The sequence below is a fragment of the Conger conger genome, chromosome 17 (assembly GCF_963514075.1).
Source record: "Conger conger chromosome 17, fConCon1.1, whole genome shotgun sequence".
NCBI classification, from domain to species: Eukaryota; Metazoa; Chordata; class Actinopteri; order Anguilliformes; family Congridae; genus Conger; species Conger conger.
Window position 1 is genome coordinate 8683437 of NC_083776.1, and position 72089 is coordinate 8755525.

At 44.0% G+C, this 72089-nt stretch overlaps 3 protein-coding genes across 4 annotated transcripts; 1 reads left to right on the forward strand and 2 right to left on the reverse strand.

The window, feature by feature from the left end:
* Positions 1 to 7303: 7303 nt before the first annotated feature.
* On the reverse strand, positions 7304 to 20286 carry nsun3 (NOP2/Sun RNA methyltransferase 3). The gene is made up of 6 exons (XM_061226481.1): positions 19982 to 20286; positions 19375 to 19472; positions 18615 to 18952; positions 16676 to 16830; positions 13841 to 13962; positions 7304 to 7917 (listed from the first exon to the last, which is right to left on the reverse strand). The coding sequence occupies exons 1-6, from the start codon at positions 20144 to 20146 to the stop codon at positions 7659 to 7661; spliced, it is 1137 nt and encodes a 378-aa protein (XP_061082465.1). The 5' UTR covers positions 20147 to 20286; the 3' UTR covers positions 7304 to 7658.
* A 443-nt stretch (positions 20287 to 20729) lies between these two features.
* Positions 20730 to 46785, reverse strand: arl13b (ADP-ribosylation factor-like 13b). Of its 2 annotated transcripts, XM_061227104.1 has the most exons (10): positions 46005 to 46785; positions 38751 to 38821; positions 37723 to 37972; positions 27186 to 27291; positions 26718 to 26920; positions 25693 to 25810; positions 24919 to 25081; positions 24709 to 24819; positions 24263 to 24331; positions 20730 to 23101 (listed from the first exon to the last, which is right to left on the reverse strand). In XM_061227104.1, exons 1-10 carry the CDS (start codon positions 46061 to 46063, stop codon positions 23025 to 23027), a joined length of 1227 nt encoding a protein of 408 aa, XP_061083088.1. In that variant the 5' UTR covers positions 46064 to 46785; the 3' UTR covers positions 20730 to 23024. The 2 variants fall into 2 exon arrangements, with proteins under 2 accessions (XP_061083088.1, XP_061083089.1); XM_061227105.1 differs by lacking the exon at positions 24263 to 24331.
* Positions 30680 to 36338, forward strand: stx19 (syntaxin 19). The gene is made up of 2 exons (XM_061227106.1): positions 30680 to 30947; positions 34989 to 36338. Exon 2 carries the CDS (start codon positions 35135 to 35137, stop codon positions 36038 to 36040), a length of 906 nt encoding a protein of 301 aa, XP_061083090.1. The 5' UTR covers positions 30680 to 30947; positions 34989 to 35134; the 3' UTR covers positions 36041 to 36338.
* Positions 46786 to 72089: the final 25304 nt, after the last annotated feature.

Below are 72089 nucleotides of genomic sequence, written 5' to 3' on the forward strand. Positions count from 1 at the left end.
ACACATGTGCACAGTGCGCACACACACACACACACACATACACGCACACACACACACACACGCACACACACACACACACACACACACACACACACAGCTACCGGCACTTAGGATTCCACTCCTGTGGCCCGGCTTGGCGCCGAGGCTGAATCGGAGATGAGTCCTGAGATGGAGCGCTTCCAGACCCTGGAGGGGAAGGAGATTATCTAAATACGAGCACACTTGGTGCCTACTTTTGAAATATAATCGTGGAATTATCATAATGGCGGCCTGCGTCGTATCGGTTGTCTGGAAACATGCCGATTACGGGAAAGGGTGAAATTATCAGAGGAGCCAGCTGCCCGCCTCTGCAGTTCTACCTGCGCACCAGCGCACCGGGAGGAGGAGAGAGGAGGCCTGCTCCAAACCCAGTACAGGAGGCCTGCTCCAAACCGAGTACAGGAGCCCAGCTCCAAACCGAGTACAGGAGCCCAGCTCCAAACCGAGTACAGGAGACCAGCTCCAAACCCAGTACAGGAGCGCAGCTCCAAACCCAGTACAGGAGCCCAGCTCCAAACCCAGTACAGGAGCCCAGCTCCAAACCCAGTACAGGAGCCCAGCCCCAAACCCAGTACAGGAGCCCAGCTCCAAACCGAGTACAGGAGCCCAGCTCCAAACCCAGTACAGGAGCCCAGCTCCAAACCCGGTACAGGAGCCCAGCTCCAAACCCAGTACAGGAGCCCAGCTCCAAACCCGGTACAGGAGCCCAGCTCCAAACCCGGTACAGGAGCCCAGCTCCAAACCCAGTACAGGAGCCCAGCTCCAAACCCAGTACAGGAGCCCAGCTCCAAACCCAGTACAGGAGCCCAGCTCCAAACCCAGTACAGGAGCCCAGTCAACCCAGGGTGCGGGGCATTACTGTAAACACACTGTGCGGCTGCTGGGTGGCTCATCCTGCTAGGGCACTAGTGCAAGGCTGGGCCCACGGGTGGATGGGCCCACGGGTGGATGGGCCCACGGGTGGATGGGCCCACGGCTGGTCTAGTATGGAATCTGGACTGTGCCGGTTCTGTGTGCGGCAAAGTATCGTCTGCACGTCAGTCTGTGTGTCCATACAGCTTTCCTGTCTGTACATCTGTCTGACTGTGTCTGCCCATCTCTAAAGGAACTGTGTATGCCTGTCTGAGTCGGCTGCACATCTGTCTGCATAGATTATTTCAATAGTCTGTCTGTAGGGCATGTGCATGTCCATCTGTCTACTGCGTGCAGTCTACTGTGTAGAGTACTCTGTGCACAAGAGACATTCCCCACTCTGCAGGTTGAAACCACAAAGCCAGTTCAGATATGCTTTCACATCAGAGACAGAAGCTCTGTGGCTACACTGCTGCTACAGTTGTTAAGTGTGTGTGTGTGTGTGCGTGTGTGTGTGTGCGTGTGTGTGTGTGTTTCATAGTTTTAATAGTGCTCTACATCAAGTTGAAGACCATGTCCACACCTTTCTTTAAAAATGACATATTAGGTTGATATATTAGTGTGGTGCCAATGCCATTTGGAGACCATTTATCTACACAGTATACACTCCACTTTATGCCTCTTCCTTACAGCTAAATACACTCTTTAAACACACACTGACACCACAGTTAGCAATGAAAGATGCTGCGGTCAAACAAAGGAGTTTTTTGTCGTTTTGTTTTAAACGGAGACCTGCATTCAATCAACATTTGTCTTAATCTCTAACTCAAAACTCAATCCACCTGTTCACTTTGCTGTTCACAAGCACATTTGAATTTGGTACAGTAACTGCAGAGCTCTCCAAACCATTTTAAAAAAATAAAACACTTCCACACGTTTGTAAGCCAAAGGTAAGGGAAATCGAGGTCTGTGCCATCGCTGATGTGGTGTCTCAAGCCCACTTCATTTCTGAATGACAGAATGGGAAGTTATTTTTACCTCTACAATCTCTGTTTTCATCTGTTGATGTTCCCTCTCTCGTTCTCTCCCTCTTGGGTTTGTCGTTTAACTGCGTGTCCTCCAGCAGGTCTGATAATGAGATTTTGGGACAGCACAAACAAAACCCTGCTCTTCCTGCAAAGGCATAGCGCACTCGATTATGCAAAACAGTCCCGCGCACTTCCTTTGAACTGCGGAAAAAGCGCTGAAAATCTGGAACCTCTGATGCTTTTATGAGGAATAATTAGGGTTCAAACGCAGGGTACAATGGAGAGTACTTTGTAAAATGATGTTAATACTAAATGTTCTTGTGTCAAAATGCAACAACGGTTTTATGCTAACTAAAAGTCTGATGCTTGATTATATTGCTTGCAAATGTCAACCACAATGCAAATTATATTTTCTTTCTTATAAATGGAGTTAAGAGCATGTAATTTGAAGCTTGCGGCAAAAACATTTGACAACACAGCTATGCACAGGGCCTTGCTAACACTGATTACGGCTTCTCGGACTCTTCTCCGAATAGCAATCGGCAGGTTAGCTTGCAATTGTAACAGTAACACATTGATCCTGAAGCACAATTTCTGGGAAGTGTTGAATATTGAAGTGTTGAAACCGCACACCAGTTCAATTGGGGTTTTGCTGGCTACTCCAAGCCACCTATCCCTGACCCCTTAGATGAGACTCACAGAGGTCATTAGTTTTCCCAAATCCCCCACACTCGTGCCAAAGATTCCCAGTGCCTGGGCCAAATTCACAACCTTTTGCCTTCAATATGGCCTCCGAGTCGTACCTGAGTTTGATTGGTTCAGCGATTCCCTCCCTCTCCACCTCAGCCAATGTGTGTGGTGAGCACTTTGGTGTGAAAACAGCTGCTGCACATCACACAGGGAGCAAGTATACATTGGTGTTGGCTGAGACAAGCTTCCCTCTTCACTGATGTGATCAAATCAATAAGGGCCAAACCAATTAATTACATACAATGTAAGATGCCTCAACAAGTTTAAGGCAATATAACCAAAAAAACCCAAAAACAATGTAAGATTATGTAGTTTTTTTTTCTTGTAAAAGCCAGGATGGTGTTTAAATGTACTGTATAAGATCAGTACTACACCTATGATTTGAACCTTTAATCACTTTTCACACAGATCACAATGAAAACAGACACTTCACAAAGACAACTCATGTATATTTACCCCATAAAGCCACGAAATGTTTCTGCACGGATTGCTTTATTTTTTCATAAGCATATTTTATTACCTTTCATACATCCTGCCAACATCTTTCAACTGGGTAAAAGTGAAGATAAGTTTGAATAATCCGATATATGATTAAAAAAAGCATCCGCCCTTCTGCGACAAATTGCACATTAAGCAGCAGCTGCGACTGCCTCAGCATCGCGGCAGTTACAGCGCCCTTATCCCCCTTCATTAGATATATTCTTTCTTCTCACTCTGCCAATGAATATTACGGCTTACACCCCAGCACCTTCGCGAGCCTCCTTTTTCACATCATTACCTCGCGATGTGGCGAGCCCGTTAAATAAAATCTTTTTAGAAGCGCCGCACATAGGCTTCTTTGGCTAAATGCTCTTTATCACAGTCGAGGAGGCAGAGATAATGCTGTGGGGGTCTGGTCTCCAGCGCTGAGCAATTACCTCGCACTGGAAAATTGCCATTGTTGAATCTCTCACAGAAATTACCAGTGGCGGCTCCTGCCTTGAACGCGGTGCCGCGTTCCGTCAGCGCGTTGTGACGGAGGAGGGGCCCTCACGCCGGAACGTTCCCGGGGACCGGCCCCCACGCCGATGGGCATTATGGAGACGCGCCGGGCTCAACAGTGGGGGGAAACGTTTGAAGCGGCCTTGATTGCGAGGTGTGTTATTCTCATTTGGAGGCATTCACAACAAAGGGAAAGCTTTTATCCGTAAAATGTAACGTTCGCATCCGTTAGCGCCGTGACCCAGCGCGAGTGGGGGGTTAATGGATTTAATTTAATGCCAGAGGTTAATTCGGAACGGGTTCTTCACCAAAAGAAACAACTTGCGTAATGTGGAACTTTGTGAAGACTTTCACTGTTGCTGTCATAGAGAGTAGAACTGAGATAGCTACTAAGAGTATCCCTCTGAAGATTTTTATCAGAATAATGATCAATATCATCTGCTCTGCCAAATTACAGTATATGGGACATCCAGGAAACTGGATAAATTTGCATGTCGGGAAGGCTCACTCTCTGGTTAAGTTCCAGAAACCACACATTGTTAGCTGGAGAGACCACAGAAGTCCACAGGCCAAATACACAACTACAGTATACTCAGTATACTGCAATACATTCACAATGCAACTAAAAGCCATTACCAAAACTGGCACAAAATGGACAGAACAAAACCAGCAGTGAACTGTGCCTGACTACCTGCCATCTTTTCAGAGGTGAGGTACTAAAAAAAAAAATTAAGCCAGGACAGATTTTAAATGTACTGTATAAGATTCGTACTACACTTAGGATTTTATCCTTTAATCCCTTTTCAAAAAGATTACAAAGAAAAAAGGAGGCAGAATAGAAGGTGGAAGGCACTTTTACCATGGCCAAAATTAGGACTGAAGTGGAGGGAGGATGTCTTGTGGACTGGCTCTGACCAGCAGAAGCACTATTTCCCCAGGGGGGTGTACATGAAGTTCCTGCCCTGGCTATAATTAGACTGTTCACAGTGAGGGGGATTTCAGAGAGTTTCCTAAAGCTTTTTACTAGTGCTTTTGGCAATGCTGTGCTCCCTTCTTAATGATGAATTCCTCCATTACTGTAACATTCATATTGACTCTGAAGATTTAGGATAATTATTCCTGAAGCCATCGGTGGGAAGAACGCCAATCCCCATCTCTCTGCTACTTGTCATAATCTTTTCATTTTGGAAATGACTCAATGCACGTGCGGGAGAGTCAAGGCCTTTTGCATGTCAATGTGAAACCCTGCTCACCCTGTTCTACCTTTTTTGAAGGGGAAGGGACTGTCCGATTTGTGTATCCTTTCACTTTATTCAGATGAAGAATGCAGAGAGGCAATGTAGACATGGGGTCGCAGAAAGTGCCTCAGTGGGGAGTTGGCTACACACAAGGCAGAGCCATGTAGTTTAATAAAGTTTCCTAGAATTTTCTATAATACCTGATGGGAAATGTATTATGATGACGTATTAGAAGACCAGTGCTGCCAGGCTATGGTTTGTTACATTATGACCAAAATAAAAGTAACAATATAAGAATTTAACAGGCAGTGAGTTTTTCCTTTTCAAATTTTCAAAATGTCAGCTTTGTAACAGTAGCCTTCAACCACAGAAGTACTGCTCAATGTTGAACACCAGAGTTTTTCCAATAATTTTTCAACTCTCTTCAGTTCAAAGCTATCACTGAATTCATTTTTCTTGCTTTCTGTAACAGAGTCCTCAGTTTGTGAAAATAATAAAACTGCACGAACTTGGAGACGAGGAGTTGAACGCTACACCATGCCTCAAGCATTTTATCGAAATGTTGAAAGCGGGGGAATGACTGCATGCCTTATCTTTTGCCAAACACATTTACATGTGCGGAGGCAAGATTCAATCAAAGACAATAGGCCTTAAAGCTTCTGCAATAGCCGTTTTCATTACTGTTTGGTGTTGAGGAAAACCGTGTGCATTCGTCAAAAAATTATATCAATACCAAGTCATATATTAGCCCACACAAGATATGCATGCACAGGCACACATACACACACAGAACATGTGCATGCAGTCTGAAGCCATACTGTAACATGATGTTCATCTAAAAAAAATAATAATATAAAAGATGTAATGAGAAGCATCTGCATCATCGAGCAGGAAGAATGGAGGTCATAGGAAAGTGGCATTCTATTCTAATGAGTGTGAAATGACCCGTATCAAAACAATGGTGCTTTGTGGCCACGCATGGATCCCGGCTAATTCTTAGCAAAAGGAGGAGGTAAAAAAAGTTCAGATTGTAATTATTATTCATACGTTTGACAAATAAGTGCGGAGCAATCTGCTGAAACCACTCCGAGGGAACGGAGACGTGGCACGGGAAGGGGGAGGGGGGGGGGGGGGTTATTAATCACTGTGTTGGTGCCCCTCTCTGCCTCCTCCTACCCAGGGTTATCAAAGCTTGTTTTCACAGATTAACAGCACACCCATCTGCAGAGATCGATGTTAGTCGTTTCGTTTTTTTTCTTTTTCTTCCAGGATAGCTAACCGTGTGTTTTGAGATTCAAATCAAAAAAATTGGACTTACTATATGTGAGAATCTCATACAAGGAACCAATGCCCTTCCATCAACCCACCCCCCCCCCCCCCCCCCCCCCCCCCCCCCCCTTCTCCTCCTTGACTTTGGTAATTTCAACCAAACTTCTTCCACGATGTGCCTCTGGAGTTGGAACAAGGTGACTGAAGATTGACACATTTCAATTGTACAGAACAGGATTGCATGCGGATGCCAATTTACTAGCTTTGACATTTGACCTTGGCAAAAGGCGCTATTAGGCCTCCCTATACGAAATGTGTTTTTCTCATAGTGCAGTGCCGCTGGAAAGCTGAAGGTCGACAACCCACTCTTAACTTGTCTTAGCTAAAACTCCAGGAAGCATGGGATGTCCTTGTCAGCCTTTGTTATTGTAAAATACTGAGGTGGTGGGAAGAGTCAAAATGTCAGCAGCTATTTTAGTTTCACCAGCCAAAACCATTTGTCAGTCCCGAAACTATTTGCGATCTCTAAAACTGGTATTCACATTTGATCACATTACAGGGGTACTACACTGCTGAAGGATGACAATTCATTTCCTGCTCGAATGAATTGAACTATGATTTAAAGGGCAACCGCAGCCCAACGTGGCAACCTGAAGGGCAAGGTGCCGCATCTGCTATTCTTTCCAAACAGAGAGCAGCAGACTACCTGACAAGAATCTTTTATTGGGCGCCTTTCCCCTCCTCGGGAGCAGACAGAGGGGAAGAATTACAGCCACCTCGAGCCAGAGCCTGGACACATCCTCCGTTTCACTGATTCTATTACACCGCTGAACTAGACTCAGTTTTATTCTAACTATGAGAAATTTAGAAGGGAAATAGAGAGAGGTGACATAGCTCATTCAGTGTGATAGCTCAACGGCTTATAAGGTTCACAGAGTGCAGATAACGTTTATCGGAGATTGTTCCAGAAAACAGTCTTGGGATTTTACTTATAGTACTGGTTTTAATCATATTAATTAAGAGTGACCACCATGTTTAAGAATGTGAACCACATTTGGTCTTAAGAGAACGGCACAAACAAATCTGGTCAAGTTTACAAAATTAGTTCAAACAACATTCAAATCAAATTGATCACACATACACAGATTAATTGATTTTTTTATTTGGCGCGACATTGGCTTAGACGGTAAGAGCCGTCGTCCCGCCCTGGGTGTGTCGAAGTGTCTCTGCGCAGGAAAGCTAACCCCCGTTGGTGCCAAGCCAATCGCTGTTGGTGTGTGACTGTGAATGGGTGAATGAGAAGCATCAATTGTACAGCACTTTGGAAAAAGGCGCTATATAAATGCCAACCATTTATTAACAAACTTACATATACATGACCATACTGTATTAGCCTGGATAGTTCTGAAGGTACCGTATCCAGTGTTGGGAGTGGTAACACCTGCCTTTTATAAGACATCACCCATCGCACATCATAGTCCTCAGAGAAGGCGCAGAGCGGTCACAGTTTCTTCAGTTTGGCCAGGAACATGGGCCCCCAGGTCCGGCCCTGCGTGGGGACCACCAGCAGCCCGTGGGGGGAGTGGGGGGCGAAGGTGAAGCAGTGGGAGAGGGCGTGGGCCAGCCCGCCCAGGTCCTGCAGCTCCGCCTGGGGGCAGGACTCCAGGACGGCCTCCACCACCTCGCTGTTCTCCGCACGGGACAGAGTGCAGGTGCAGTACACCACCGTGCCACCAGGGCGCGCTGCCGCCAGGGCCGAGCTGAAGAGGGCCGGGCCGGGGTCAGAACAGGGCAGGGGCCCACAGTTACAATCCACACAACGCTACTTTTTCACTCTGAAGCCAAGAGCAGCCAGCTGTATGAATGACTGCGACATGACCTGTTTATATCATCAAATGTCTTGCCAGCAAAGGTTAAAGACAGCTCTCGTGTTTAGGTTTGAAAAAACATCGCTTGCATTTGCGTCGAACAAGCAAAATCAGCATAGCTTTTTGCTCTCTCCCCTCCTCGCCAGTCTCTACAGTAAACAGTGTTCCCTGTACTGTCCACTGCAACATACTAATGTGCAACGGAATATGTCCATAAAGGCACGGTTACGTTCATAAAACCAACCATAACACTATTCAGACATTACATTGTACGGTAACTGTTTTCAGTTTTTTTGAGGCTAGAATGCCCTGCACCTAGCACAATAAGGACATGGCCATACAGAATATCAAAGTTAGAATTTACAGCAGACACGCCATTCAGCTATAAGAGAATATATTTATAGAAAGGCAATTAGTTCCTTCAACCTCCCGTAATCTCATGAGCTTTGATCCAAGTCTAATGGAAGCTCTTACTGCATCACACACACACACACACACCATATACAGTCACGTGGAAGGGGGGTTGGGTCATGATCCCGTGTCTGCAGTATGATAAGCGGTTAAGGTGAAAATGAAACATTTACAATTTAATATCATTATATCTCATTTGAGGTTCCTGTCCCTCAGTGCCCGTGTAAAGAATAAGATTACCTGTGTGCTATACGACTCCTAATCAAATCAGACCAGGAGGTCACCTTTAAGTCCCCCAACAGCAAGATAGTCATGTACCTAGTCATTCTGCAGGCTGACAGGGAAAAAAACAATTACCGTACCATATATTATCTTTATCCTGCAATATAGATTTTTGCCATTTTATCATCGCGGAACAGAGCACACTGATTATGTGGACGTAAAAGGGGAGTATTCAAATGAAGCTCTGATTGGTTATTGAATGCCTGTCAGTCACCAGTAGTTTTTAAAAGCTATGGAGATTCCCCCACCCGATTAGCATGATGGTATGCAACTGCAAAAGATTACTCTCAGCAGGGTCTGAGTACTGTACATTAATATTATACCTTTATACAGAATGTGGATTCTAATATTCTGCGATAAAATATCACTTTGCCTTGTTTCTATTCACAGGAATGCTGTGGAGAATAATAAAAAAGTTACAGGTACTTCAGTACCTTTTCTACTTGGAATTACTCCATTAAAACACAGGCCACATTAAACCAATTTATTTTCTCCCATAAACTATCTATGAAGGTTCAAAATTGTCAGTTTTAACTGATTACCCCCAGAAAATTCCAGGATTCCGAATTAAATCGATTTCCACCCAGATTTTTCGTTTTTCTTATTGATTTTCTTCTCCGCATTTGGAATGTTTTTGGGATTAAAACGCATGATGGATTTTTAGCCTGATTCGCATCGTCTGTGAAGTTCTAACATACAGAGACTCACCGTGTCCCGAACACCAAGTTAGCTCACGACAGTTAGTTCCATACAGTGCAACTTTCATGACGAATAACGAAATAAGAAATTCCAGATTGGTATATATATGTGTGTGTAGCAGGCACAACATATCTAATCTCATCTCCTGGCATGCACACTATCATTGTTCCATTAACAAAGCCTATGGTTAAAAAAAAAAAAGGATAATATTAAAAATAAAAGATTTATCCTGCATTGTTATTATTTATATATTTTAAGGTTCTTACTTTTCATCTGTTTTTTTAAATGAAAAATGAAACTAAACAAATTCCCAGATTTTTCCATAAAAAAATAACCCCCAGCCTAAACTATCAATATAACTATACAGCATAACAAGTACATCTACACAATCATAATGGGTGACTTTTGTCAGAATCACCCTAGTCCTCAGTGAACTGGCTGCACTGTAAATGGCAAACCTCGTCTAAGAATGGCCTGGCGTTGGCCTTGTCCCTCAGGGACCCTGAAGAAGCGATACGGATGTCTCGGGGACCACTGCTCTCCAATGTCCCTACTTCATATAGCACTGAAACAGCAGGACGTCAGACAAATGCAAATGGATGGTAGAGAATATGCCTTCGAGCAGCTCAGTGAGGTGGGAGCCATTTCATACATTATACAGAACCGAGCGCACCGCTCGAGCCCTCGCACAAAGAGTGCGTTCACCAGCCCAGAGGGTCAAGCCATTACCTCCATTCTCTAAGAAGGACCGTTAATTAGTTCGAGACGGAGAAAGTTTATAATTAGGAAAAAGGAGATAAATAATGTTTTGATAAACAGCAGCAGCAGCAGCAGTTGGTGTGTCTGTAGGGCCCAAGCGCAGCAGCGGTAGCTCTCCTGTGGGAGGGGGGGGAGGAGGCCCGCTGCAGGGCCGTTTCCACACAGATGCCTGCTCCTGAGCAGCCACCGTCGCCAAGACGTCCCGGCGCGGCTCCACAGAGCCCGAATGGCGGGCCCACACCACCGGCTGCTATTATTTTTAGATCCGAGGGAAAAATATACCTCACTTCCCGCTTTAAGAAGGAATCGAGTTTCCCCCCCCACTGAGGGGAACAAGCAGTTCAGTATGTTCAAGATTATGCGGCTCTACATGCTAATATTATTTGGCTAATTGTGCTGCAGGGGCAGTGGGGGAGCTGTTTACGGCCAAGGCCTGATAATCTCTATGGCGCGCGCCCCGACCGGCCTCTTAATGGATTCCCTCTAAGCCGCACACTTCCAGCAGTCCAGATTAAAGCAGGGCAAACAGCCGTGATTAGCATCGTCGGGCTAACCGCGGGGGGAAAACGAGCAAGATGCGAGTAGGCAAACGATGTGGGTCAAACGCATCTCTACACGGGGCTGAGAAAGAGGGCGAAGAAAGCCCACCGCGCATCGGAAACGTCTCCGGAGCCAAGCGCAGCGGCCACGATGGTGTTACACGGGCGGTGCTACTGCAGCGGACAGGGCGAGCGTGCAGCCTTCAGGCGGGCGTCCGTCAGGTGGTGGGTGCAGGAGAGAATGACGGGGGCGAGCTTGGCGTGTCTTCGGGGGAAGAAAGACGCTCCACCGAACTCCAAGCACTCCTCATACCTCGTGAGGGAAGACGGCTAAATTGACTTTGGGCGGGTTCAAGGAGGCAGATCCATTTAGTGCTGCTCACGCTTTAAATTGTTTTGACAACGACAATGGAATGGAAATGGTGTTTTCTCACTGGCCACGTGGACGCGCTGAAGCGCTAACCTTTCATCAAACGCCTATATGATTGCCACGCCACAGAGTGCCTAAAGATAACAACGCTATTCTGCCCATCTAGACAAGGTCATGCAGGCACTGGAGAAGGTGTTAAATTAAGTTTGCACACAAATTGTTTGAAAAGATTCTCTAGTTATAGTACAATCACTTGCTAAGACCGTCTGTGGACATACTGTGGATTTTCCAGATGACCCCTTTAATACGGTTTATGCAAACTGAAATCGATCCAACAACATTTTTGAAAAAGCAGAGGACCGTGTTTTTTTTCCCCCCGCTCGCAACCTGCGCCGATCTTGGGCCATCGGAGGTCAGACTGTCAGGAAAGATATACGCTGTCCTTAACGGGGGCCATTTTTAATGCGTGGTCTCCTAGCCGAGCATCAGCTGTGCAGGATGGAGATGCGACTGTGCGACCTTGCGCGGGCCTTTTCGCGTGATGTATGTACGGGGTCCGGCCTGGGACGCGGAGAGCGATGGCGGGGCGGGGGAACCCACCGGAAACCAGCGTCTGAGCTCAGCAATTTATGTGCCAGGCGCAACACCCCGACCTTGACACGGAAGACAAAGGACATCATCGTAGGGAGAAAACGTCTACAGACGTCATGAGAGGGGATGACACCAGGCTGGAAATATTCTCCCAAGAAGGAAATTAAATACTTCTAAATGTTATGCAAAATATGCATTTTTACGTTTTTGACGGTGGCGTTTTGGGAACGTTCACTGGTAAAATTGATCTCTGGTTTCATCGGTGTTTGCATACCAAAGGGCCAGAACAAAGGCGCGCGCACACGCACGCACACACACACACATACACACATACAGGTATGAAATCCTACAGTACAGTGTGACACACTGTCCTGTGTGTGTTACGGGATGAAAATCCCGCTGTCCCAGGCCGTATGAGCACTTAGTTTATACACGGCCACGTTCACGAGAGCATTCAGAGCCACAATGGCGGCTCTGCTGGTGCCTCTTCATCCCCACTGAGAGTCTCGCCCTCTTCCTCACCGTATACCGACTTCGTACTCGAGTCCATAGATTCCCTGGAAGCGCAGGACATGTCGGGAAAGCAGCACTCTGGGTCCTGAGTGGAGTTTTAGATCCGATTCATTTTCATTTATTTATTTATTTCCTAAGCCTGGTGGTCCTCAGAGGAAGCCCGGAGCAGACTGTCGGGCTGTGCGTCTGAACGGGAGCCGTGCGATCGGTCAGGAGAGGCTGAGCGGCAAGGCCCCCGCCTGCCAGTCTTACGCTGCGCTTTGGGGCAGCTGTACAGACGTACCATTCGCACAGCTCCCCCCTCCTCCCGTCTATCCGCTCACGAGACACTCCCATACAGGGCTTTCTATTTTACCGCAACCCACCCAGCCAGCACGCCATTCACTGAAGTAACTGGGGTCAAGCGTCTCCCTCTAGGGGGAGCACCTGAGCCACGATAACCACATCCTCGCCTTTATTAAAATGTCACATTTCAGCTTGAAAAATACTTCAGAAGTTTGCAAGGGAAAAAAAAAAAGTTTTATAAAATGAAAGAAATTGGAAAATGAACCCAAGGGAAATAATTCACTTTGGTGTTGGGCTGGCACATTAAAATGCATCAACCAACACTTCCACCAATTTAGATTTCAAACAAAACATAGATGCTCAAGTAATGTTTTGTTTCTAGATCAGCAGAGAGAGTAGAACCCATATCCTGCTCATCCTAATGAAAGCAGCGTAGATTATGCGTGCATGTGTGATGAGTGTGTGTATGCGTGTGTGTGTGTGTGTGTGTGTGATGAGAGTGTGTCTGCGTGCGTGTGTGTGTGTGTGTGTGATGAGTGAGTGTATGCGTGTGTGTGTGATGAGAGCGTGTATGTGTGCGTGTGTGTGTGAAGAGAGTGTGTGTGTGTGCGTGTGTGATGAGAGCGTGTATGGGTGCGTGTGTGATGAGTGTGTGTGTGTGCGTGCATGTGTGATGAGTGTGTGTATGCGTGCGTGTGTGATGAGTGTGTGTGTGTGTGTGATGAGAGCGTGTATGCGTGTGTGTGTGTGATGAGTGTGTATGCATGCGTGTGTGTGTGTGTGATGAGAGCGTGTATGCATGCGTGTGTGATGAGTGAGTGTATGGGTGCGTGTGTGATGAGTGTGTATGCATGCGTGTGTGATGAGAGCGTGTATACATGCGTGAGTGATGTGTGTGCATGCTTGTGTGTGTGATGAGTGTGTGTATGCGTGTGTGTGTGATGAGCTTGTATGCGTGCGTGTGTGATGAGTGTGTGTATGCGTGCGTGTGTGTGATGAGAGCATGTATGCGTGTGTGTGATGAGTGTGTGTATGCATGCGTGTGTGATGAGTGTGTGTACGCATGCGCGTGTGATGAGTGTGTGTACGTGTGTGTGTGTGATGTGAGTGTGTATGCATGCGTGTGTGATGAGTGTGTGTATGCGTGTGTGTGTGTATGCGTGTGTGTGTGTGTGATGAGTGTGTGTATGCGTGCGTGCGTGTGTGATGAGTGTGTGTATGCGTGCGTGTGATGAGTGTGTGTATGCGTGCGTGTGATGAGTGTGTGTATGCGTGCGTGTGATGAGTGTGTGTATGCGTGCGTGTGATGAGTGTGTGTACGGTCCGTGAATAGAACACGTGAGCGGTTGGTGGGCGTGTGACTCACCTCAGCAGCTCTTTCTGCAGCTCTGGGAGTCTGCCTCTCTCCTGCAGCCACAGGGCGCCCTGCGCAGGCTGGGAGGAGTACAGCCAACTGCGGTCGTTTGAACACGGGGCGTCAACCAGCACCTGAGACACACGATACCACACACCCGGGATTCAGCCGCCGGTTCTACAGACATATCTCAGCAGAAATTAAGCCACAGAGAATAACACACACCCGGCCTTAACCCAAGAGAAGCGGGTAGCACCCCTCACAAGTTATATACGAGACAAACACAATACCAAACTCTTGAGTTAAAACTGAGAGCGAGACACAGATCCCTTAAAGAACTCAAACTGGATATTTCATAACAAAATATTGTACTTTTAGTTCAAAAACTGAAGAAAAAGAACATTGTTTTTTAACCCAACAGTATAAGAATAACGAGAAGTAATTCTGACATGGTACCCATTGTCTTGAAAACAATTAAAAATGCAATCACAACAGTGATGAAGCTCCCATTTAAATTAGCTAAATGTCTATTGGTTGAATGTACGCACTATTGCTCTTGTAAATTATCCCGAGAAATTTCTAAAATACAACAGTTCAGTTACCTCTGGTATACTAAAAATGCTAATGGTGCTTAACTAGCACAGGGATGCACATTGAAATGGGTGGATAGAGTCTGCCCGTGCTTTGAGTTTTCTCCCCTCTCTCCAGATGAGGATATCCCCCTCTAACTCATTGCTTTATTGACATGAAATACACACTTCACACAAAGCCAAAGCACTACACAAAGCACATAAACGCATTTACTCTCCCCCTGCCTCCCTTCCCCTCTCTGTCCATCTCTCTTCTGTTGTTCTCTCTCTCTCTCTCGCCCTCCCTCTCTCCTCCTTCAGAGCACTGAGCGGTTCTCCCAGGGCTGACTCCGGGATAACTGCAGGGCCCCACAGAGAGGCTCATTAGACCGTGCGCACCGCACTTAATTGGGAGGCGCTCCTTTGAACAGGCACTCGTCTACTGCTCCTTTCTGCGTCTTAATTGTGTTTGTTCTCTCCCTATTACCGGGCAGATTGGTTCGGCGGCGTTGTGCGTAACGGGGGCCGGGCGCTTGTTTTCCGATAACGCAGCCCGGAGAGCGCAGGAGGGAGAGAGAGGCCGGCTACGCGCAGAGGCGCAGGGCTGGAGCCAGGGAACCGGCGGAGATAACCGCTCCGTCAGGATGGGGCGGCAGGGCTTCCCCCCCCCTCGGTGGATTAAATCTAATTCGGCGCCGGGCGAGCCCCACTCGGGCCTCTCAGTGCGAGGATTACGGCCCGGAGGTCCGGGGCCCGGAGACACACCTCGGCCGGAGGAGCGTCCGCTTGGCAGCCGGTCCGCTGCGCGGCCAAATTGAAACGCTGCGGCTTTCTTATTTTTGTTTTTCGGCTGCCGAGGGAAAACTTTCGGGAGAACTTTATTCCGGAGCAAGAACGACACAGACACATGCTGGTACCCTCACAGCTGTCAGCTGGCAAAAACAATTAGGCCTACAGTAAAGAAACAAAAACAACAAATAATCGCAAAGCAAATAGTAGCAACACGCCTCAGCGGTGGAATCCGTCAACAGACTTGAATACGATTAAAACGTTGAAACAATGTGCTTGCTTAGCAGGAACCACTGTCCAGGTCACAGACAGCATAAGTGTTTATTTTTTACTTCACATCCCTTTAAACTGCTGCCTTTTTACTGGGAGAGCTAAGGTACGCGTACCTGGATTTCTCTTGTAAAAAGACTACCTTATCAAAAGCAGCGTCTCATCAGGGATTAGACCCCAAGTCTAGCCCTTCAATCACTGCAGCCAAACAAATCCTTTCAAGAGCACGGAATAAAATGGAACTGTCACACACAAGGACTGAAAAACTTCAGGGAGGGAAAAAAATAAATTGAAAAATCAGTAAAATCATAAAACTTCAGCTCCACCTGCTGGACAAAATGAAAAAATACGAGACGAGTGATGAAAATTGATGACCTTCAAACGCCTCCAGTGTGGAAACCAAAATTGGAAACAACATTACAAATAAATGTGTGGTCCGGCTGTCTCTGCGGGTTTACCTGATAGCATAATGCTAAAATGAGATTATTAATCTGCTGACACCATCAGCACTCTGAGGGCAGGCGTGACCTGCTCGAACCCGACACTTTCCTGATAAGGAAACACCCTAAAAATACACTCTAACCTAGAATAGAAACTCCGATTAAAATCTGTATTCTGCCATTCATTTTAATTGAAACTCAGCGCGGCACCGCGCCCGTTAGGTGAGCCTGCTGCCGGGGGGGCCAGGGACGGCCTCAATCCCGCTGCACTCCAGCCGATTCAGAAAATGAATCCAAACATAATTCATGAATAGAAAATCCTGGTGGAATGTTAATGCTCTTTTTTCAATTCATGAACTTGAGTTTGATTCATTTCCTGGGCTCACGCAGACAGAACAGACCCCATTACACCCTCGGTGGCCTGCAGCGGTTAGCCAACGCGAGTGCTGCAGGTGTACGGAGCGATGCCTGGGGACTAGGGCTACGTCTCCGCCAGCGCAGCCTCGTCGTGCGCCGGTCCCACGGAACCTCAGGCGGCCTGATGCGGCGAGCACTAAGGACGAACCACGGAACCGTAACGGCAAACGCACAAATGACACCTTGTACCCCCCCACCCCCTGAAAAACAATAGAGTCAGGTCATTATCAGGCGGTTATTTACTGCGCGCGACGGGGTGGGCTGAGGTGGGGGGGGTTAAAGGGCGCTGACACGCGTGAGGGAGCCTGTCCCAGTGGTTTACGAGGCCCGCAGGAAGGGCGCGGGAGGCAGTCCGTCCCCACCTTGTCATACGCGGCCGTCTCGCCGAGCCCCAGCGCCCTCCCGTCCAGATTAAACACCCGCACGGCCTCCATCGGGGCGGGCGGGACGAAGGACTGCAGAGTCTCCCTCAGCCACCTCCACCTGCCGCCGTCCCATTCGTTGCAGTGCAGCAGTCCTGGAACGAGAGGCGCGCCGCGGTTGGCTGTGCCCGGCACTATTCATCACAACACGCCGCGCAACTCTAATTACCGCTAATGGCCGCTTGTGAAGAGATAATACGCTTTTATAAGCAGGACTGCCTTCATGGCAATTATAACTTTATCATGGACATTTAACAGTCAACCATGGGTGGATACAGTTAAATGGTGTTCACTGTCAGCACAGTATCTATAGAAAAAATAAGTGAGTATATCTATTAAAATTTGGAGAAACTGTCTCTGCTTCGTATTTCACCAAAATGTAATGAGCCATTTTTCCTAAATCATAACGAAAGTAATTAATATTTACAAATTGATAACAATTCATAAACATTAGTGGATGCTTAAGTAAATTATAATTTGGATAATGTACATTTGTCTGGTTCAACAGTGATGCATTATAGCAGTGTCGAAGGCAGGAGGTACTGCACTGGATAGTATGGCAGATGTCGACAGAATATAGTAGTATCCTTCAGATTGGACATGGCATTTGATTGTAAATAGAAGGGTCTCTGTTACCAGGCTGCAGACACCTGATACCTGAAACCTGTCCGTAGTGCTGAGAGTGCAACCTTCTGTTTAATAGCAAAAACGCACACTGCATTGCACCTGCGGTTTGCCTTTTGCGCACGCACGCACACACACACACACGGTGTGCCACAACACATGCCGTTTGTGTGCGGACACATACTTGCGCTTTCAGAAGGTCTCAAGCCAAGGGCAAACTGCACTCTCATACAGAGTCCAGGGGAAGTGTGTAGTGTAATCGTGTGTGTATGTGTATAGTCCAGTAGTGTAGCATTCATATGCCCACTCATCTCTACACAGCTTCACACACTCACACACAGCACAATGCTGCCCCCTATCCCTCTAACACAGGCACAGACATGCAGACACAGACACAGACACACACACACACACACACACACACACACACAGACACAGAGACAGACACAGACAGACATAGACATACACACACACACACACACACACACACACACACACACACACACCCGCAGACAGACATACACACGCATGCAGACATACACACGCAGACACAGACAGACAGACAGACACAGCCACAGGCAGACACACACACAGATACACACAGCAGTTCTTCCTCAGATCGTACACACACTGTCCAATGGAGGCTTTAGCTAAGTGACCTGACTCAGCTCCAGCCTGGCTGCTGAGGGGCACAGAGAGGCAGGGCTCCCTGCACTCTCAAACACTTGCTGTTTTCACAGGTGTTAGGAACTCATTCAGTTCAATCCTAACACACAGGAGGCCGAATAAAAAAAGCAAACCTCATGTGCGTTACCACCTGCTCCCAGGCGGAACACTGTGTGCATCCTGTCGCCTCCTGTATGTGTGTTTACCTCCAGCTGAAGGGAACAGGGGCTTTGGGCCTGGGATCACTCTGGCTTTACACACAGGCGTCTGTGTGTGCTTTCACATCTGATCCTTTCACACAACGGAAAAATAAACCTCAAGGGGAAACATAATTTATTTCCCATGAGTAAGAAAAGACTTGGGGCCAATGAGTCTAATTTGAAGCCAGCAAGGACTTATAACAGCGAAGAACAAGGGAAAACACTGGCTATGAAAGCATTACAACAGTTTCCTTCCACAACATGTAGGCTCACTTGCAAAAGAGATCTGAATGGGATTATCCTGGTTAAAACAATTAATAAAGGTTAAAATAATAATAATAATAATAATAATAATAATAATAATAATAATAATAATAAAATACAATTACCTGGAGTAGCACACTGCAGGATGGCCACTGCTTTGCCCCCAGGAGCCGAGCACAAGTCCAGCACCCTGTCCCCATCCTGCACCTCAAGGGCCAGCACAGGCAGCAGGGAGGCTGCGTTCAGCAGGTACAGCTGTTTGAGGTGGCCTGGCCGGTGCTTTTGGGAGGGAAAGCGATTCTGGGCAGGGTGCACCAGACACCGCAGGGAACTGGGTCCACAGTCCCGCGGCAGCAGGCTGCTGAACCCCTGGGCTCGGAGGGCCAGGCTGAGCTCTTCGAGCCCAGAGAAACGGTTCAGCATTAATCCATACTGCCAGCTCTGAGGATCCAGGAGCACAGCCCTGAGACAGCAACACGAGATGGAGAACGTTAGGGTCGCTGCATGAAAAATCTACCAGAGGTGTGACCACTCCAACCATTCAAATAGATCAATTATTCAAACATTTCGCAATGCTAAGGTTGGGTCCGGCCGGAAAAAGTGTACTACAAACGGTATCATTGGCCTAGTTATGTACAAAATAATTTAGATGTTACTGCTATGTTTGCATGTTTTGATGGTCTCAGAATAATTTCCAAATAGCGACAGCAGGGGGAGAGCTACTATTGCCTCACATGCTGAACCGAGATAAAATAAAATAATTGTATTAATATCTACTTTGAAACCACCAAATAGCCAGAAGAAATAAAAAAGTATAAAATAAGTTTCATCAAGCTACTTATTTTGAATAGGTTTGGATTAAAATTTGCAATTAACTTTGGCAACCTTGCTTTGCTCCATAGTTCACCGAGCTCTTCATTGTACTGCGTGTCGAAGTGGTCCAGCACGAGTTGGCATACTTGCTTCCGGGGTCCTGACTTTACCTGAAGTGAGGAGAGGCGATTAAAACCAGATGGTGACCACTATTATCTTACAGACAAGTGGTCATCAAATGGTCGATGACCAGTCTGTGTTGGTGGTTTTTCCCTCCCTGTCGTGTATTAAAACTTCATTATGACAACGTTATGATCACATCTATATAACATCATTATTTTGCCTTCTCAGACCAGTAAAATAATTTATATGTATTACTTTGCCATTGGGAGTTTTAATAGCACCACTAACCCGTTTGCATAAGCATTTAATAAACTGCAGCACAACTTGGATAACATTAACGTTAGCAAACGAGCAAGAATTTAAAATACTTCAATCAAGTTTAAATTTCATTGCAACGTTAACTAGCTCATATTTTTTACATTTTGCACATGAAGCACACGCATGTAATGTAACGTTTGCGACTGTAAATGTTGCTAGTCAGCTAACGTTAGCATCGCGGCTATAACGAGATTGAGGGAAGTTTATTTTAATCTATATTCGTCACAGGACTTCTCACCTGGTTGTTTTGACCAACACGCAAAGCCCTCGAATATTCAACTTTCAAGTCTGGATCAGCTGTGCTGTACCAGAGACATCCCAGCCCTAGCTTATTCAGATAGTATGCGCTAGAGAACGTATCCTTTAAACTACTTGTGTTTCTCAAGTACAAAACTCTAAGCATGTCATGCAAAACTATTTCAAAACTATCTCAACTTTGTATTAAAATCAGCATTCCTTAGCTAGCTAAACAACATTAAATTAACGCTTGCTCAAATTTCGCTAGCTAGCAGCACATGCTAGGAATTGTCCGTCTAATATTTATGTCCGCCTCCAAGTAAGTAACTACGTTTAGAAGTTCCGGGACCATGAACACAATCGAAAAAAACTCCACCGTGAGCACATTCGATATTTAACCGCACTGAACAACCATTTTTTATATAAATGACACACGACACAACAAATTTGATTGGAAAATAACGCATGTATTTATTGAGATTAAAAAGTAGTGTACAATGCATTTAGTTTTAGTAATAAAGAAACAAACTCGTGGTAGAAAAAAATGACTATTCAAATCCAATATACATGTAACGATATCCAAAAAGTGCGTGAAATGTATGTACTATGCTTTTTTAAAAAACCTTCAAGCGTACAAAAAATGAAGGCTTAACACCGATCCACGTAACAATGAGTAAATTGAAGAAATATGCCTTAACCAGTTAACGGTACGCCACTAACTTCCCATTGAATGGCAAAGAGATCTTCGCATCTTTGTGGGGTCGTAAAAGGGAACTACAAAGCTCCAATTCCTTTTTTGCGAGTCCATTGACCACATTGTAGCCCAAAGCCTCGAATTTTTAAATAGCAGGTTATGTGGTACATTTTATCTTGTGCATATTCAACAGTATAAAGTATAATGTGCTAATGTCCTAATATCCAAGTGTGGGCAGAGCTGCCAGGTCAGAAAAATATTTCCAAGGTCTGATACTTAATGCATTTTACTGGTAGATATCCATAATTTCTTGCACCTCAGTCGGTCTGATTGTGCCCACATGAAAAAAAAAAAATGAAAAAAAGAAACACGCAAGTTCCTAAAATGTTCATTTTCTGTAGTCCTTCCGATCAAGTGTAAAACATGATGCCTGTGGCTATACACTCATTTGAGTTCACATTCATGACACACCGAGTACGTCAAATGAAAAAATATACCCACTATTTAACCTCCCCAAAAAGTGTACATTTAAAAATGTGCATTTTTTATGAAGGATATGCCATGGAGCCCTGGAAATATGTATATATACACTCGGTGACCACTTTATTAGGTATTAGACTTATTTTTTTAGACTTATTGGTCCACTGCTGCTCTAGCCCATCCATTTCAAGGTTTGACATGATGTATGTTCAGAAATGCTCTTCTGCATACCACTATTGTAATGCATGGTTGAGTTAGTCACCTTCCTGTCAGCTTGAATCAGTTTGGCCATTCACCTCTGACCTCATTAAGAAGGTATTTTTCATTAACAGCCCACTGGATGTTTTTTGTTCTTCGCACCATTCTTTGTAAGCTTTATGTGTTGCACATGAATATACCAGATCTGCAGTTTCTGAGATACTTAAAACCACCCCATCTGGCACCAGCAATCATCCCACAGTCAAAGTCACTTAAATCATATTTCTCCCCTTTTCTGATGTTTGGTCTGAACAACAAATGTACCTCTTGACCATGTCTGCATGCTCTCGCTGCCACATGATTGGCCATTTTAGGAATACAATACTTATTTTAAAGGCATACTGTGCAGGATTTTTATCTTGAAAATATCATTAAAAAAAAACCATGCTCAGTCATGTCCATGATTTATGCACTGGCAATCTGTCTTTCCGCACATTTGCTCAATCCATGCTCCTCCGCCATTTCTTTCGAGATGCGTTCGGGACATTTACGGGCATGGCGGTCTTTTCTGTGCGGGAAGGTGGGCACGACAGCAGAGCCTGTGGGGCGGGATGGCGTTTCAGCGGGACATTTGTAGCTAGCTAGCGACGGCGCTGGTCGAAGTGAAGAAGCACAAGCACAGCGAAGCGGAGCGACAGGCCGACAGGGCTCATTCAAAAAGCAGTCAACCTTGGAATTGCTTTTCCTCCATGGTGACAGCCGAAGTTCACCGAGGGGATGAAAAGAGATGAGGAGCCGGCCGCGTTTTTCTGTTGGACCTGTAAGTAACGTCACCTGCAGCTATCCAGCTAGCTATGAGTGCTGCACTCGAGGCCGTTTCTCGCACTCAACGGAGGCGAGTGGGTGGGGGTTGAGGATGGGGGAGGAGATTTCTTTGATTGTAAACACAGGACCACAGCAAGGCTAACAATCCTGCATAGTATGCCTTTAATTAAAGCAGTTGCAAGAAAATCACCCATTATTTTCCATAACATCTTGTTTAGATCATTGGGTTCTTAAAAAAAAAATATTTGGGGGGAAATATAAGGTCTGGTAGTAACCATACAAAATTGCAGCATGAAGAATTCACCTTGTACTGAAAGTCATCCAGGTCTTGGAAATGGCATGAGCAAAGAATAACAGTGACCACAAAAAGCCTACAAACTGTACAAATACTGATACTAAGCGATAGAAAAAATATATTTAAAAAAATTAAAATAAGTTTGCAGGTTTCTTTGTCAAAGGGTTTTGAAGTCCATTAAGAACCGGTACCAAACGCATTTTTGAAGAAGAATAAAAGAAGACAAATAATGTTCTCTTGAAGCAAACAGAAGGAAAAACCGAACTGTGCTTGTCCTAACTTCCCAACATGAGTCTCGAGACCGTTGGCTGGAAGCCAGACTGAATGCTCCAGAGCAGGGTTGAGATAAAGGCCCATCCCAGTCCCCTCTGAGATGGGCCGGCGTCAGCGTAGTGTAGTGTTGGTTGGGTGTCAGTTTGCTATTCCGGAGAAGAGTGATCTTGTAAACTTCTACACTCCACGTACTTAGAGAGGGAAAATAAATAAAAATGAAAGATAAGTGATTTTTTTCCCTTTTTGGTGGAGGGGTGCAGGGTAACAGCTACAGAGCGATTAGGAAATGACATCGTGAGTGTCACTATTAGGTCTTTGCCTAACTGAGACGGGAGGGAGGGGTTTGCCATAGAAATCTGTAAGGGGAGGGAGAGAACATAATTGTATTAGCAGATACCATAGTCCTTTAGCCAAACAATGCAACAATGTTCTAGCCTAACACCACCAGAAATTAACACCAGAGAGCAACAGTGTAACTATGTCTAAAGTCATTACTTTCAACAAAAAACAGCTTAATCTTGATACGTCTTAATATCCTAGCAATAATGAGGATAACTGAGGATCAACAAAATAACATATGGCTAGCCAACATCCTGGATGCTGTTAGGTTCCTATCAGACTAATCTTTGATTTAAAAATATGACACATTTAATCTTTGGTATAACGTGATGAATCAAATTAACATTAAATGTAAAATAAGTATTGTATGTATTGCAGGCATGAAATGCGAAATATACTGTGAACACATAGGCATGCGTTAGTATGGGCAGTCTTTGAATGAAAGAACTTTAAGGAAATGAGCACTGGAGAAACATCAGACAAGCATGTTAGTTACACAAATCAAACAGATGGTCTACAGTGCCTCTAGCAATCCCTGCGCATGAAATAACTTAAGTTCATATGTTAGAGACCATCACAGGATGAATCAATATAAGTTGAGTTATCATTATCTGGAGCATTTCAAAACCACATGGTCTGACACTGGGTTCCTCAGTCAAGGCCTCTGCAGACATGATGTCAGCTGTAGACAGCTCCAGAGGCAGTTCAGACCACATTACTTAAGATCCCAGCAAGACTGGCAGGTAACCAGGCACTGAACCTTGAGAGTAACCCTGAGTGCGTGCACAAATGTATGTCTAATAGTTTCTCTGAACGGGCACGGGTTAATCTCCTCTAATGTCAGAGGCCAGGTAAAGCCCTTTGGACTAGCCAAGATGAGGAGTCCATTCTAGCCTCATAGTAACACAGGCATGGGTGTTTTCGAGCTGAATTTACTTCAAAGCTCCATCTTTCAATCGAACGCACAGTATACTTCACCCAGGAAAGCAGACAATGATGTGCACAAACAAGACTGTGTCAAAAAGGGTGACAGTTAGTGACAAGAATATTAATGCAGACACAACCGCCTTCTGACAAATGACAGCTCACCACATTTTGAAATGAAGTTACATCCATCAAATTGAGAGAGAATGAATGGTTGACATGCAGAAAGGCTAACAGGCTGATTAAAAAGTTACCAGAACGTCTCGTATCTCCAAGAGGCTCAAGTTTGGGAAGTCTAGAAACTTTGGGAGTAGCCCATCCAACTAAAAAAACAAAACATTCGACACATTAATATCTGCGCACTGATTTGGTTCTTTAATTATCTGGTAAACAATGTGTAAATCTTCATTCATTTGAATACCTCCTGACCCCTCCATTAAATGCAAACAGTAGTAATAACTCAGATTTTAATACCCTTGAAAATGTTAATGCCTGACCGTTGGCAGTTCTGTTGACTTATGGCCGTATCTCTAAATTAGTGGGGGGAGAGGGAGGTGGGGTGTGGGTTTAGGGTTCTACCCTGGGACAAGAGGACTGCACTGGACCAGTGGGGCTCTAACCTAGGGTACGGCAGTGGAACTTTCCCCCTAAAAGGCCCTGGGAGCGTGGGGCTCCCGTCTGTGGGTGGTGGCGTTCTTACCTGGAGGTGGTGGGGGGGTGGGGCTCTCTTGGACCACCTCCTCTGTTCTTAAGGGATCCACCCTGTGCTTCCTCCTCAGACGTAGTTTCTTGGTCTTCTTCTTGGCTTGGTCTGCTGAGGCAGGTGTTAAAAAATATCTGATTATCTGTTCTTCATCCTTTCAAGGTTCACTCTTACCCGAGCGAGTCATGGTGCAGGGGAGACACACACCTGACCCGACACTCTCCGGGGTCTGCCGTTCACTCTCCTCCTCCCCTTCTTCCTCCTCCTCCTCTTCCTCCTGTGGCTGCTCTGTGAGCGTGGGGCTGTTTGGCTCCTCCTGTGCCTCCCTCTGCCTCTTCCTCTCCCTTTCATTCTTCATCTTGTCCTCATTCTGCATGTACACACACGCAAACACAAACACGAATACACACACACACACACATTTCATTACGCCATGAATTATTCATCTAATTTGACACATATTCTAATGCCACCTACACCGAAAAGACCTGACAGGACTTGTATACCGCCTGTTTTATTTTTCGCAGACCTATTTGAGTTTCAGTTCCTGAACCCTGTGCCATAAAGTACTGAATTATGGTCAGCTGGGTGTGTAAAGGCAGTATCAGTGGTGCACTGTGGGCAGAGTTAAGTAGAGTCCCATTCTCTCAACACAAACTGTATACACAGGGAAAGCCCGGGACATAAGTTCCCCAGGGATCCAAACAAAGTACTTACCGTAAGAAGATACAGTAATTCAAACAAACAGACGAACCCTTCTGAATCCAGATGAGTGTGATAACACCATTCTTTTTTTTCATATATAAAAAATAAATATTCTCTATGCCTACTATTTCTCGACAAATACAATTGTGTAGCTTCTTACATGATTTTCCTGGAAGTGAACTAACTGTACGCCAAATAACCAATACATTCCAGTAAAGGCACAAAGGAAAGTAAGCACACTGCACTTTCCAAGCCGATACGGATGAGCGCTCTCACCTCTGTGATCACGTTGCCGATTGGCTGGAAGGGGTTGGCCATATTGACGTCATCGTCAGGCTCCTCCTCCTGCAGGGTCCTGCCTTCTCGCTCCGCCTCCTCTCTTTCCCTCTTCTCCCTGACAAGAGGACCTGGCATGTCACAGCAGACACGCCGTACCCCCCATGAACTGCACACCGCCCACCCCCTCACACTGCAATACTGCCCCACACCGACGGAGCCCAACGCCCTGAGCTCAGCCTCGGACATTGCTTTCATTGTTGTGCTTCATGACCGCACATGACAAGCTGAGGGATGGGAAAGAAGCTCTATACAGAGGGCTGCAGGTGTGCATATTAACCCGCCTTCAACATTCAGAAACATTGCTCATTCACAAAGAACCGAGTTCGGTTCGAAATATTGTTCTTCCAAGAATAACTGGATCATCCTTTAGGAAGTCAGGCAGAAAAAAGTACCGACAAAACTTGTGAGATGTGTAGAAGAACTTTTCATTTCATGCTGTGTGCCTCCTGTCCTACAGGTGTTGCTGGATCAGAATACCACTCCTCCCCCTTTTTACCCCTATATCTTTCTGGGAGACTTCCAGTTCTGGGAGCATTACCATCATCGTGCTACAGATGTGGTTTGCTTCCGTATACGTAAATAAAATAGAGACCAACATCATTCTAAGTGTGTTCTTTGTTATATATACACAACGCAGAGAAAGGGAAGTAATTAAAGTTCCACGACAGATGAGGCTGCCTGTAGCGTAGTGGTTAAGGTAAATGACTGGGACAGGCAAGGTTGGGGGTTTGAATCCCTGTGTAGCGACAATAAGATCCGCACAGCCGTTGGGCCCCTGAGCAAAAGGCCCTTAACCCTGCATTGCTCCAGGGGAGGATTGTCTCCTGCTTAGTCTAATCAACTGTACGTTGCTCTGGATAGGAGCGTCTGCCAAATTCCAATAATGTAACGTCATGTAAAGACGAGATTAAAGCTGAGTTAGCGGAGTATTGGCGAGCGGTTTGGCGGGGAGCGAGCGTCACCTCTCCTCTCGGACGCGGCGCACCCTCTCAGCCCGCTCCTTCTTCTCCTGCTCCTCCTGGGCCCTCTGCTCCGCCGTGTCCTTCTGCACGCGCTCGTTCAGGGCCTCGTAGTCCTTGGCGATGCTGCCGAGCAGCCAGCTGAGCCCGTTCTTAATGGACTTGTCCAGCTTCTTCCCGTAGCCCAGGACAGCCGAGCACGGCTCCTGCCCACATTCATTTCGGCTGTGAGGCTGTTCGTGCCACTCAGCTTTCGCTCAAGTGTCAATGCCACTGAACGTCATACAGATTCAGGCATTACAAAGTTTTCAGCACGTTACTTTGTTCTATCCCCACCATCTATTGGTGAGTGTAGGTATTGCTGTTATTGGGGGAGCCCTTCAATTACTCAGTAACTAGATTCTACGGCTCAACAACATAGGTCAATATTTGGCACCAGAGGGGGGCTCCAGGCCACAAAGGGATACTCACTATTTGACAGAGACATTTGTTTTCATTCACAAGTTTCTCCAGGGACAGGTACTCGATGATGTCAGCCTCGTGCATTGCGCCATCTTGATCCTGTTTGTTGGCAAGCCTGAGGGTAAAGGAAAAGAAGGATTATGGGTAAAGTGGTTTAAAACTGAAGTGCGATCTGTATGATGTATTTTTACAGTCAGTTGATGGAGGTCATAGCAGTCACAGCACTCCCTAGAACAACAACAGTCTATTCCTGTAAGAAGAATGCAAGGCAGCATGTCAAAGCCAGATGTCAGAGTCCTGGGTTAGCACAGCAAGGCACACCTTCAGCAACATATGAAAGGTATATGTGCTGGACTTGTGCTTTTTGTCAAATTCCTGTTTTTATTAGCTTGTTTTATCCGCTTTGGCTGAAATACCAATGCTTATTAAATGTCTCATGGCGGTTAATCTGCTGGGAAGCCGAGTGTGTGTGGGTATTTGTGCGATGAGGACTTTAAACAGGGTTAACCTCAGCCTGTCACGCATTCTGGGGTAGCCGTCTGAACAAAGCTTTATCGAGGGGGCTGCCCGGTACTGATGCACCCCATACATCAGGGCCTTCCAAAAACAGGAAGCTTAAACAAGACCTCTCCTTTAGTTTAGTCTATCATGTCAATACACCACATTCTTTGATAAAGCACACATTATCCGACGCGTACAACGTGCGTAACAATTTTAAACAGAACAGTGGTATCTCTCATTTCATTAAAGCATCCCCTGGGTTTTCACAATTTCACACCAACATCTCACCCGGGTGATTCACAACAATGGAGAAAAAACTTGTCATTTTAACATATTTATCGGCTAACTTGCTGAATCCCACCATTGAAACAAGTTTAGCCCTTCTCTCAATTTGCCCCATTCAGAAAGACTAACCGCTAAACTGGTTAGACAGTGTCACAATAACATTTCTGATGTTTCAATATAGAACTCAATGGCCTGAGGGTGGGAAATATTGTCTACTGTTGCAGCTGACATTTCATATAAATACTGCTCTGTACGGCTTCAAATATAATCAGAAATAATAACCAGTTTTACATTGACGTTGAAAAGCAGCAGTAAATAACAGACGCTGATGCGTTTTTATTCCATTACATTGTCAATTGCTTGTTCATGCCAAAGACATCTAAAAGAAAATTGAAAAATAAAAAGAAACAAAAGTACAGTTCTAACCACTGTGTCATTATTATGTACGCTGTACCAAGCCATTTCTTTGGGGTGGAATCTGTATCAGAGCTGATGGAATGCCTGGTGGCTACGGACAGGACCATTTGTAAACACGGTGAACAATATAAATATTCAAGGTCAGTTCCTCTAACAGTTCAGCTCGATTGCATTATGCACTTTTTCCGATGATGATATGTGACATGTTTACCAATATTGTATAATAAAGCCATTGAATAACAGCCGAGTTCAGAGCAGTGATTGTGGCCTGGAGGTTGTAATAAACCTGAAAGGGAATAAGAGGTTCCCAGCTTTCTCCTTCTATCAGCTGGCAACACGCCCTCAGATTGAGAAGATTCATTCAGCATTCAAAGTCCAACACTTAATAAGTGACACATAATCAAACAGTCATTAATTAATGCAAACACACATTACACATCCCCTTTGTTGTGTTTTATTTTTTTGTTAGTTTTTTTGCTTTTGCGTGTCATTTCCTGTAAAGGGAGGCTTCTCAAAAAACACTTCCCATGAGGTCGCACAGAACGGGGCACAGAACGGGGCACAGGGACGGGGCACAGAACGGGGCACAGAACGGGGCACAGGGACGGGGCACAGGGACAGGGCACAGGACGGGGCACAGGACGGGGCATAGGACGGGGAACAGGACGGGGCACAGGGACGGGGCACAGGGACGGGGCACAGGACGGGGCATAGGACGGGGAACAGGACGGGGCACAGGACGGGGCACAGGACGGGGCACAGGACGGGGCACAGGGACGGGGCACAGGGACAGGGCACAGGACGGGGCACAGAACGGGGCACAGGACGGGGAACAGGACGGGGCACAGGACGGGGCACAGGACGGGGCACAGGGACGGGGCACAGAACGGGGCACAGGGACGGAGCACAGGACGGGGCACAGGACGGGGCACAGGACGGGGCACAGGGACGGAGCACAGGGACGGAGCACAGGACGGGGCACAGGACGGGGCACAGAACGGGGCACAGAACGGGGCACAGAACGGGGCACAGGGACGGGGCACAGAACGGGGCACAGGGACGGGGCACAGGGACGGAGCACAGGACGGGGCACAGGACGGGGCACAGGACGGGGCACAGGGACGGGGCACAGAACGGGGCACAGGGACGGGGCACAGGGACGGAGCACAGGGACGGAGCACAGGACGGGGCACAGGACGGGGCACAGGACGGGGCACAGGGACGGGGCACAGGGACGGGGCACAGAACGGGGCACAGAACGGGGAACAGGACGGGGAACAGGACGGGGCACAGGACGGGGCACAGGACGGGGCACAGGGACGGGGCACAGGGACGGGGCACAGAACGGGGAACAGGACGGGGCACAGGACGGGGCACAGGGACGGGGCACAGAACGGGGAACAGGACGGGGCACAGGACGGAGCACAGGGACGGGGCACAGGGACGGAGCACAGGGACGGAGCACAGGGACGGGGCACAGGGACGGGGCACAGGGACGGGGCACAGGGACGGGGCACAGGGACGGAGCACAGGGACGGGGCACAGGGACGGAGCACAGGGACGGGGCACAGGGACGGGGCACAGGACGGAGCACAGGGACGGAGCACAGGGACGGAGCGCGGAGGTTGAGACGGATGACACCTCGTCACCGCAGCGGTGCTGCAGGCAGAAGGCGGAGCGGCTCTGAAACCCGTGGAACTTAAGCAACATAACTTCACAGTCTAGTTACATTTTTTTATGTTTTCGACTGACCCATTTCCCCCCCCCCCCCCAGTTGTGGAATGGCAAACAGTTCAGAAAGGCATTTGATTGGTGAAGCGCCTGCAGTTTGTAATCGGTCTTTGCTCCCCCTTAGCCTCACAGGAATTCAGGAGCATGTCATAAACGATCAGTCTGAGCCCTTGGGCACTCATGCGGCGGCCCCCCCAAACCCGCCGGGCCCGGGACGAAAGCCGGGGCCGTGTGCGGCCCTCCTGCGGCCCTCTCAGCCGCGTCACCCTGGAGCCTTCAGATAGCCCAATGAGCCACCCCCCTCCTCCCTGGCCAGATAAACTTCCCTCTGCGGAGAGAGGGGAGGCGGGGCCAGGACTGGCTCAACCAGATTTCCCAGAGTCTCTCTCTCTCTCTCTCTCTCTCTCTCTCTCTCTCTCTCTCTCTCATCTCTCTCTCTCTCTCTCTCTCTCTCTCTCTCTCTCTCTCTCTCTCTCTCTCTCTCTCTCTCTCTCTCTCTCTCTCTCTCTCTCTCTCTCTCTCTCTCTCTCTCTCTCTCTCTCTCTCTCTCTCTCTCTCTCTCTCTCAGAGCTGGCAGGAGTTCACCGAGGGAAACTCGCTCGGAAAGTCTGCCTGCTTCGCCCCGCTGGAACGCACTATGGAAGTTTCTGCATTGGGAAGGTCACGGTGAGGGGCGGTCCTCCAAGCCCCTCAGTCTCGTGGAGAGCTCTTCCTGACCTGCCGAGATGCACCGGGGCTGGAAACTGGGCTTCCACATCCTCTGCCTAAGCGCTGGTGGAAACTGACACTGTTGTTTTTTTGGCTCCGAATGAAAGAGGACTCTGGCTTTGTCACAAGGTAAAAAATCAATCTTAAAAGTTTCACAATCTTATTGTTAAAGAAAGAAATAACAGTTCTCAGAAGTTTTTGAGAATTCCTCTGGTGTTCCTAGATAACAGCTGATGTTAAATTCATTTATTCAAACGAATTCTCGAATGAGAAACGTAAACAGGTTTTAGATTTGGGGCTATGGCTCAATCCCTGCTATGATTTTCTCCAGTGCCCTCCCTGCTTACAGAGGAAGTAACTAATGACAGAAAATTGCCACTGAACCCCTGTGGGGCTCCTGCATGCCTAACGAGTTCCACTATAACACCATACAATCTGGCAAAAGACGACAGACGACACAGTGCTACGTTTAAACTGAAAAACAGAAATCACGTGCCGGACAAACTAGCTCCTATACTGTGAAGTGGATCTAAGGTTATCTATGATCAAATAGAGAGCTGGACTGCGTCATAGTGTCACTATTTGTTTGATGACAAAAGATAAATACCTTTTTATTATTCTCTTTTATTATTCTCTTCCCACTAGTGTATAAGAATGTGGTTTTAAAAAAAGTTTTAAGTTCCTGCGTAGGTCAATATTATTATAGTGACTCCCAGGATAATACTTTTTTAGAAACTTCATCTACCTTAAACACAGCGTCTCAGTAGTTAAACTCAATGGTACATAACGTGCACAAATTGTCTACTTGACAGCATTTAGGATAAGCGATGCTCCATAGCTAAAAATAATGGGTACTAAAATGGTCATTAACCCCCAAAATCAAACTTTTATTGGGTTCCTTCCAAAAACTATTTAATTTATGAAGCAGATGACATTTTTCATAATTGAGTTTCAGGCTCTGTCCTTGCAGGGCCCAGAATGATGAAAGGAAGTGCAGAGTCCGATGACCACAAAACCCTGTGGAGAGTGGCCACGGTCTTGTTCTGTGCGTGGTCATCGTGATAATTATTCTCCACTGTAGAAAGTTAACAATGGCAGAACTGCCGTCCCAACAGTATCAATACAATTGTATTCTTCTTCACCAGGCAATTTGACATTCTGTAGCTGTTTGAATTTCTCCAACATATCCAACATGGAGTCTCCATACAACAGCGTATGAAATCAAAATGCCTAGTTTTTTGTTCTATGTTTCATGTCGCAACAAGCTAGTTACACAGCATTTTGGGTGCTTTAGCAGGGGTGTATTCCTTTAATGCAGGATGGAAGATGCCCTGGGGCTGGAAGATCTAAATATGCCCAATAGCCAAAATGCCCGGCTAATTTTGAGCCCGCTGAGGTAATCTTAAATTGACTTAAAGTTTATGACATCCGCTTGTGCAATGTTTCTTTATCAGATCTCGGCCAGAAAATATTTTTGCCCTAATCCAGGTCAGGTCTTTCCCCTTAGAATAACAGGAAACAATAGCTACTCATATTAATAATATATCAACTATAATCATTCCCTTTAAGAAGCCTGAGAGAGCCGTATTAATGCTCAAAGGTATTCACTGTCCCTTCGGCTTGGAATCCCCTTCCAGTAAGTGAATATCCCAACAGATCTGTTGCACTTTCTTTTATCTAGAATTTTTTTTTTAATGGAGAATACATCCCATCCCTCATTCCATACTTTCCGAAGGCTATGCTAGCATGTGCCTAACCACACACGCATTGTTAAGCAATGGAACACATGCCCAAACTGGGTCACAAGGGCCGGGCAAGAGAACACAAAGGGGGTGAAATAAAGAGCACAAGGCTCTCATGTGGCTACTTCCAAAAAAGTGCATGCTCACCCTTATGGGCTCCTTGGTTGGGCTTCAGTTGCCTCGTCCAACTGATATCTGTCCTGTAGTACTGTGTGGAGTGCACAGTGTTCCCTGTGTACACTTAGAGGGCATAGCAATGATGCTAATGCATTACTTCTGCCCAAGTCTATGCAGTGATGGGTTTCATGCTGGATTTAGCATGTGACATCATAACTTTATAGGCCTATTCTTTATAAACAAATTCTTCTGTATTACATGGGGGCTAAATAAGGAAATCTCTGGCTGCAAACGTGAGCACTGTTTAGGCAATCAAACATTGTGCTTAGAAGATACCTCTATGACAAGCACTCCAACCACTGCTGTGTGTATGCGAAACAGGACATCTGTGAAGGCCAGGGCTTTCTAAAAGAAAACCATGCAAGATACACTCCATTTAGTCATGTTGATGATTTTAAAAAAGGATATTGGTGGAAACAAAAATGGTCAGGCAATTCTACTTCCATATTTTAACTGCAAACAAACTAATATGTTTATAACAGTAAGTAGAGAGCAAATGTATACTCAACCCCTTTTACTGGAAAAAAACTTTTGTCAGTAACTTCCTTCTTGTCAGTGAAATAAAAAGGAGGAAGGTTCTGACTTATTTGTAGAAGGCCTCCAGGGTAGCAGCATGATACTGACTATCTGCTCTAGACAAAGCCACAAGTCAACATTATTTAGTGCACTTGAGCCCCCTGACTGTGTTAACAGGAGGAATACGATGGAACCTTGGAGGGCGGTGTAGAAAAACGATTCTCAAGAATAACATTAAACAAGCGGCAGTTAAAAATAATTGTAGTCAAAACAGGCTTAAACTTCATGGTTGAATCTGTCCACACCGCTGTTGGTGGTGCCTGACTGTCAAAGGGATTGTTCCTTTTGCGTCGTGAAATCAATGCACAATGTATTGTTTTTTCTCAAGTTAAGATGAGCCTAAATATATAAATCAGTGAAAAGGTAAGAATGTATGCTCACAAAATACACTGAACATTCTCTATGCAGCAATCTATTCTCAGGTAGAACAGTCCTGGTGGCAGGAGGGAGAGGGAAAAAAAAAAATAATAATAATAATAATAATAAAAATAACAGTATTTCAAAAGAATTTCAATAAATATATAACATCTCTGATCGCACAAATCTTTCAAGGGCCATGACTCTATGCTTGTCCCAGATGCTACACTACAGTGCACTACCCTTCCTGTTTAGATCTGTATTTCCAGCTATTATTGCTGTCTTCATAAAATAATTTGCTCCATTTTGCCTTTCATGGACATGATTATTTTCAACTCATATCTACATTTAGTCTAGCTTTAAAAACACAAAAAAAGCTTAATGTTCTTATGGCTAATAGCTGTCACAGTAATACTGCGTACTGTACGGTGGCAGCAGCATAATCAGCTCAGCATATTTTAACTTCAGTAGGAGTGTCTGTGTGGACATTGAATTGCTAGCCGACCTGAGACTATACCGTTTAATGCAACAGTCACGAATGTCTACTCCTGTTAAACAGAAGAATCTTTAATGTGAAATTACAAAGGTAGCTTGTAATACTGAACTAGCATGAGCCATCGCCTAAGAAGACGGGCGGTGAAAAATGGACCACACCAAAGTGAGCTATGGAAATCTGTTGAACAGAAAAACCTGACAAATGTAATTTATCTTGATAAAACACAAACGAGGGAAGTCAATAAAGGGGGAACAAACATGCAGTCATGGTCAGGAAGTTCACTGTGTCTCACATTACACCCACTGTCAAATGAAAACAATAAAATGTCAAACACTAAAAGAAAAAAGGAGATTTGCATAGGGCTGTGTTTTCTTCTGTATTATAATTATAAGCCACCACACCAAAGTAAATATTTACATAAGACGGGCCATTCTAACATCACTATGAATAATCAGGAGACGGAAACCACAGGACAATGTCAATACCCATCAAAAATAATCAGCTACGATCACAAACTCAATGCATTTGCCTGTAGCCTTGTGGTTAAGGTACATGGTTCAAGCCCCGGTGTAGCCACAATCAGTGCAGCTGTTGGGCCCTTGAGCAAGGCCTTTAACCCCACATTGCTTCAGGAGGATTTGCTTAGTCTTGCTTAATCAAATCAACAGAAAGTCGCTTTTGATAAAAGAGTCAGCTAAATGACATGTAATGTAATGTAATGTATGATTTGGTTAGAAGTAACAGATTATTAGGTTAAAAAAAATAGAAGGCAGAATTCACTGAAATAATTTGAATTTGTGCACTCTCTCCTTTAATTACCAGCTTAAGACACCTTTACTTTATCTGTGGACATACTGGAGCACAGCTGCATCCATTACAAAGGAGCTGAAGAAAGAAAGGGAGCCAGTCACCTTTCCTGCCAAGACAGCAGGTCACCCGTCCCCTTTGGCCGACAGCGCCCTGACACCATGAAAGATCGCCTGGAGGAGCTGAGGCAGAGAGCGAAGGCGGCCAGCGAGGAGCAGGAGAGCAGCCCGACCGGCGCGGGAGAGGACGGGGATGACGGGGTGGACGACGTCCCCCCCACCCCGCAGGCCGTGGTCTTCGAGGAGGAGCCGGTCCTGGACAACTTCCTGTCGGAGGTGCAGCGCATCCGGGAGGCCGTGGGCGAGCTGGAGGCCGAGGTGCGCGCCTTCAGCCAGCAGCAGAAGCACCTGGTGGCGGCCATGCGGCGCTTCAGCGTCATGAAGAAGGAGAGCAGCATCACGCGCGACATCAAGCTGCAGGCCGAGAGCATCCACAAGCGGCTGGACGCGCTCTCCAGGCAGGTGAAGACCGCCGAGGCCCGGGAAGGCCCCGCGGCCACGGCCGTGCGGATCCGGCGGGCCCAGCACACCGCCCTCTTCCGCCAGTTCCAGCAGGTGATGCGCCAGTACAACGACACCCTGGTCTGCAAGCAGGACAAGTGCAAGCGGTTCATCGTCCGGCAGCTGGAGGTGTCCGGCCGCGAGGTGTCCGAGGAGCAGGTGGACGAGATGATGGAGCAGGGCCAGTGGGAGGTGTTCAACGAGAACGTGCTGCACGAGGCCAAGATCACGCGCGCCCAGCTGTCCGAGATCGAGCACCGGCACAAGGAGCTCCTCAGCCTGGAGAGCAACATGAAGGACCTGCGGGACCTGTTCCTGGAAATCTACATGATGGTGGAGGAGCAGGGGGAGCACATCGAGAACATCCAGGCCAACGTGGAAAAGACGCAGGACTATGTGACGGTCACCTGCGAGAAGTTCAAGATGGCCGCCAGGTACAAGAAGAAGAACCCGATCAGGAGACTGTGCTGCTGTTGCTGTCCTTGGAGAAATACGATGCAGTTATGAAAAGAAAAAGTAATATAATCTTCTTATATTCTTCTGGCACAGTAAGGCTGTGTAAGGCTTGGCGTTCAGACAACAGAATGAGGACACTGATAGGGTGCTTCTCCCACCACAGACTGTGGGGGTCTAGAGATACGTCTGGCCCTGATAAGTGACAAGGCCACGGCGTGCTCAGAAAGGGTACTACAGCTGAGGGTCAGCACGCTCTGACTGAGCTGTGCTGAAGAAGAGCAGTAGCTTCTTCACGTTAGCACGTTAACCATCTCACGTTAGCACGTTAACTTCCTCACATAAGCATGTTAATTGTAAATCTTTATTTACATAGCACTTATCCAACAAAAGTTGGAACGTGCTCCACAGAGAAAAAAACTATTAAAACAAATAGTACTTGTTTAAAAGTACTGACACACTCGTCTTCAATTTCTATAATAATGTATTTATTACAAATTTGAGGTTTGTAAATTGGAAAGAAGTGATTCTACTACAAATTGCCGGAAAATGAAAGTAGGCATTTGGCTTACTTGGGTAAGAAAATAAGCACATGTTGGAAAAAAAGATGAATTGTTTTCTAACATTTTATGCTAGTAATATATTATGTTACAGTGCTTATATCAAATCGCACTGGAACAACAAAATAGCTATTCCGATGCCCTACTTGTGTGTAACTACCCCTACAGCTAAAGCATGTTAAATATAGAGGCATTCTAATTTACAGTAATTAGGCCACAACCGTGTAACTTCCCCGCTGATACAAGCGGTTGTGCTGTAAGCCGCGCAGTGGGTCCCGCCCGTGGAACAGGGAGGGTTGTCTCGTCGGTGCCTGTGCCCAGCGAGACGCTCAGCCCGCGGTTGAGGACGAGTGTCTGTGAGTCAGCGAAGCGTCTGATGTCAGAGCAAACAGGACAAAAGACGCAGGTGTGGCTCAGCGTTCACATCTGGCACTGGAAACTCTCGTTTGACAGAAAAAGCGAAAGAGCGTCGAGGAACACGTAGACCGAGAATGTGCTCCAGGTCAAAGTACTAAACCTACAGTCAACAATGGGTGGGTCAACACTATTGTAGAGTGGAGTAAGTAGGTCAATAGAGCCTATACAGATCTACTGCTCCGTGCTTTATTTGACCTGTCTATAACCCAAAACTATTTGTTTCAGACTAAGTTACCAGACTAAGCTATATTCAAGCGAAACAGTGAATTTGATATACAGAACTTCTGCTGCAGAAGTACTGGAAACAGTTTCAGGTATTGACCTATTCGAAATTGCATTGGGTTCCTACGGAGCCAAAGGAAATAATGTCAGGACAAAAAAAAACACGGTGAATAGAACACTGATAACAAAAGAAAGATGATATAACAACCAGAAACTTCCTCTGACTTCCGCACATCTTTTTTTTTTTTTTTTTCCCCACACACACGAAACAAGATGTGCAACCGAAGCAAAGCTGTTCCAAGAGGCAATAACACCACCCAGTGTATTAAAAAGGCAGTACACGTAAACTGGTAACTCTCTACTTTCCCCCTTACAAGCCCTGCTATAGGGAATATGCTATATTCCCTTTCTGTACAGTTCCAAACAAAATACTTGGATTAAAATAAATAAATAAGTATGTAGTTTTCACAGTGATGAGCCCCAGGTTAATGAGATAAGGGTCTTGCCAGTGCACACAGGGCCTGTTCGGTTACTTACACCAGCACGGGCTTCCCGGAGACGCGGGGGTGACGCAGGACCTCGGCCATGATGTCCTTGGTCTCCTGGATCCGCTGCACGTCACTGGAGTCCACCACGAACACCACGCCGTACGACTCGGAGTAGTAGTTCTTCCAGATGCCCCGGATCTTCTTCCCTCCTCCGAGGTCGAAGATGGTCACCTCGAACTTCCCCTGTTTCAGGTCCACCTTGGAAAACCCAACAGTGGGGGCCACGTCCTCTGGGTTTTCTACAGAAATATTATTTAAAAAAAACAGTTTATCAATAATTGACAGGATGTGCATACTTTCATACCAAAAAATATAAATATCCTCTAAAACACTTTACAGTTAAAAATATAAAATTCAACAAAAAGCTACATCCATATATCCACCTCTGCATGCGGTCTGTGAGTGTGCTGATACATTTTATTTGCAGTTATATTCCAATAAAACATAATTGGGAAAGCCATACAAAGCTAGGTATTTGATGGCCAGCAAAGTCAACCAATGAATGTTTGAAAACGTTTGAGAGCCTGCCATTGTTTTATTAATTGGATGATAACGGGCACATATTACTTCAGCTAACTGAAAACAGCTCGCAAATGCAGATACATGCAAGTCTTTTTGTTTTTTTTTCCAGCTGAAGCTTTTGTTGCCTGAAGGCATAAGCTTGTTAACTAGGCCACATATCTCACAGGCACTCTTTCTATTATTTTACTGAATTGGCACGCATACAAATGCACAGACACAGACACAGACACAGACACAGACACACACACACACACACACACACACACACACACACAGACTCCATTTATTTTTCTGTAATTAAACCGTTTCCCACCGTGTAAACATCCATGCATGCGAGTTACAGTATCCCATCCCTATTGTAAGACATTGGCTGAACTAGAGAAATGGACCCTGGTCGAGTGACCCTGTCTGGCAGTGTTGTGTGCTCATGCCTCACACAGAGCATCCCACTGCAGCTGCAGCTGACACACAGAGCTGAGCGAGGGGGAGCCTCACCTCCCTGAATCCCTCTGACCGTGGCACTTTTCCCCGCATTGTCCAGTCCCACCATCACCAAAGTCACTTTCCTGAAAATGCAAAAGAAAAGACAGTAAATAAAACAAAATAAGGGAACGACAATGCAAAAATCACTGCAGTAAAGTTGCGTTAAAACTTGCAAATTATACCAATGTTGTCACAATGAGTTAAAATAGCTGGACCATCAGAAATCAGTTGGTTTTGATATCATCCCGGGTCTACGGCTGTAGATTCCATGCTGATGAGAGCACCATTGTTTCCGACGGGTCCTCCAAACCTCATAAAACATTTGCTTTCACTTTAACGGCAGAAATTGAAATGTAAACTGCGCTCTGGTGGAGACGCAGTATCTGACTGCATCCGTCACGGTCACTGATGTGGTACAGGTGTTTTCATCATCTGACCAAACTTCACATTTGATCTTTGTGCCAGGTAAGAGGAGAAAAAAAACAGTTGGGGTCCCCTCATGAGGACAGTGTAGTATAACAGTTAAAGAACTAGGCCTGTAATTCAAGAGGATGCAGATTCAGATCCCAATCCCAGATGGGGTACCGCCATCCCAGCAAGGCTTCAGCAAGTATCAGGGTACACACATTGCAATCCATAAGTATTTGGATAGTGGTCCAATATCTGTTATTTGGCTCTGTATTTCAATTTAATTAGAGGGTATTCACATCCATATTGGGAGATCCATTAAAAAATGACACCCCAAAGTTCCTCCATTTTCAGGGACCAAAAGTAATTGGACATTTTGCTTCTCAGCTCTTTCTGATCAGTCAAGTATATTCAATCAATCGCTTCCTTAGTGCAGGTATAAGAAAACTTCCAGTATACAGTCTTGATTCTAGACTTGTGACTGCCGTTGGGAGTCTGTTATTGCATTTGTCAAAACGAGGACCAGAGTTGTGCCAAAGACAGTTAAAAAAAACCATATTGGAGGTGTATGGGGTCCATACAAAACAAGAATGTACATTTCCATGCAGAAATAGATGCATACTATTACTATGCACATGCAGCCTGATATTTTATTAAAGCACGTGCTGTTGTAATTATGCAGATTGCTGAGATCTACGTATGTAACTGGACAATGTGACTCCAGGTTGCCCTCAGAACAGACAATAGCTCCGTTAGCAGAAAGAAGGGCTGGAAGTGATGGAAAATTCTGCTCCTCACTGGCCAATGCACAGACATACGGATATTTTAAGAATCAGCATCATCTGTTAAACAGTCCAACACAGGTGTTCAGGTCCTCAGTGGTGTGTGTTCAGTGGCGTTTCATTGGCGTTTCAGTTCTGGTACAGCTGTGCATGATCCCTGTTTCTAGATACAGAGATAGCAGAGCGAGGGTGTCCCTACCCATGAGAGTGGCCAGCCGGGGATAGATAACGTCATCTTTGTTGTTGTGTTTGGTACACAAGTCTGACCGTGCGCTCGTAACTACGATACATATATACATATATATATATATATATATATATATATATATATATATATCTTTTTAAGTAATGAAAAGCTGCATGTAGATCATTTGCTGATGATACGGAGCCTTGTAATTTTGTGGTTGCCGAAGGATTTAATGCTTTGTTTGCTTTTCTGAAGTTGTCGCGGCAGCTGTCTATGATGAAATGCATTAATATAGCATTAATTTGTCAGTATAGCAGAAATTCAATTCAGTGGGACATCCGCTTCGCCTCCCCATAACCAGTATTTTTCCGTAGTATTGTTCAGAAAATGTCTTAACTTAACATAACCCAGTCCTGTGAGGTTCCTCTGGCCTTTCCAGTCAGTCATGATATTGGCTCAGAGGGAGCTTGGGAAGAAACCAAAAATAAACATTTTGTACCAGCAGTCATTAAGATTAATAACAGGCCCTGCAGGCAGAAAGAGCAGCCTAATGACTTTACATTTTAAAAACATTCAATCTATCATTGCATCAGCCCATTTTATTTCTATTTTACCAGAGTATGAGGTCAATTCATGTCCAACACTTTAAACAACAAATAGTGTTTAACCTACATACAAGGTATTTAGAGTTTCACAATCTGGTATAGTTAATTTTAATTTGACTATCTCACATAAAGGACGAAACCAGACATTTTAAATTATGTAGTATAAAGTATGGTGAAATAAACAGGACATATAGACAAAATGGATCATATAAATTGTACAAATAAATAACCCACTTAAAACTACAACCATTTGTTATTTGTTAACCATGTGTAATCATCCCACTCAACTAGATTTCACAGTTAAAGTCACATTGCATTTTTAATTAAATGCAATACAAAATGAGGACAAATTGATTCTATTTGGACAGTGGAAAATAGCTGTCAACTCAACTGATCCCAGAGTGTGTCTGGTGTTTGGAATAAATATTACTACAATATCACTACAAAAGTATATGTGACCTGTGACCAGTATATAACCGAAAGAGTTGGATGTAAGCTTTCTAAAGATGGCAAGGTTTTCTCTCTTCTCCAGATATCAAGGAGGTTGTGTTCCATATCATTTTGAGGACCAGAAAACCATGTTTTTGAGAAAAACGGCTTCAAAGTTTCATCGCGAAAGAGTACCGACACTGGGCTAATGAAACTCAATCGGAGCTATCAGATAACTTATTATTTATTTGGTTGATGCTTTTATCGAATATAACTATATATAAACAATATACCCAGCTCTAACTTGTCACCTTATATATAAAACTTTTAAAACTATATTTTTACTCTCGAAAGCAATGAAAGCAACGCATGCTGTTGTTTGTGACTGGTGAATGGTGACAAGCTGGCTAGCCTCAAAACAATGCACAATTCCAGTGTTACTTTCACTTTGACATCTTGCATTTAAAAGCTTGAAAACTATATTTTTACTCTGAATTTGGTATTAACACATGCAGATCATGTAAGCTATTGTTCTACAAAATGAAGATGAAAGCCTAAAACAGCCAAAAATGTACAATTTGACATAAACATGGATTTATGTGAAATTGGCAGTCGCGACTTCCAACTGATTATGATAGAGCAGGTCACGTGTTTCTGAAACATAAGAAAAGATGGAGCAATTAATTATAATCTTGACTTCCATCACCAAGTTGCGAGGCAGTTCAGAACAACTACTTCATAGCTGGTGTAACGTCTAATATATGAAATGCATAACACGCCCAGTAAGATATTCCAAAACCCTTCAAACTGCTCAATCGGAGCACACCAGCAGCACTTCCCTGCTGAATATTATAGGCCTACCAGGCTGACACAAACACGCACAATCAACACGGCCTCTAAAGAAGTGATGGCTACTTAACTCCGACACTTCCGGCGCAGTGACATTAGCCGCACGATCCAGGTGACAGTTTTCTGGAGCCAGGAGACCTTCATGGGGAGCTGGTGGAGGGCTGCGACGCTAACCCACCACACCTCTCGACTGCTAGCCTCACCCCCGACCCCGCGATCCGCCTACCCCCACCAGCACCTCCGCCACAAGCCCTGCCCTCATGGATTAGCAGGGATTTCCAAAGCTCCAGGTAAATCAGGGCTCTACATAATCACACCGCATCTCTCCCCCGACCATGTAACCGCATGGTCAAACTTGGGCATCATTGCCACACAGTTCTCAGGCCAAATTTCCTGACTGGACAATGAGAACCGCGTACAACCACTAGAGTTCGGTTGGGACACGCTGGACATGGTGTGGTGTTGAGAGGCACTCTTTTGTCCAGGGGAGGCTCAGGCCCGGCTCACAGTGATCAGGGTGAACTGGCCATATGGAGCGACAGCTGCGGGTGACTAGATTACCGCTGCAGCTGAAGCAGCAGAGGCAGCTCTGCGGCAGCAACGCCGGCCACTCGGCAGAGATGCAGCCGAATGAGAAGAACTGCTCAACGAGTATGCACACCAGCTCCGTACCAGTCAGCCCACGGGAATGGACCAAGATAACGGAGTGCGGGGCCTGTTCCTCAGAATCCCTTCGGTTTTAATATATGTATTCCTTGCCTAGCTATAAAGAGCTAAAGCGCCAGATACCAAATAGTTATTGAGAAATATATGATCAGTGATAATCCAAAATAGCCATCTTTTACTAAGCCATCATTTTCAAATGTCTCTATCTGGGTAAAAATATGAATAAGAATCTCATTCTTTTTGTAAAATTACAAAGGCGACCAAACTAATCTTAAAAACAAGTCATGTATGCAAAATAATGGTTACAAATGTATACTGGTGATATTTTCAGCCTCATTCTGTCATTATTTCACAGATATACGTACACAGCTAAGTTTGGAGGTAATGGATATCACCCTTAGACAACTCCATGTAAAAATGATACATTAAAATAGCTTTATACTGTTAAAGTGTATACTTGAATGTTACATTACATTACATGGCATTTAGCAGACGCTCTTATCCAGAGCGACGTACAATGAAGTGCAGATCAAACACAGTACAAGTGCGAAGAGGACCTGAGAGGACAGTGCAGTTCCAGTTCCATGTAGTCTTTTGCCACGAGAGTTCCCTGCTCTAGACCAGTGTTCCAAAAGGAAAACCACACTGGAGCAAACTACTGCCTTCTTTAAAAAAAACACAAAGCATTTCAATATAGATTTAGTATATATAATATAATATAGTTTTGGATGGAAGATAACTTGTATAATATGTATCATATTTCCTATTGCAAACAGTTGTGAAATGTTGCCCCCCTTGTATGTGTCCAAAGATTCTATTGCATCAAGATTTGATAGGTTCAAGAATCAATTCATTTTAGCCATGAAGGAATTCCATAGGGTGAAGACCAGGTGCGCATATCAACATCACTATGCTTTATTGCGTATGCTTTACTATGACAAAAATTTTTTCATATTTTTTTACATTTTAATACATAAAGACTGCTTGAAGGATGTATGAGAAAATTTGGAAACATCAGCCCATAAAATGCCGAAATCCTGGTTGAATTTTGATGGAGGGATCTGTATACCATAAAACATCATTGTCATCAGCTGCTTCTTCTTCTTCTTTTATTCCTAATCTTATTGCCAGCCCAAAACCACAGTCACATCAGCACAGTGCCCATGGCTATCATGACACAGCATAGCCGAGCCTGGCCTGGCTAATTAATTTCAGGATACACATCACAGAACAACATCACTTTTAAACTCCCTTTCATAAACCCCACCACTCCAGTCTCACACCACTCAAACTAGCACACGCTGTCGCAACAACCCTGCCGCATTGCGAACCATATAGCAGCAATATTTGGCAAATGAATTCCCTGTCGCATTGCTCTGAGCATGTCATGACACGAGACCAGCCTGTCACAGCCCTCAAGACTTCCTTTCTGTCACGTCAGGTTTCCACAATTTTTCAGCAAGCAAGTTAAACAATTAAAGAAATTGCCCCACACAGACCTGCACAAAAATGGAAAAGTATATGGCAGCTAAGGAGTTAAGGTTGCTTATTTATTCATTTAAACAACTGTAAACCTGTAGGGTTCAGAAAGTACTCCTGGTACTGTAACTACAGTCCCCTCCAAATGTATTGGAACAACACAGCCAATTCCTTTGTTTTTGCTATACACTGACTACATTTGGGATTGAGATAAAAAGATGAACACGAGAGTGTGTTAAACTACTTAGAACATAGCACCCTTGGTATCAGGCCACCCAATTTAGGTGAGCAAAAGTACTGGAACAGAGAGTACTAAAGTAAATGAAAGCATATCCCTTGCTTGCAATAATTTCATAAAGCCTGCAACCCATTGACATCAAAATAAGTTGCATTCTTCTTTTGTGATGCTTTTCCAGGCTTTAACTGTAGCGTCTTTCATGTGTTGTTTGTTTCTGGGGGGTTTTCCCTTCAATCACCTCTTCGGGAGGTGAAATGCATGCTCAATTGGGTTCAGGTCTGATGATTGACTTTGCCAGTCTAAAACCTTACACTTCTTCTCCCTAATGAAGTGCTTTGTTATGTTGACAAAGTTCCTCCAAATTAGTTTGGACGCATCTCCGCATGTTTTTATAGACTTCTGAATTCATCCTGTGGCTACCATCCTCAATGAAGATTAGTGAGACTACTGCAGAAGCAGCCATGCAAGCCCAAGCCAAGACACTTCCTCCACTGTCCTTCACAGATGAGCTCGCATGTTATGGATCTTGAGCAGATGCCTTCTATGTCCACACTTTCCACACATTGGTAAATGTTAATCTTTGTCTCATCAGTCCATAAAACTTTTATGGCTTCCTTGCAAATTGTAATCTCACCTTTCAATTTTTACTACTGATGAGTGGTCTCATCTTGTGGTATAGCCTCTATATTGCTGCTCTGCAAGTCATCTTTGAACGGTTGATTGAGATACCTTCACCCCCTGCCCTGTGGACATTGTTTGTGATGTCACTGACTGATGGTTTGGGGTTTTTTCTTCACAGCTCTCACAATGTTTCTGTCATCAACTGCTGTTGGTTTCCTTGGTCGACCGGTTCAATGTCTGTTGCGCAGTAAGGCAGTGGTTTCTTTCTTTTTCAGGACACAAGTTGTTGTACAAGCTATCCCCAATGCATATGATTTCCCCTCTTTTCTAAGCTTCAAAATGGCTTGCTTTTCTCCCACAGATAGCCCTCTGGTCTTCGTGTTGGTCTATCTTTCCTAACACAAATGCAGCCTTCACAGGCAAAACCCAAGGCTAAAACTAAGAGTAAAAATTCTATGTACTGTGTACTGCTTAACCAATCAGTCTAACAGGACACATCTGGCCAACAAGAAACACCAGTCAGTCACATGGTCCAATACTTTTGCTCACCTATTGGGTGGTCTGACACAAAAGGTGATATGTTCGAAGTTGTTTAACAATTCTAGATAAAAACACCAGGAAATAAAAGCTGAAATTTGGATCTGTCATCTCATGTCGATCGTTTGACCTCAAACTCAATTGTCTTCAGTGTATAGCAACAAAAAAAAAAAAGGAATTGACCTTACTGTTCCAATACTTTGAGGGGAATGTATGTAGCTATCTATAAAACAGGTATGCAGAAAGGAACCCACTTGCCTCCTCCAGCACATTATTATTATTATTCTTTTTTTAATGTTTACTATTGAGGCAGAAATAGTGTCTAATATCCAGCTAACACAAGAATTCCAGTTTGGCTAAAGTCAGGTAAACGGCAGGGCAACAAAACTTGAGTGTTGTTACGATATCAAGTTCTGACATTTATTTAAACAGAAACATCACCATACTAATCAAAGTAAAACTCACCTTGAAGGCTCTCGCCAACGTTTCAACCAGTTGCAGCAGTTCGCCATCAGGCTGAACATTGCACTTCAAACTCATATGTTAGGAGATTGATCATAGGCAAAGCCACTAACGTTAGCTAACGTTACCGAAGTTACACAATCAGATTTCCATTCCAGCAGGTTTTGACATGCACACACTGTCCGCATGCATTTCAGCCTTGCTATCAAGCGAATACATTAACTAGCTAGATAACTGTAAGTTAACGATTGCTTAATTCTTCCCAAATAAAGACAGCAAGGTTACACTATAAAATTAAAAGTATATATTTGTCAATGCCTTTTGGAAGAACATATCTACATAAACCGTTAGCTAGCTAGCTAAAGCGCTTAGACTAGCTAAGTAACGCTAGGCTAGCTATAAACGAAACACTAAGACGTTGACAGGCTAAACGTATATAACGTTATGTTCTGAACTAACGTTATGCATTAGCTGTGCAATCCATGTAACTGTAACGTTGGTGAATTACCCTAGCTACCGAATAACGGTAGTTAGCTTGCGAGGTCAAACTGGAAAGGCTTGATAGCTAATTATCTAGCTAGCGCATCTCGCTGTGATTTATTTACCAGATAACGTTATTTCGCAACCTAAATGAGTAACGACCATGTAATGCAGTTATATCCTGGTAAATGTAAATAAAACCAGCAATAAATATATATAAAAGCCGGTAATTATGTCAGATGAGCAAAAACAGATGTAAAGTCTTCCACGATGCTAGCAAGCCAAGCTAGATATTATCGCTTTGTTTACACCGTCCCAGCTTGCTGCTATGGCTGCAGCCGTGCTTGCGTCAGTGGTAGTGGACAAAGACAATACGCTCTTGGAAACGCGAATGTATCGAAATGGACTGCGCTATCTGTGGTGTGATGCAGAATTACACACGGTATTTCCATACACTGACCCATTCGCACAGTAAATAAAATACATTGTAGCTCAATGTAAGAAACTTTTAAAGCACGACTTGATCTGCCGTTGTGAAAGATTATGATTATTCATTATGATATCAGCTTCTAAAGGAAGGAAATAATAAACCAAATCTATATTTGTATCTGAATGTACATACATACATACATTATCCTAACCCGCTTATCCTGAACAGGGTCGCAGGGGGGCTGGAGCCTATCCCAGCATACATTGGGCGAAAGGCAGGAATACACCCTGGACAGGTCGCCAGTCCATCGCAGGGCACACACCATTCACTCACACATTCATACCTACGGGCAATTTAGACTCTCCAATCAGCCTAACCTGCATGTCTTTGGACTGTGGGAGGAAACCGGAGTACCCGGAGGAAACCCACGCGCACACGGGGAGAACATGCAAACTCCACAGAGAGGCCCCGGCTGACGGGGATTCAAACCCAGTGCTACCCACTGCACCATCCGTGCCGCCACTGTATCTGAATGTTCATAGCTACTCATTTCATAGGTTCACAGCTTATAAGATAAAGTTTATAAAGATATAGTTTATTGTCCTGATGGGTAAATTTGCTTCACATTTTATGTAATAAAATTCTCAATGTCTCAATGACTTTGGGGCACGTGTGACAACTTTTTCCCTACTCTAAATTGATGCATAGAACTTGTTCAAAAATCTTGTAATAGTATTAATGCTATTGTAAATTGATTATTATATATACATATAGTTTAGAGGGAGCAGCGGCTATATCCCTGGACTACACAAGACTGTCTTGTTCCCAAGGCCACGCAATTCATATGTGCCAAAACTCAAGTTCCGCTGTCGTTCGTCATTCAGATTATTGACAGGGATGAAATCATACTTGGTTTTGAATTTGAAATGAAAAAATATATATACTGTATATATTCACAATGACTTGGTTGTGTTCCTGTTGGTTACAAAATGCAATGTGACAACTTTCCCACTGATGAGTTCTCAAAAAGAGCACACTGTACTTAACTGTCTATAACTCTCTATAAGATATGAAGATGTAATGAATGCAACATTTGTGAATGAGACTTCATTCTTTCATTTGGTATGACATTTATTCCATCATGATGTATTGTGCCCTAGAAATCCTTTTCATATTCTAAAACACCTCCTCAAACATTCATGTCTGACAGTCAAATGTATTGTTAAACATTACTGAATTAATTGTGTTCTTCTGCCCATATTGCAAAATCATTTCTGGCAATAAGATTATGACTGAAGTCTGTCTGAAACACATAAATATATGTCCTATAAATCTGTACCGTCCCTCTGACACTGTAAAATGAACATTCTTACCAAGATGCAACAGCAGATGGAGCTGCAGGAGAATATTCACAGTTCATCTCAAGAGCTGGTCTTAAAACCAACCACCTGCCCCTGATTCGCCATTGTGTTGTCTTTTCAGCAAACGTGCCGAGTACTTGGAACAGTTTGTAAATTAATTTGTTGAATATGTTGGTTAATTTTGCATAGGCATACTCAGCATGTAGTTTACAAAATTTTGCCCATTCTTATCCCTCTTTAAAACTACTACATTTTGTAATATACTTGGTTTTGTAAGTCAGTCTGTATAAGAGTATCCATTAAACAAATTTAATGTGATTCATTTAAAGTAAAATGAAAAATTTCCTAAAAATGATTGATTATGAGTTCATGTTATATAAAGGTATAATGTGAAATACACATTGATGTGACCTGCTAGTTGCTTGCGTATGTACATACATATATGGACAGAAAGTACTGCAATTTATCACCAACCCAGCACATATTTAGATTTAAAAATAATATTTTGTTGACAACATTCTTTGATATTTTGTTTGATCTATTCAGTTATTACAACCGCCATGCCACTACATATTTAATTTTAATTTATACAATTAAAGTTCACTTAACTGTCAGCAACTTTTTCTCTGTATCATCGGCAATAAGAAAAAAATAGAAACATATATGTACCTTCCATAAAAAAGATCTCTCCTGAATCCCTGGAAGCCTTGACAAAAACTGATAACCAAATGGGAATTAAGTTTTAAACAACAAGTTATGTGTAGAAATACAATTTGTAGCAACATGCTTTTATGAAAATACAATTTATCCAATTTACACAAGAGACCTTTTTCATAGCCTTGTTAGAAAAACTTTATTCCTGAGGAGAAAATGCGTTCAGTGCAGTTTTCATCTGACATTATAAAATCATGAATCCTTCAATTATGTTATTCAGTATATGATACAAAGAAACTATCCAGAGCAGCAGCGCATATATTTTTCACAGGATTTCTGATGTGAGAGTGAAAGTGAGCAAAACAATTTTAGGGGGAGAACAGCAAAGCACATTGGTTTCCCCAGCACAAACAGCGCTCTACATCAGAGATAAAATAACTTTTCCAATCCAGGCAGCTTGTTCCTGGATCAAATTGTCTCTTTTGCAGAGTTCCATCTGCAAAATCACTGCAAGGCATGGACAATGTGTACCTTTAGAAATGAATATTTATCTCAGGAAACAGGCCCTTAACTGCAAGAAAATGAAAAAATAAATAAGAAAAGAAAAAATCCCTCAGCGTCTGTCGCAATCACTTGGATTGCAAGAGTTACTATTGACAATGACACAGTATTTGAACCTCATTTTGGAAGTCCTGCGTTTCCTTAGCATTGATGTGTTTTCAGTCCTCATTAGCAGGACCAGGCTCCCAGGACAAAATTGAGGAGGGTATTAGTACAGGATGTCCCACTAAAGAGAAGCTGGGAACAGTGATGTGACTCAGTTTTTAGATATCACCGGACTGACTGTTTTTCCAGCTGCAACATCCACCACAAGTAAAGCGGGCGGGGCAAATCACCCCAGTCCCACATCTGTATGGAAAGCCACCGTGTTAAAGTTGCTTATGACTACATGACGAGAACAGATACAAATGCAGTAATGTTGCATCATTCATGCAGAGGATGTGGATGATTTAAAAACAAGACTTTTCATTAGAGCCCAGCTGCACTCTCGAAACAGAAAGTGTGAAAAAGGCGCTTATCCCCGACCATGATTTATTGATGTGTTTTTATGCTCATCACTTTTAGACTATATTTCCATCATACTCATTTTTCGTATGATTTTTCGCCCCTGAACTTGTGGAGACTGACATATTTTCTGGATGCAAAATGGCCCTCATGTCAGTAGAGCCATGAGGCGAGAGAACCCCGTCGCGTAAGTGGCAGGGTTGGGCGTCAATCATGAGGACAGGCCCTCTACACCACATTTCCCAGAGCAAGAGAGACACTCAATCCCATCTACACAGAGCAGGCATTTTATATGCAATCAGCTTGCATCCTTCTTTTAGTGAATGAAATGGCAGATACCTTTCTCGTGAACCCCTTTAAAAATGGAGTCTGGAGGATAAAGAATATCTTTTTTGGCATAAAAATCTGAGTGAACGGTATGGGGGAAAACAGTGCAGGGTGAAGAATCTGTACGTTAGACATTCCCTTTTCCGAGAGGAATAACACAAGTCTGATGGGTTCTGAGGGGAATAAAGCAGAAAATGGCAGAATCAGCTTGTGTTCCGGAGAGCTGAGAAATGACGGATCGCTTCCGCGGCACCTAGCGGGGAAGGGGAAGCCAATTCGGAAGTGACACACAACAATTTGACAACTTTCTCGGCCAGAAAAGAGTGAGGGGAATAACAACGCTTGCTGAGCAGTGCTTGATGGGATTGCGGAGCCTCGGAGGACCCTCAATACATCACGGGGAGACACCGGCAGGCCCCGGGGTTCCTGCAAATCCAGCACCCAGGGCCGACGCGGGGCGCTGACAATGACTCCAGCGTGTCACGTGACCTGCTTCAGCTTCAACCTGTCAATTAGAATGTCTCCAAACACAACAACAGATTTCCCATAGTCCTCTGGGTGGCAAACCGATATGCACACAATCTACAAGTGGATATGCTGATTCCCAAGCATGACCATATGTGCTTCTGATTTTTGATAGCCAATAATTTCGGTAATGCATTATCTTCATGGGCAGAAAAATCCAGTGCTTCTGTGAAAGGCTCAGTGGCTGTGAATGATGAGCGCAGGTTTGTTGCAGGGATGAGATAGGGTTTCTCTGGCTTCGTCTTCTGACCCCAGCCCCCCGCCGTGCCCCTGGTTTGCTCCTCTCCCTCCCTCTGCGGGCGGTCACCCTCACGCCTCCTCCAGGATGAGATTGGGGGATCTGGTAAAGTGCGCCGTGCTCCTCCCGGGGTCCCCTGTCCAACACTGGATGCACGAGGGTGCTGTTATGTCTGTCGGCGTTCTCGAGACGGATGGGGGCTAGCTTCCGCGATGGGAAACCGATCCCCGAGAATTCTGAGCTGCAGCTGAAGAAGCCCATGGCTGTGACATTTCGATGTCACAGCTGCCACAGTTGTTCTTCTTGGATTTCCCATTGAAGTGGCTCCCATAAATAATGCCTTGACTCTTTTACATTCGAGCAGCTGTTTTTCCAATGCGGTGACATTCTTCCCCAAATGTTTTGGTCCTGAGACCATCTTCCGACAGCAAGGTCCAAGGGAAAATGTCTCAAGCATTGGCAAGTGAGATGTGGAATATGGAATGATCTGGAATGATCTCCCCCCCAGCTGGGTGACAGATAGGACAATATGCACTCAATGACCACTTTATTAGGTACACCTGTACACCAGCGTGTTAATGCAAATATTGAATCAGCCAATCATATAGCAGCAACTAAATGCATAAAAGTTTGCAGGCATGGTCAAGAGGTTCAGCTGTTTTTCAGACCAAATGTCAGAATAGGAAGAAATGTGATCTGTGGAATGATTGTTGGTGCCAGATAGGGTGGATTGAGTATCTCAGAAACGGGTGATCTCCTGGGATTTTCACACACAACGGTCCCAAGAGCTTGCAGAGAATGGTGTGAAAAACTAAACACATCCAGTAAGCACATATCACCAAATGCATAAAAGGTTGAGGCTGAAATACAAATAAAATTGAACATATTTGTCATCTACATTTAAACTTGTGCAAAACTTTTCAACATAATTTGTTTTGCATAGCCCTAAATCAATCAGTGCAGAGAATGAGATTGGCATATTTTTTCGTTTCCTTCTTCCACAGTTTTTTGCTGACATATGTCACGGGCACCCTCATTTGCATGGAAAGCAGGTCATCTCCGGGGCTACATGACAAAGGTGTAGGGAGGAGGGGAAGGTGTGACTGATGGCTTCGCACTACCATTGTACCATCAACACCCTCAGACTGGAGAGAGGAGGAGCCAGGCAGGTGTCAGAATGCCCGGGGCCACTGTTAGCTACCATTACCATGACATGTAAGCTGTGTCTCCTGACAAGGCTTCATGCTAAAACTGGAAATCACACCCATAAAACTGCTGATATTTTTCTCTTTTTTCTCTTTCAGCCGTATCTGTTGAAGTGACATGAAAATCGCATGTGAACTAAAAGAAAATGTGCTTTGATGGAGGCGTACAATCATTTTATCAGTTCACGAGCAGCTATATTATTCTTATACTTTATTGGAAAATGTGGAAGCGTGTTGTGTAACTACAATGCCGTTTTTAGACGTTTTTGTACATTCCGGAAGCTGTTAAAAGTGGTAGAGACGGCAAAAGACGACTACTGGTAATCAATTGCTGATTTTATTTTATTACCCATTTCATTTAGTTATCCAGACATACAAGTAAAATGCATCGTCCAATAGGGAACTAGTATTGTGGACTGTGGCCCTTCATGATATCTCACAAATAAAATCAGTTTGTTGTGGGAAATAAATGATAGCAAGGGGGAGATCTCTGTGTAATAAATTGTGCCCATTGTATTATGCTCTAATGAAATGTTATAGACATGTAAAATAAATGCATGAATATTATAAAACACACCAATATTTACACAATATTTATGTGCCACAGAAAAACAAGAAAATTGGATGGGCGCGAGAGAGAGAGAGAGAGATGGCACAGAGGAAAGCTGGGGGAACACAAACAGGCAGTCCGTGCTGAGGAGGAGAATGAAAACACAAACAGCGCCATGCAGCCCGTCTCCATGCAGAGACCAGGGGGGCTGACGGTCGTCATGCAAACACCGATCAGCCACCAAGATGTGTTCAAATAATTCACACGGTGTTACGTATCAAACCCGAACCTTTCTAACTTGGCACAATCATTTATTTATGACCCCATGAATTATTTTCCCCCGATATGAGCCATAGTCACGTAATGCTAATCTGAAAATTTGCGCTGGAGAGTGAACACAGCTGCTGGACTCGTCAGGAGGCAAGCTCCTCTGCTGCTGGGTAGAGGCTGTTAGCCGGCACAGCGGAGTGCCGAACGCCAGGCAGCCAACGCACTTAACTGCCTCCAGCACCGGGGGAGAAAAAACCTAATGTCTTTATTTTCTCTACCAATGAGGACCTGCTTTTTCCTTTGATGGGCAAGGGGATCCCACTGGGTCCTGTTTCACGTGGTTGGGACAAATGTTTAGGTAATTGCTACCACAGATTTAAGAAAATTTTGGTTATATTTCTCTTCTGACATTTTTCTGCACTGGTAAATTATTGAATAAAAAAAAAACATCAAACCTGATGACATATGTATTTAATAGCTTTCATCAAACATCCTGAATTTAACAGTTGTTTGTTCATTTATATAATTACTCTCAGTCCCTTTCCTTTGTGGCAATGGCATTGTTGGGAACCTTCTGCTAATAATAAAATTGCATTTCTTTTAAGTTCACTCGAGTTTAATTAGATACATAAGCATCGGCATTTCCTCTTAACTAACTGCAAAAACATCACCAAAATTAAACATTTTTATCATTTTCATGTTTTATGTTTTATGGAACATTCTTTCCCATTTAAGGGACCGTGAAATTATATTTCTTGCTCTTTCTTTATTAGAGTAGAAGTCATTCATCATGTTTGTTCTTAGGAAAGCAAATCTAATTTATAATTAGTGAAAATGCCGGGTAAAACTGATTTGTTGGTCATGGGATTTTCTTCTTCTTTTGCCTGCGCTATTTGAATTACGTCTGTCCAATTGAAAACACAAGCCATGCATAAATCAGTCATTATTCAGACCAAATGATGGGGAATAATTGCATTCAGGTTTCCATGGCAGACTTCAAAACAATGGCACATGTGGAGGAGTGGTCACCCAGTGCAGACAAATGGTGCTGAAGAAGGTGCAGCTTCAGGATCTGAAGCGCTGAGAGTCAGGAAACTACACAACAAAGTCACCATGAGCAAAATAACTAAGGTCCTTGGCAAAGCACGTATGACCACTGCATGTAAATATAATGGAAATGTAGCAAAGCAATGCACATTGACTTAAAATTGATATAGATAAGTGCTTTCAGAGGATTTGTCCTGTTTTTGAGAGGGGGGAGGTGCAGTCTTCAGGTTTTTTTAATCTTTCTGAGAGAGACGGCAGTGATGAAGAATGTGAGCACGCTTACTCCACACACACGTTTCTGTGCTCTTTATGAGTTTTATATTTTTATGTTGTTTTCCATTAGATCACCTTTTAAGTTCTCTATTAAAACTGTACTTTTCTACACTGGCCATTTTAATGATGTGAAACATTATTTATTCACTCAGTAAGAATCAAAACTAAATGGTATCAGGGAAAAGTGTTTCCAGAGGCAATGCAGACATTAAAGCTTTTGACTGTACTCTGTAAGAATATTGCAAAATTAACTGTGGGACTTCTCTCTGTTGAAGTTGTTTCTGCAAACTATTTTTGAACCCCAAACCTCTTAAAAAGAACCACTAAAAAGAGTACTCATTTTTCATGAATTTCTCTGTCAGAAGCAGAAGCAAAAAATGTGTTGCGCATATTAATTCTGCATAAGATTTCAGCATGAATGCAAGCATATCTGACTACAATGATAACATCATTAAAAGGAAAGCATTGCGGAACTCACTCATGTATAATATTTCTATACCTTATTCACAGAACATGTATGCGTGACTTCTGCAATATATATTTTTTGATGTTATCAGAGTCCTCAAATAACTTAAGCAATTTTTGCATATCGAGTATTTCAATCAATCTATGTTATTGAATACAACAATGATAATAAAATACTGTTGCCCAGGCACAGATGAGTGGTTTCAGAGCACATATAAGATAGGCTGCAGAGTATCTAAACACAGAAGTCTGATTTTACATCAGGCCTCTTAAAACAAGCTGTGCTGTCTTGCTAAAGAAAATTGAATAAAAACAGAATTAAAAAAATGTAGTTACTTATAGTTCAGGCAGCAAATGGCAAATCAATTAACATTTTCTTTAGATTCCCTACTTTATTACTCTAAACAATCTAGTATTATTCTACAGTGTATCATGCTTGTGGTGGTAATTTACTGCATGTCTAATTTATGTTTGTACTGTATCTCCAAAATAGCATTCTTCTCTCCATTGCACCATTTTGGGTTTGCTATGTAAGAGACAATATGTTTATTTGATCCTAATATTAAATATAATTATCCCTTCACATGGCCTTTATGCCATCTCTTGTTAGATTTCAAAACAATTCATAACAAAAATCAAAAATCACAACGGGAGAAAACTTAATGTCCAAATCACGCAGTTAGCTCATATTCTATGTGATTTTTTTCTCCTCTGAGGCGATTTTTTTCCTTTTTTGAGTGGACAGAATGCATTTGAAATCTAACCCAACGATGTGTGCTCTCCTCACAGGAAGTGAACTAGATCTGCGCATCAGGGTGATATGCCCATTTACCCAGAGCGAGAGAGACATTAGGGTGTGCAGTTGACTAATCTCCCCCTCTCTGTAAAGACTGGGCTGTTAGCCATGACTGCAATGGAGGCTGGGAGACAACAGTGTGCTTCAGCATTAACAGCTCTGAGGAAAATAACACAGGCAACAGTACACCTTGAGAAACTTATCTAGGCTACTCTGTGTTACCATACAATGGAATTTAGTTTGTGTATGGTTTTAAAACAGTATTTACCAGTTCTTCCCACACTGTTGTCTGTTCATTATTGTAAATTCAGTTTGATTCAAATTTTAGGTCTTATTCCTTTGTTCCACTAAAATTTGAGGGAATAAATTATTAGTCCATGTCTTCTGTATTAATGGGAAAAGCCTGCTCTACTGACACAAACCACCATGGCCCCATAATCAATATACCCCAATGCTCATAATCTAAGCTCCTGGGTATTGTGTTATGTTACTTATTTGGCTGATTGACATCTACCAGTAACTGACAAGGTTCCTGGGTGATGAGAAAAGTGGAATGAATGCAAACAGCAGGAGATATATTGACCAATCTGAGATAACCTGTGAATTATGTCAAGAAAGAACACACTATCCCCTCCCCCTTCTGGGTGGCCTTGAATAGGTATGGGAGTTTGATTTATTTCTAGTCATGGTTTTTGTCCAGAACACAGATGTTTTTTACGAGGTAATAACATCAATGTTATCCTTAATGACACGGCATCGGAGATTGGTATCAGACACCTACAGTAAGAGTCAATTTCACTGTTAAGTGTTTGGTTTATATGAATATAGTGAGCAAGTATACAGTATATTTTATATTCAAAATGAGTCCGTTGATAGAAACATAGCGAAAATTGCATACTGGTAGGGAGATATTGCAATAGAAGAGATTTCAAGGGCGGGGAGAAAATGAAATGGCTTTCATGTACGTTTTTGGGACAGTGTTAATTCCACTCTGGTGTCATTGTTAAGAAGGAAATTACACTCCCAGTACACTTTCACTACACAGGAAATCTAATTGTTAATTTCAGATTGCCCTCATTGTCAAACATAGGCCAGTGTTATCCCCCACATTCCCAGAGGGGTAATTGAAAATGGAAATTCCTCCATTTAAATTCTGGTTATTACAGCAGGTGGAGAGCAATTAAAATAAATGAATTGTCGCCTCAGTCTCGGTGATCATTCAAACCTTTTTATGCATCATATCTGGAGCTTCATTCCAAAGTCTGCGGGCTTTGATTGAAGAGCTTAACAATGGGTGTTCAAAAGACACGACCCTCAAAAGAGGAAAAATTTTAAAGTATTATTGGACATTGAAAATGGCTGCACAAATGGCATTGTCTGAATGAGATCACCCTGTCCAGGTTTCATTAGCAGCGCTCCGATTCATCATCTGTAAGACTTAGATATTGGACATGGCAAAAACGCAATTGGAAAGGATTGCTGTTTTAAAATGACTATCGGCGTCTGAAACAGAAAATACATTGATAATCACACTTCAAATAAGACCGTAACTGTTCCCAGTAGCACACGCTACAGAGCATTCATTAATCACACACAGTATCTACGCCCTATAACCATCACATTCAGAGGAGGAATGGAGCCCATAACCTTCCTGGCCACAAAGCATGACTCCTGCAAAGAGTCACAATTAATTTTACAATACCATGCTTTATACTGTGGCAGACTCACCTACACAATGAACACAGTTTCTACAGGAACACAGCTTTAAAATGATTCAACTGTCATCGGGAACAGAAACATCCTAGATGTCAGGCTATCAGAACCGGAAACTAAATTCTAAATTACAACCACTACGGCCCTTGCCAAGTTCAAGTTTGAAATGCATTTGTCATATACAATGGTACTGCAATTGAGAGTTTACAATCTTGTGGTGTATATAGTCGAATGTTTTGTGGTTTTATTGTATGGTTTCCAAGTACCATTTCCATGTGTCCTTATTTTCAGGTCACTGCAATTTATATAACACATTTTTAATGTGAATCCATACTGTAGCCTTTTGTAGACAAATGAAATAATTAAAAATATGAAATATTTTGCTCCACACTATTCTAAAGTATATGCATGCGCAACATTGTACAGCCTTTCCTGTAATTAGGACATATGGACTCACCGGAGTGAACAATGTGGATAAAAACAATCACTTGATGGTTGATCCTTATCAATCTATTCATGACGACCCTAATGTTATTGGTTTTTACATGCCTTATTTGTGTCATTTAGTGACAAGGGACTGTACGGTGCCTTTTCCACGCTTCTTCTGTTATAGTTTAAGTGGTCCTAGTTTTCATTAGTTGGGTGGGTCAGACCATGTCTGTGATATTGCAAGCATTTTATTCATTTTATTCGTGAAACAAATTAAACAGTCACTTTACTGGCTCTGTCCTGTAACTAAAGGCCAAATATGCTTTTCCTTTGTACTCCAGAGTTTTTCACCATCGTGTGAGTAGATTGTTTTACTCAGAGGATAATGTTTTAGCTGCCTGATTTACAGAGGGGTGCAAAAAGGGCACCCCTGGTTTAAATGTCTGTTACAATGAATCTATATGATTGAAAGCAAATGTTTAAACATGAGACCCTTCTGCTAATTTTAAAGTAAGATTGCTCTTATTTTTCATTTTTTACTGTTTAAAAATAATATAAAAAAGGAAAAGGGCCCTTGGATTATTCTGTTACTTTTTAAAAAGATGATTAATGAGATTTTCTTGTTAGGGCTTCAGTGAGTCAGGTGAGCATAATTCCAGGGCTGAACTTCAGACTCTGCAGTAGCTCCATGCCTTCTAAAGTATCCAACTGCAGTGGCTGTTCTGTCCGGTGTTAACAACCATTGATTCCTCTAAACCAGTGGTTCTTAACCTTATTGGAGGTACTGAACCCTGCAAGCTTCATCAGTGCATTCACCGAACCCTTCGTAATTGGAAAAATAAAATATGATTTCTTCAAAACATAGGTATATATTTGGAGAATAAAGTGTAAAGCCTTTGCAGAGAAGGACACCTAGCCGACTGTGAAGCATGGAGGTGGATCCATTGTGCTTTGGGGTTGTGTGGCAGCTGGGGGGGCAGGAAATATTATGCGAATGAAAGGAAGAATGGATTCCACGAAATATCAAGAAATTCTAGAGGCTAATGTTAAAAGGCCAGTCCAGACATTGAAGTTGAAGTGAGGTTGAGTATTCCAGCAAGACAATGATCGAAAGCATACCTTGAAATCAACCATGAAGTACCTCCAGGAAAGAAGGAGGAAGGTTTTGGAATGGCCACCGCAGTCCCCGGACTTGAGTATTATTGAAAATCTGTGGATAGATCTTAAACATGCCGTACATGCAAGGAGGCCGAAAATATTTCTGATTAGTTTACAAGCTGTTATATTTGCCCGAGGAGTTACAAAGTACTAACCGACAGGGTTCCCAAACTTTTGCACTGCGCCTTTTTTATTATTTCGAAACTGTTAACATTTTTTATAAAAAGTAATCTTGCTTTACAATTTGACGTAATCTGTCATGTTTAACTCCGTACCATTTAGAAGTCAGGTTCACTTCAGTTCACGTAACTGTAAAAGGATTTTTGTTCCCAAATTCTTGCACACCACTGTACTATTTGTTCGCAGGTTCAAGTTTAAAGTTTACAGCACACTTCCCACATTCAGTTATGTTCATATCCTTGTGTGTCGAATCATCGATGTCTGCTACCAGCCTGTCACAAGCAAATGGACCTTCGAGGCTACTCTCAGTGCACAAAGTCAACTAACCAGTCTGGTCTCTCAGCTACATACAGGGCCACACTCACAGGAGACTTCTCTCTGAAAACTACACAGGCTAACATTTACAGAGCCCTTCATTTCAGCGTGAGTGATGTCAACAGCAGGAGGCTGGCCCATTACCTCCAACTTGTTTTCAAGTAACTGCGTAAGTATACTGATGGCTCTGTGGCCAGAGGCCTACTTCGATTTAAATGAGCTGCTTGAGCCAGACTTGGCACAGTGTTCATTCTACTGAATGATGTCTAGTGTCTCATTTGGCCTGTTGAAAACTACAATGGCCGTGCTAACTCAAATTATTTGACACTCCCTTTCAGTTCATTCAGGTAATTTGATTTTTATTCAAATAGTTTATACCTTAATCATCAGGATTAAGTGGTGGAAAGAAAATAGGCAGTCTTGCCTTTGCTGTTGCATAAAAGGAAGGAGGGGTGCTTCTCTAAGTATAATCCTTCACAGTTTCAAAAAAAACATGTCTGTTTTCATAATGTCACGATGTCTCACATGCTGCGAATCTATCGGTGTGATTTACTGCCATGAGATAAGAGACACTCTACAGGTGGAGGGGAAACCAAGATGCCCAACTGTGTGCAGCCATGGTGTCCGAACACTGGATGGCTGAGACTCCGGTTTAAACTCGAGCACTCAAGTTTATACGCATGGATATCAGCTGCTCTGAGCGCTGTGCCCTCCTGCACGCTGAAGAATGCTGAGAACGCACAAAAACGTCTGATTGATGGACGGCGCGCACACACCGTCACGTCTCAGGCACCAACGTTTTCTTGATCTTTCCAAAATGCGCTTTTTGATGAATGACGCACGGGAAGGACCCCGCCGTTATTGAACGCGACGTCTCAGGCGCATCGCGCACCATAAATTAGGCCCTGACGGATGTATTGAATAGCACGTCTCCCTTCTCCGATTGCGTCCAGATGTCACTACATTTCAATTAAAGTGGAAGGCAGAAGTACGTGTTTCATAAAAGCGGAGTTCCCGGGGCAGGTGCGGGATGATGGGAGCGTGGGACGGCGTTCCGAGCTGGCACGCCGGTCTCTCATCTGCGACTGACGCAGAGAAATGGAGCCCCGGTCGCCACACAAATGGAACTTTATTATCCTCCCGCGTCAGTCCGGCCACATTTGTTATTTATTATGACACCCTGAAACTCAATTTATCACGCGGACAAGTCTGTCTTCTGCGCGTTTATACTTTCACACTCATTCTTTAGGCATGCCGTAAATCTAAAATCTGCAATAATAATCAATAAATAAAATTACCTTCCCGGCAAAGAGTGAGAGAGAAAACTTGGTGGCGGTTGCCTGGGAAAGTTACGTGGGTGCTCTTCTCTCAGTCGCAGAGAAACGCGGCAGGAAAAAGAAAACATCGTGTGAAGCAAAGCAAGCGTTGTACGTACGCGCCAGGTTTATGTCACTCAACGATTATCATTTTAATGAGTCATCAATTAAGTTTCAGTAATTCGCCCTTCGTTGGGAAGAAGTGGGCAGTGTTTCTCTTTGCGCAAGCTGTTTTTTTGTGCGACGGCTGACTTTGGGAATGGCCTAAATGAAAAGAAAGTGATGAGAAAGCCATCATCTGTTTAATGTATTCTGAAGCAAAGAGCAGCCATATGGCCAGCCACTGTGGAGAACTGCAGTCAGAAGCCGTTATCCTTTTCATCAAGGTTATTGTTATTCCATTCAGGTCCAGCAGGTCACATTAACTGCGCTCTGTCATTATTATTCCCATATAATCATATAAAATGACAAACTACTCAGCCCCCGGTGATTAATCGATGGCTTTGTCTTTGAATCCATTCATATTGTTAGGGTTAATTATTCATCATCATATTTGGCCTGTCTGTCAAATTTAGCTGGGAATTTACTGTGATCAATTCAATATTTTTTCATTTTTTTCATTTTTATGAACTGAAAAGGTAGATACAGGAAATTATATTTAATGATTAGTATGATTTTTAAACATAAACATAGTCATATCCTGTCTGGAAAGTTTGCATTTTCCTGTCAGTTGTTTACATCAATTTAGATGAAAAAAATACTGATAGTTAGTAATTTTTGAAAATTTTTAAGATCTACAGCTTACAGTATATTAAAGGACTACAAAGAGAGTACTGTTTGATAATTCAGTTTGAACCCGCAGATGACTAGATGAATAAATATTTGTTACAAACTAATCTACTTAAATATAGTTGGCTGGTATCTCTCAATATACAAATTTAAAACGTGAAGTTAAATTACTGTGTAACGGACATTAAATGCTGTTGACGTGGCCATTTTGACTGACATCAACTGCTTGTTAAATGTGTGAAAAAAAAACAGGAAGGGGAAGGGGAAATACATAACTTATGGTCACATATGGATGATTTATTGCTATTTTGCAACCACTTATTCCCATGATTTCAAACTCTGGTCCCAAGTCAGCCTCTCAATCATAGTTCTGACCACGGGGAATAAAACAGTTCTGCTGTTGGAGACTCACTGCGTCACATGACTCTTCAATTATTACTTTAGCTACAGTAAGCGCCAAACCGCAACGCGAAGGAAGCTCTTTGAAAATGCCATTATGCGCTTGCACAAGAGCCAAGCAATCAAATTAAAGGTTTCTGAGTGACGTCCCCGTTGTTATGAGAGGGAAAACAATTAATTTGGCCGCGGCTGTACGGTGAGTTCAGCGCCTGAAATGGGAGACGCGGTAATGAGTGCTTCGGGCGATGTCACCGGCGGTCTCGCTAAGAACCGCGCTCTCGGTGCGCGGCCGAGACAGCTACTTAAATCAACTGCTCATTCACACCAGTCCACGCTCCCACTGGTAAAGAGGAAATAACGTGCATAAAGAAAACACAATAAATTATAAGCATTATTCCAGAGTTAAGCTTTCAGTTCCCTCCATATAATGTGGGATTACCATTTCCCGCCCATATATTACACAGATGAAGTCATTTAGAAAGCACACATGCACGCGCTGGTGCCAGGAAAGTAAGAAAAAGTAGGGTGTATGTGTGTGAGTATGACATGTGTGTGTGTGTGTGTGTGTGTGTAGCCTAAATGTTGCAGTAGATTTATTTAGTTATTGAACAATTCTTATATTCTAATATTCTTATATTAAAGAAACTGGCATCTGTGCTGAAATTAATTCAGTCCCACGTTTTGCTATTCCATGAATTGTTTAGCTGTGCAGCTACCTGTCTACTCTAAATGATACATCCCTCTCAATCTCACATTTATGAAGACACAGATTGTGATTCTGCGTGGAAAAAGCATGAAGCATGTGGCTGGGCATACCAAGTATATAATCTGCATGTGCCTATTCACAATTTGTATTTTGGTTTTGTTAGAGTAGAGTTAACTTGCACTCGTCATTTAGCGATCTACACTCGCAGGTCTGGAAATGTTGTTAGGCGGGTCTGGATTTGCTCATATAAATCAGGGAAAACCAATTGTGTTTCTTCTCCATTAGATACAAGCATCTGCTTAAGCTTACCATAGTATACCATTTTTTTGCGGAGATTTTTCTGATGCAGACAAATGTTCAGTATCGGATAGAAATCATTGCAGTTTTATCTTGATTGAGGAAACTCTTACAATGTATAGAAGGCATACATAAATCAAAAGTTGTGCATTAAGGCGAATTGGATTGGTGCAGGATTGAATTGAACAAACCCTGTACCCTAGGATGTATGTTTCAATGCTATTTACACTTTTTTTTCAAGTTTTTTCAAACTATATACCCGTATACCGTGAGTATGAAGTGCATGTTAACTGGTACATTATTCATAAGGTAACTAAGTCACCAGTGTTTCAGAGGAAAGGCATTTGGTACTGACAGGGCTTAGCATGTAATAATGTAAGAAAAGGCAGGTTTGACGCAAACATACTCTAACTCTTGGACAATATTGTTGTTAGAGTATGTTTGTGTCAAACCTGCAGGTTTTGGGTTACAAGGAATTACCGAGAAGGTAGGGAATGGGTCCAGAAGAATATCTCTGAAATCTGAAGGTCATTTTCAGTAATGCACAGGGATAAGAATGCAGTACCCATGTTCTTTCCAGCCATTTTTTGGTAATCATTTTAACAGTTACTGTCAACAGAATATATTTTGCGAATTTGAGCCTGCACTTCACCCAGAAAACCCCTTTCCATAAAAAATATTTATTTGCAGCCCTGTAAAATATGTTTTTTTGCTCAGAGTTCTCTTCCTTTGTATCTGCAGAGGCTGAGGCTGAGGCAGGGGCTGAGGCAGAACATCTCCCACCCACCCACCCACACCCCCCCACTCCCCCACCCCCCCTCCGGGTCAGCCTGCTCTGGATCACCGATCGCGGAGAGCTGTGATGATGTCACCTTAATTGCCGGGGCCCCGATGCCCCCAGTCCAGCAGCTCATTTTCAGATCCTGCTCCAGCCACCTGCTCCCCGCTGCTGCACACACCTCCTGGTGACCGTATACGCGCCTCCTCTAAGCCGCACACCCCTCCTCTCCAACAGAAATATCCCTCCTTGACCTCACACCTCTAGTCTTGACCGCACACGCCTCCTCGTGACCGCACACTTCCTCCTCGGTGTCCCATACCTCACTTCGACCTCACACAGACCCCTTCACCGCAGCGGGGTCAGCCGGCCACATCTGCTTCTGGACTAGCGCAGACAGGTAAGGCCTGCACAGGAGAGCACAGAGACTGGAGAACCGGAGATTTTCTATCATCACAGTCTAAACAATCCACACAGTCCCTGCGGACCCCTGCAAAATCTACTGCTTATTCATGAGTGTACATGGCGGGCTAAGTGTGTAATTCTGTACAGTATGTGTGTATGTATGTGTGATTTATTTGTACTAGATCTGAGTTTACACCCCATGGTATTTATTATTATCATTATTGTTGTTATTGTTATGTTAAAGGCATTCTATGCAGGATTTTTGTCTTGTTGTGGTTTTGTGTTTTTGAGCGAATTTCAGCTTTAATATTTTCAAGGAAAAAAAAAATCCTGCCTTTAAAATATTTGTATTTATTCATTATAGCATGACTTGAGTTAAAGGTACAAATCAACTGGCATCTTTAGCACCGTTGTAAAAATCACAAAATTAGCATCATATATCACCCCGTATGTCTATACAAACAGGTGTGTTTCTGAGAATTTTATGGGCTCTTTCACTATTAACTTTACAAGGACTTATTTATCCCATAAAATGCACTCTACATTCCTACAGTGCTGTTAAGCAGTCCCCCACTCCGGTTTAGAGAGTGTGCACTCATTCAGAAGGAATTCACCAACCTTGGCACGTAGCAAGTCCAGCGCTCACGTATCAAACCCTCCGTACATCCACATTTCCCCGGCAGGATGGCACAGCGCTGCTGCCACTGGGCCCACACTCCCTGGGCAGGACACTGGACATGATAACAGTCTCAGGGAACATGATAATGTTGCGCTCTCAGAGACGACGGTGACAGTTTGGCCACCGCAGACTCGGGAAACATGATGACAGATTCACTCTCTGCAGACAAAGGAACACGACGGCATTTCCCCCACCGCAGATATGGGAAATATTGCAATTTATCCCTGACCAATGGTGGGATGGGCCTTATGCTAATGCTAATGGAAAACATCATTGTAACCTGAAGTTCAATGTGGTGTATCACCAGGTATCCAGTTAATTCTGCGTGCGGGTTTGAATGTTCGTGCCTGCCCACCCCCACATCTCTGCCAAACGCTCATACACTTGCCAACACATCTCTCTCTCTCCCCCTCTTTCTCCCTCTCTCTCTCAGGGGGTCTCAGGGGGAGCACCGTGGCCCTGTCAGCCTGTCTGTGCAGACGTCCGTGCTGAGTGCCTGAGGGCCAGGGGGTCAGGCCTCTGGGGGGGGGAGGAGAGGAAGAGGAAGAGGAAGAGGAAGGGTACGAGCTCTGACAGTGATGGGAGATGCAGGCTGGGAAGAGGGTGGTCGCTGTTTGTGTTTATGTGTGTGTGTGTGTGTCTCAGCATGAGAGTGTGTGTGTGTCTTCATGCTTTGTAAAACAGAGAGCTTTGTAAAGGTTGATGGATTAACATCTTAAGTGTCCAGGCTAAACAGGGATTTACAGCACAGAAGATGGAGAAGGTCACTCTCATTCCTCTTCACAAAAAGGTTTTTGCAAATATATGCATACATCATAGCAAAGGCCTTGTGTTATGTCTTTTTGCACATGCACATATGTTTTTGCTGATGTGTCATCATATATGACTATCATGCTGTATGTACTGTAGTTTTATTTAATAAGGTTCTGATATTAAGTCATATTTGGCAGTCATAATGGAGCAATTATGGGCAAGCTGGATTTGACCATGAACCGTCTGACAATCTTGACCATGAGGTTCTATGTGCCAGAATATTTTCCATCCGGCCAACGCTATAACATCTGTTCTGGATGCATTGCCTCATTTGAGGGGATTAAACTAGACTAATTTGGAAACAATGGCTTAAAAGAACCCTGCCGCCTGGATATTCGGAAACATTTTTGCTGCCTATCCCTCTCTATCCGTGCTGATGCACATCAACCCTAAAGCAACCCTATTTCCCTCTTCAGTGTGAACACAGGAGTTGGGAACATGGCGCATTTTGACAGTAGAGGGAGCTATAGTGGCATGGTTGCATGGTTGAAAATTGTACAATAGTGTTCAGAAAATCATGATTTTAACTTCAATTGACATTTTAATTTGTGATTGCATGTGCTGGTACAAAATCAAATCGTGAAAACATTTACTACTGACCTTTTTGTCAATTTATGATCATATCTCATTCCAGACCAAATGATCCCTCATAATTTAAAAATCGCACCCCCACCCCGCAGATGGGCCCACACATGGACTGTATTTAGTTTTATTAATTAAATACATACTCCACAAATATACCAACACTGCTCCTCTCTAGTTATAGGCAATTGAATTATACAGAAACAATATACATCCTTGACTAATGTTAAACGAGCACTGGGTGAGATCAGTTCCTAGTTCTGCCGTTCATCCTTCTCCCTCTCTCGCTCTCTCTTTTCTCTGGTTGGCACAGGTCTTCTCAGGAAGGTCTAGGCGATGAGATTAATGGTCTTGGGGAAGAATAAAAATGATACGCAGAGCTTATTTGCTCTGAAATGGCCTTGAGCTCACACCAAATCAATTCATTATTCCTTCAAAGGAGTTTGCCACTCCTCCCCCTCTGCGCAGATAGGTAAATAGCCTCCCGTCTCACTCTATTGAAATGTAGAAGAATTGAATAAATTCTCCTTTCATCTCTCCAGTTGAACTATTTTCACCTTTTTATTATAATTATTTATTTTTTTACTTTCGCCTCATAGTGTATAGATATCTGAGCCATTTCGCCATCTGCCCCAAAAAATAAAAATAAGAGTCAATGAGACTCGGTGGAGATCGCAGTAGGCACTGGCGAAGCAATTGACAGGGATCCTGACGGAAAACGCTCGGATTTCAGCTGCCGATCGGGACGGCCTGAGTCACATCTTTCCCAGCATTGTGACACATGCTTTTCCACAGAATGGAAAATCAAACCGATTCATGTGTGAAGCCGACCAACTTTTAAAAAGCCAACTAATGAGAGACTACTGCGAGCCGGTTTAATCAAGCTTGTTGAGCTCTCGTTTTATTTGAATAGATTCCAGGCGTACATCTCGTGGAAGCGCAGATGCCTGTACGGCTTACAGGCTGCAGAGTATAGGCTGTCTCATGAATAGCCCTGATTTGGGAGCCAATCTGCGGCCGTGCATTTAGAAACCGTGCATTCGGAAACCATAGAATGAGGCCGGCTAACACTTTTCTCCTCACCTCCCCAAATAAACAAGAAACACATTTTGATCTTATTTTTATCTTTGCGCTTTCCTGTAAACTGTGATTACTTCCACCTCCTGGTGCCATTGTTTCTTTACAGAAGCAAAGCGGGTTGAAGCGCTGTTTGTGAAAATTACAGTGGTGTCGGCAGTCGGCGAATGAAAAGGTGATGGTTAACGACTGGTCTGTAATCGCAATTTGCTCAAACGTATTGCGAAAATGTAATTCCCCCTGTGGCTGGGGTCAGACATCCGTGGTTAGTATCTGTTACCCGTGAGAACCCTTGGCTTCAGGTAACGGCCCTGCGCACAGTAGTCAAAGCTTGGTTTGTAGCTTTAAGGAGCGGGTCAGTCTCCGGCCTCCAACCGACCCTTTGATGCCCTGGGAGGAAACAGAGGAAATGGTGAAAAGGAGGGAGTGACCTCGAGCTGACCTCTTTCTGCATGAAAGTCATGTCTTCTTCCCTCCCTTGTTCCAACAGCAGGAGGGGGGTAACTACGGCTGACCCCACTTGACCAGCGCAAGACCCCCATGACCTGAAATATTTATGCAGCCCAAACTGGAACATGGAGAAATAAGATCGTGTTTCTATATGGCCTGAGTTTCTTTGCCCCAGATACAGAATAGTTGTTGAAGTTTAGACTCGTCAACTATGTTCGTGTATGAAACTGTAATATTCAAAATCATAAAACGAGACAGGAGGGGTTTCTAATGTCCAAAGTGTAGTGCTAATGCCCACCACCCCATCACATGTTCCACACACACAAACACACACGCAGGCACCCACACAAACACACACACACACACACGCAGGCACACACACACAGAAACACACACGCAGGCACGCACACAAACACACACACACACACACACGCAGGCACACACACAAACACACACACACACACACACACACACAAACACACATGCAGGCACGCACACAAACACACACACACACAAATTCTTATTCTCCTTCTCCAGACCTTGTTCCAGATGTTTTATTGAAAACCATCCTCTGTTTTGCATGCCTCGTGCCTCTGAGCAAATTATCTGTCTCTGCTGTCTCCCTGCCTCAGCTCTGTGAGTCCTAATGGCCGCCCGCACTGATGTAAAGTGGGCAGAGTGTCTTTTTTATTAAGAGCAGTTCCAGAGTGAGGCTTGGGTTTCCTGTTTTTCTTTTAAGTGCCACTTGCGGTTGGCTGAGGCTTGCCGGCCATCTCTACTCACCTTGTCGAGACATCACTGCTTCTGGAGGTGTATTAATGGCATGGCAGTGAAGTGTATTCAATGCTGTTCTTGGCTGTCATGATTAGCATAAACAATTTCCATTTTAGGATACGAACAAAAGCAAGAAGTATAAAATTATAATTTCAATGCAAGAGATCACATTACAAAGACCTCCTTTTTCATGAATTACACTTTAAAGGAATCTTTTTCAAGCAATGTTTTCTGACCAGTGTTGCAGCTACCTGGTACTGTATCTGCAACTATCTGCCAAACAGTCGACTGTAATAACAGTTTCCCATACACAAAGCGTCCTGCTACCATCCAAGTTGTTGAACATGCAGAAAAGGTTCATGATTACTGTGTTTCTGAACACGGCTGTGCTTGGAATGGAAAACATGGGGCAAGTTTGTGTTTCCAAGATTCTTCTACCTCCTAAGCTAAGGGAATGGTATTAATCCAAAGCCACTATGCTGCATATCAATGGTACTCAATTGATGCTTTTACAAATTATTTTGATCACTGTTTTACATGCGTATTTGCATGTGTGTAAGAACCATACAGTAAAAGGACCGTAGTGTTAATATGTGCTGCCTGTCTTGATTTAAGTACACTGGATTAAAAAACTACACTAATCCTCCGTTTATATAATGATAGGCAAAGTGAATGCATGATGTTTTTAAACATGCCATTTACTCGATCGTGGTGCAGTGTGTCTCCACCTCACTGCGCTATCAGAACCTAATTTGTGAAAGGTTTACAGCGATAGGTGCTAAACGGCAGAGGGGCACAGTTGTCACTTGAATCCTGCGCTCTCTGGAGAAAAGAGGTGAGCTTACGAGAGCTCCGTTTCGCCCCGTCGATTAAGGAGCCGGCCTTATCGGATGTGAGCCCGGGCCCCGGGTCCTCGTTTTATGGGATGTTAGAGAAGAACAGGAAGAGAGAGGCAGGATTAAGCAGGCTCAGGGGAGAGTGAGGGAACACTGAGGAGGGATGGGGGGGGGGGAGAGAGAGAGCGAGCGAGTGAGCGAGTTTGTGAGAGAGATAGAGAGGGAGGGAGAGAGAGAGAGAGAGAATTACAGACGTACAGCAACATCTCCCGGACACAAACAGCCTGGCGGTGTCGCACGGCACACAGAGGCTTGGCTCTCTCCAGATGCGCCTCACCTAATCACAGTCATATGGAGGCAACATTAAGGCGGAGAGCCGCAAAGTGACGGAGGATAGAGACCAGACAGGGGCCACTGAATCTGGGGAGACGATTCCCAGGGTCTCCCTGTCTCTCTTCCCCTGGTGTCTGAGGCCTTTTTGTGTTGCTGAGAATGTTCCAAAATGGAAGCCACACATTTCTCCATCCTGCATATGTGAAATTATTATTATTCTACAGTTTTCTTATTCTTTCTCTCTGTCTCTCCTTTCTGCTATCACCCTCTCTTGCTCTGTCTGCTCCCTCTCTCTCCCTCTCTCTCACCTAATCGGAATAGTGGACCAGAAGGAGAGTAGGACCACAGACCTTGGGTTAGCCACACTGTGAAAAACAAAAAAGAAGGAACACATTTCCTTTCTCTCGGGTTCAAAAAACAGGATACACCAAGGAGAAACCCAACCTGCACCATGTTTACCAAATTCCTAAATATGTGGGTTTGAGAAGCCAACATTATTTCACTTTTTATAAAAAAGCTTTGTCTGCAATTTTTCCGAACAAGGCAACATGGCTCTGTTTACATTATCAGGTTTCAGAAACTTCACCCATCCTATTATGTCATCCGCCAGCAGAAGAGGCATCTCTTTGTGTTCAGCTCCAAGGTCCCAAAAAAGAAAAAGAAAAAAGAGACGCACGACACAGCTGCCTCTAATGACATCTCGCCGTGGCTAATGAGCGTAGCCGTGTTACGAGCCGAATTAGGAGCCATTACCGTGTTGTAATTTTAGAGATAATTAGTTTGCTTGTCAGTTTTACGTCTGCTACCTTTGCAGGCCCGGAATGGCCAGGGGGATTGTGGGCCGTTGGCGAGGCACAAAGGGAGGAGTTTCTCCGTGTACGGCTTAATTAGGTAGGCCCCGTTTTCTCTGCTCCCTCTGTTTTCAATCCCTTTGCCCCTTGCTGAGTTTGACACCCCTCTTTCACCCCGAGACCCGCCCATCATTGAGCCCAATCCGTTTCCCTATCAGGAAAAATAAAAGTTTCCTCTGTCCTCTTTGCATTTAGATTGCAAGCTATACCGCCTTTTGTTAAAATATGCAAAAGACAGGGGCATTCTATTTTCCCCACTAACATTCGGTTGGAAGAATGGCAAATCATTTCTTCTTATCCATGGCCATTAATAAAGTTTGAATAGTTGAATTAACATTAGACTCTGGGTGATTCATTAGACTCTGGGTGAGTCTAATGAATCACTAATCACAGGGCATGTAACCTTTGAAGGAATTTCTGTGCTGCTTCTCTGATTCTTCAACCTTTTTTTTTGTACACGGGGAGACCGTTCATCTTCTCACACTTCACACTTTGGTGTATGTGCAGTAATGTTAAATAAATAGGAAACCTTTACGAGCGATGTGCTATCCTCTATTCATAAGCGCCAGTCTGACTCAAATACCCGTGAAAATGATTTATTCTGACAGCACTCTGATTAATAATACACAGTAAAGTGTTCAGGGTTAAATCAACTCAGAGGGAAGTTTATCCGTTTCTGTCTCATAAGGTCTGTTGGGCTAACACAAACAGTTTCTCTGTATCGACTTGAAAAATTGGAAATTAAAAAAGGTTATCACGAAAATATAAAAACATTTTTAAAAATATGAGGGAGTTGGAAAGGCGAACTGAAACGCAGAGGGGAAGGTTAATGTGCGTCAAATGTGAATATGAGCGCAAACAAACCCCACAGTAGATCTCACATTCCCCTTGGCTCCGTCAGGGAGACCGCGGCAGATCTTTTGGGGAGGGAGGGTGGGGGGAAAAAACTAGTACTGACGCCCGTGCCCCAATGACTCACAAGGCCTTTCATTTGAACGCGCTCTTTATTCCAATAACGGCTGTTGCAGAAGCACAACGAGAAGCAAGTCCGGCCTTCCCGAATTCAATTGGATTAAATCTGTGAATGTGGCACATGTTCCCAGATCCTCACAGAGAGTGGCTGGCATCTCAAGGGGGACCGAGGTAAATTTGGAGGGAAACTTACTTAACTCACTTAATTCAGACAATCTATCATCCTTCAAAGCCATGGCAGCTTGCGAGCTTCTTAAACACTGTGTTTACTGGCCCCAGTCCATTAACTTGTTGAGGCTGCTATTACTTATTATGCAACCGAGGAGAACAAAGGTAATTGAGTTACTGTGGATATACACAGGGAAAGTGAGGGGGATTGAACCTGAGGCTTCCTGATTTCTATCAGCCCGTGATGTCCCTGGGCTGAGAGCCCGGGCAGGGAGCCTGGGATTGCGCGTTTTCGGAGGGCCGGGGCCCCCGCGGTCGCAGAGGGGAGCGGATTGCGGCCCCTCGGCGTCTCTGTTTGCTTTGGAGAGCCCGAGTCGCGGGA

Bases quoted from the DNA above. Each gene is read 5' to 3' on its own strand.
- arl13b (XM_061227104.1), bottom strand. From the start codon at position 46,063: ATGTTCAGCCTGATGGCGAACTGCTGCAACTGGTTGAAACGTTGGCGA. The intron at 25,082-25,692 runs GTGAGAGCGCTC...GTGTACATGCAG, and splicing joins TCGGCAACGTGATCACAGAG to AATGAGGACAAGATGAAGAA. The intron at 23,102-24,262 runs GTAACTTTTTAA...CTCCCCTTACAG, and splicing joins TGGAGATACGAGACGTTCTG to ATTTCTATGGCAAACCCCTC.
- nsun3 (XM_061226481.1), bottom strand. From the start codon at position 20,146: ATGCTTAGAGTTTTGTACTTGAGAAACACAAGTAGTTTAAAGGATACG. The intron at 19,473-19,981 runs GTGAGAAGTCCT...TCCTCACTTCAG, and splicing joins GTGTTGGTCAAAACAACCAG to GTAAAGTCAGGACCCCGGAA. The intron at 7,918-13,840 runs GTGAGTCACACG...GGCCCTCTTCAG, and splicing joins CTGCAGAAAGAGCTGCTGAG to CTCGGCCCTGGCGGCAGCGC.
- stx19 (XM_061227106.1), top strand. From the start codon at position 35,135: ATGAAAGATCGCCTGGAGGAGCTGAGGCAGAGAGCGAAGGCGGCCAGC.